The sequence below is a fragment of the Callospermophilus lateralis genome, chromosome 8 (assembly GCF_048772815.1).
Source record: "Callospermophilus lateralis isolate mCalLat2 chromosome 8, mCalLat2.hap1, whole genome shotgun sequence".
In the NCBI taxonomy this organism is placed as follows: Eukaryota; Metazoa; Chordata; class Mammalia; order Rodentia; family Sciuridae; genus Callospermophilus; species Callospermophilus lateralis.
Window position 1 is genome coordinate 131,783,760 of NC_135312.1, and position 72,089 is coordinate 131,855,848.

Genomic DNA, 72,089 nt, shown 5'->3' on the forward strand with positions numbered 1-72,089 from the left:
CCATACTAGTGTCAGTTGTATTCTGCTGCCTTAAGTGACTATTTTAATGTGACCGTTTGGTAACTACACTGTGAGATCTTTGTGAGTAGATAGCATGGCTTTTTCATGTCCATTACCATAACCTGGTTCACTGTCCTTCAGAGAAAGGGGCTTCATAAATATTAAGGATAAGCATTGATCAGAATTTTGAAAAGAAAAATAAGTTTCAAAACCATGCAGTTATTTCCACTGAGAACTGTTGCTGTTAAAGTGATCGCTGTCAGCCTGTGGGAATGTCTTCACTGACACAGCACATGGTGCTGCCTTCCTTCTGTCCTCATCAAAATTAGAAAAAGAGGAGGAATATTCAATGTCCCAGATGGTTGAATTAATGTGAAAAGTATTATCAAATAGAATAACTGACTCAAAACAAAACAAAACAGTATAATATGGTAAATACGAATACTTGCATTTGAAAACATTTTAAAAATACATCTAAAAAAGAGGGTTAGCTTCAAAAAATAATGAGAAAAACTTATGGCAAGTTCAGATGATCACAAACCAGATGAGCCTCTTGTGTGATCTAATTTTGGAGAGGCCACATAATATGAGAACAAATATAAAGTTCTTGAAACAAGGAGATGAATATCTGTTATATTAATTACTGATTTCTAGTCTACACAAACATCTTCTATCTTTGAATTGATTTGCAAATTAAAGCTTAGAAGAATCTGTAACATCTCCCAACAGAGACAATACATTTTTTTCTCTAAGTAGGACCTTTATATTTTTATAAGTTATTAGCAGTATCATTGATATAAACATTTTAGTAGTATTACTTCTATATCATTCAAATCGAAGTTTCGAAGTATCAGTTTTATTACTTTACTTTAATATATGCCCCAAATTGATGATTGCTAGTTTCTCTATTCCACAGTTTAATAGATTTTTTTAAAATGAAAGTACCTGCAATGTCAGTGCTGCTTACTTTCCTAGAATAATGTAGGACTGGGTAAGTTCCAACTTATTAATGTGTGTTGTTTTCATAGACTATAATTCTACAGAAAAATTAAGTGTCAAAGTCTTGAAATGGCTACTGAACCAAAATTAAGCTATTAAGCTGTTATTTTCTTAGGAGGTATTTGCAGATATAATCAGGGATGAAATCTAATTACATATTCTAAATGAACTGTGCTGATAATATTCCATTATTAAATCAGTATTCTGTGTTTATAGACGTTTTTCATTCAACCATCTGTTGTGAAAATGAAAACAAAAAAAGAGAACAATGCTTCATCCGTGGCTGTAACCCTGCTCAATCTCCTGGTGTCTCGTGCATGAAGTACAGCCCCTCCTCACCCTGACTCTTTCCCTCCACAGCTCTCTACTGCCCGCCAATGACCCCTGGGCCAGACTGAGTGAGCTTCACTTTGGAGGTCAAGTGCAAAGACAAGCACATAAACACAGGTGGCATTTGTTTACGATTTGGTGGCATTTGTTTATGAATCTTGATAGGACAGTAGGGACGGATATCTTCTATGAGACCTTCCAGTTTTACTCTCTGCCTCTCCCTACCCTGCTTATGGACCTGATACCCTCTGGCTTTAGGGTCAGTCTTTGGAGATCTCTGGATACAGGTGTGAGGAGAAAGAGGAGTTTGACTAATTTATTCTCCTGGTTCCCTCCTGGCTGTGTCCCTTGACAACTTTCTCTCCTTGGTTCAGCACTTTTTGGACTAGAAATTAATGGTCTAGGTTTAATGGCACTTGCCATTTACATCAGCCACATCATCAAGCTCATATTCACTTTGACATGTAGATGTTAGAAAAATTGAAAGTGAACTAAGAAGAATTCATTATAGTCCTGGTTTCAGTGATACACCATAAAGATGTCTTGCTAGACCTTTTTTTTTATGCGAAGATAACAGCAGGAGCACCCTGGGATAATATTTGATTGACACTGAAGTTGTCAATGTGAGATTCTTTACATAGGGATTTTGCTGTATTTATGTATCCCCTAAGAATTGAGGTGAGCGTTGGCAGGAGAGACCTGATCTGAGATTTTGGATCTTGTCCATCTTCCTTTCTCAGTAACACAACTAACATCTGGTAAAATCTGGCAGAGATGAAGTGAGTAGTATATGCACAGAGGACAATTGATATTGGTTGTGTGGGAGGAACAAGCTCTCAGAGAAACCTCAAACAGCAAGAACAGATGTGTTTCCCACTGGCCAGATCCCCGATGGAGAAAGCAAACTCTCTGCTGATACACAGTCTTGTTTGGTTCCTCTAGTTAGTAAGACAAGGAGTGATAAAGAAATGAATCAAAGACTTACTAAAAATGCAAAATGGTTCAGTGGATCATATCAGATATTGGTCACCGTCAAGGTCATGTGTATTCCACTATTATCCTGCTTTTTAATTGGGATTGAGTAATTTACAGATTGTTCTCGGTCTGAGGTCATTAAACTTTCTGTAAACTGTCCGATAGTAAATATCTTAGGCTTTGTGGACTAAGAAAATTAACTATACTATAAAGGTACTTGTACAACAAAAGAAAAAATGTCCACAAATCATCCACTGATAGAATTAAAAATAAAATAAGCATGATTTTTATAGTACAGGTTTGCTAGAGAGAAGATGAGATTGTGGTGGGAGACAAACATTTTGATTAATTGGTTTCAGAGTCAGTTCCCTCCCATTGGACTGGAACCATGGCCTCCCAGTCTTCCTAGAAACAAGATGTCGATGATCTTCATCCAGGCGTAAACCAGAAGGTGTTTCCTGTACCTCCTGTTCATACTTAGAGACCGCCTTCACCAAGTTCAGGAAACTTTCATGTAGGAAAGTAGGTACAAAGCATGGCTTCCGTGGCAGGGCTTTGAGTTCCGATTCCAGCAGAACTGCTCACTGGCCATACGATCTTTGACTAATCTGGAAATCTCAATTTCCTCATCTAAAATTGAGTTACAGTTCCTACTTTAACAAGATGGTTTTAAAGTTTGAATGAGCTCACAGATGCAAAGATTTTTAGAAGAGTGTATGACATAAGCAGTTAATACAAATGTTGTTCTTCTTTTGATACTTTTTCAATCATATACATGTCCTTTTTTTAACCTTTATTTCACTTATTAATTTTTATGTGAGCTGAGGATTGAACCCAGGGTCTGTCACGTGTGAGGCGAACGCTCTGCCGCTGAGCCATCACCCCAGTCCAATTATGTACATGTCCTTAGCTTGTAGTTCTTACAAACACAATCACATGGCATAATTTATTCTATGGACATAGTTTGTGGACTCCCATTCTGGTAATTGACACCACCCTGTCCTCATCCCCTGTCTTCAGACAGAGACCTATTGAACACTCATCCTTTCAATGCAATCGAGATTCAATAACAGGAGTTGAGTGCCACCACCCCAATTGCCTGGAGAGGTGTATCTGCTTTGGTCCAGAGTAACTGTCAGTTCTACTTTGGAGTGCTGAAATGGGAAATACTCTTTCTTCTACTAGCATTCTCTTCATTCACCAAGCATCTCTGTCTTCTAACATTATTTGTTTCCTTCATTCTTGCATTAGTCCATACATCTAGCTTCCAGGATAATTTTCCCATAATCTGTAAATTCTACATAGTCAAAAGCATATCTTCATTCTGTCAGCTGCCAAACATACTGTTCTTTCAGGTGTTTGCATCACAGTGTTCTTCAAAAACTATTCCTTCTTTAATGTCCTCAGAGGTGGTCTATAGCACTCTTCATTGAACTCTTACTCACCCTAAGAATAAGAATTATAAAATTATTTTAAATGAGTATAAATTTACATTTCAGCATGGATATTTTTTATTTAATTGCATATCAATAACTGACAGGACATCAAGTTATGTTGTGAGCTTCCCCTTTTCTGGAAATTTATCATAAGCTCTATGTGAAATTTTACTTATAAGCGCTCAAGCACAATGACTTAAACCTGTGTATTCCATAAGGCCTTTCTTATGGGTTGACTTGAGAGAATATACTTTCTATCGAGACAGACTAGGGTGTAACTTAACATATGGTGCCTGAGAACAGGAAGTGGCACACAAGGAAAATGTCACATAGGAACATGACAGGGAGAGATTTCAAAAGAAAACCACAGTTGGGTGCAGGTAATATCTCATATGCTGCTACTGTGAATGGATTTCACAGTCTAGACTCTAATTACATTGTTCACTTCACTAATGGCTCTGTCCCCAGAGGGCCTCCTGGGAATCAACTGGCAGACTTTATGGGGCCCTGAGTGAATTTAAACATGGTGAAAAGGTAGTGAATTCACAGCGTTACCTATTCATAGATAAGATCAAGAGTGAAAATACATCTTTTCTCTGTAAAGGGCGCTAAGTACACGCCTGAGAAGTCACTTTTACAAGTAATTCAATCTCTCATCCTGACACCAATCCCCACTAATCTGTGCCTTCAGTAGAGCTGGTTTAAAGAAATGCTGGATTCCCCAAAGTTTTTATGGGTCCTGTCCTCTGAGATGTTATGAAAAATGCAGTACAGAAATTCGTGTTTTTGAGTCTTCCTTTCACAAGGGAACACTGTTTGAACCATCATGATCTTTATATAAAGAGAAACTATTCAAACAGTGTTTATAGGAAGAGCAACCTCGTTTATTTAAATAGCTTACCAATGAATATTAAGGATAATCCTTATAGCTCATATTATTAAAATAGAATTAAAAATGTGCATATTCTATGAGACAACTTCAATATTCATGATCCCTATATTCAACCACATTTAAAAGGTAAATCATCTTTCATTAACCAAAAAGTGATTAAATGCTTTGTTGAATCTCAAATACTGCATCCTATATCCTTATATATTTTAGTGACATAGGTCATTCAGTTTCCAAAACCTTTATTCTGTTTCAGGGAAATTCAGGCTACAAATTCTTTTTCCTCCAATATTTTGATAGAGCATAAGTAAAAATATATGTCTCATGAATTACATTTTGTCTCAATCCTATAGTGAAAATTATCTAAAAATGAAATAAAAAAGATTATATCCCTTTTAGCCCATTTCAAAGAAAGAAAAGAACAAGTTCAATCAACTGGCCAAGTACAGTACTGCCTATCCACGAGTCACTGGAAGTCCTGCAGGTTAGAAGAGGTCTTCAGAAGATCAAAATATTAGAATGAGATCTTCCTAAATCTAATTCGTTAGCATCCTCTATCAAAATATTACTGTGTTCTATCAAGATCGTCGACTCCGAAACTGTCTACGAAGCAGTGTACAGAGGAAATTGGCATACGCATTTCAGAGGAGGAAGATCTGAAACAGAATCGGATATCCTATACTTCTGTCATAGAAGATGTGAATTATTATCTCTATTAATTGACATAATTATGCATGTATTTTCTCTCATAATAACAGGATGGGAAGACTTAGGCTAATTGCAGGGTAAGCAAATTTCATTTTCTCTTCAAATACATGTTAGCATGGGAATCACATGAACCCTAACAGGAGAAGTTTCCCATGTGCATTATCTTGAGAATGGAATCAGCCCATCCAACAACCACAGAATGCTAACTCCATGGTGCAAGGCCCATTTCTAAGTCATCAGCAACCTTCCCTCACCCTGAACAAAGACACAGCCCCAAATAATAACCACGCAGAGAGAATAAAAGAAGAAAAAGGGAGAAAAAAAACTGTGAAAATAAATCTGAAAATCAAAGGCTCCTGGTGCTGTAGTTTCACTGATTAGGTGGGATTTGGGAAGGGTGGTTTAGGGTTGTTTTTTCTTCCTGCCTTCACAGTTCTGCAGTCACAATGGCCCTCTAGTGGGATGCTAAATTAAGAGGCATTTTGTTTGTATTGTTAGCAGCTAGATCGAAACAGTCACAGAGAAATGTTTTATTATGGTGAGGAAAGGACTCTTTTAATAAGGCTCTTAGGAGACTGAGTTTTAATGACGCTTAACACAATGTTTTAAACCACACACCACATCTACATGTTATTTCTTGTTAAATGCTGGTTATTAAACAGCAGGCTGGCTCCAGATTGCCTGCAGAGGGTAGTTAGGGTTGGCTGATACATCTCTGACAATTTGAATCGTTGATGGACTGACAAGTGCTTTGCACTTAAAGGATTTCACATTTTAACATCTGCACAGTGTAACAGTATGTATTATTACCCAATGTGCTTCCACACAATATGGGGAAGGGTTAAAGCCAATTAGGCACAATTGTAAGTTTCAATTTCTTCTAGAATTCTGTGCCTTCATCCAAACTTAACATGCTTAAGCTGAAATGATTTCCCTCACTCCTTAACCCAGGGATCTCTGCAGCGAATTGCTGTTCAGAACTGCAGACCAAAGAACAAGTAAGGGAAATGAAGAACAGAATGTGCCCCTAGGAAAGATGTGAGCTATAAAGCAATACGTGATTATAACCAGACTTAGTATTTTCTCTTAACCATTTAAACACTTAGCCTTTTTTTAAGTGAAAAGCAAAGGTGGCATTGTGTTGCGATGCCTTTATTTTTCTCACTCCAAACTCTAACCCAAAGGAGAACAGTTTATCATTTGGGTCAAGGAGGCCACTGGTGTCAAAGAGCTAAAGTGTCCAGGTTTTGGATGTCAGCTTTTGGCATCAAACGCACTTTCTCTCACTTTCTTCCGTGTAGCCTACTTTCTCTTTTTATCCTTTATTTTTAGATGATGATTCAAAATTGTTTAATTCTCTTTTGAGTTGCCTGGATTTCTGAAGCATGCAAGAAGAGTAGGGCTTCCAGCAATTTGGGAGTGACCCTAGGGCTGCTCATACATTGAATCAGTGGGTTAAATCTTATCTCTAAGATTTGGAGGAGAAAATACTTTACTTATCTCTTAATTCCCTGACTCTTCTAGTTGACATTGTGAGATGCCAAGAGTTGGGAGTGTTTTGAGCCCAGATGCAGAAGGCCTGTGGGTGCAAGAGGCCAGTGACTTCCCATAGGAGGCTTAGAGGTGGCTCCCTCCATAATCTTGAGGCTGGAGAGGGAGGGGTCCTATGTACTCAAAAGGCCTGAGAGTGTCTTTGTGTCACAGCTGCCATCTTCCAAGTAATTTGCCAACACTCACAAAAATAAAGGGGAAGAGGAGAGGCACCCCACACGTGTCTTCCTGGCATCTTAGAGAACAAGGAGCTGTCCCTTTGGCTACACACATGTGCATCTACGGGAGACGTATCACAGGCATCCAAGGACTGCCCTACAGATGTTACCACAGCAAACCCAAAAGAGTCTGTAGTGTCCTCCCACGTGAGGTTGGCTTTGTTGTGGATCACAGGTAAGAGCGAGATTCTTGCTAAGAGAATTAAAGTGTGTATTGAGCAGATGGAGCGTGCAAGAGCCCAGATAGCCTCCTAAAAATACATGATCAGGGAAAAAAAAAGAAAAGAAAGGAAGGAAGGAAAAAGAGAAAGGAGCTGGGTTCAACCAAAGCACAGGCCTGCTTCCCCCACAGAAGCACAAACTGTGAGAACCAACGGGCAAAGGAAGGCGCCCAAGCTGCTATTATGAGTTCATGGCATAGTAGATACTAAAATAATGGCCTCTGGCCTGAAACGAAGAAAGGAAAGGAAATAAAGAGTAAGGCTTCCGTGTCTGTCTAAAAAGGAATGAGACTTAAAATTTTGAACAACTTTATTCCAGGCCACAATGAGAGAACTTTAAGGTCTGAGTCTGGCCATGGAGACCTCCACCAGTGACATGTTGACATCCAGCAATGACAGGTTGGCAGAGCTGAAAAGACGTTATGTGAGGCAAGGTTCGTGTCCAAATCGGGGCAAGATAAATTCAATGCTTTCCCAGAGTTCAGGACTCCTCAGGAAAGCTAGGAGTTTCATGGAGACTGGGATCCAGCCTGTGCTTCCCAAACACTTGGCCACTGCCTCCCACTCAGGACTCTCAGAGGTGCTAGGGTGCTCACAGAGGATCAAGTCTTAGTGACCCTGGCTTCTCCATGCACATACAAAACAACCACAGGTTTAACCAGTATCATCAGATGTGTCCTGAAACTATGTGGAATTGTTTGGTAAAATAATCCATGCCACGTGCACATACAGGATTCATATTTCAATTCAGGATTAGACCTCCCAATCCCAATATATCTAAAGCCCATGGAATATAGCATAGTATGAGCTAAAGGCATCCTAATTACAAAATAATGGAACCACCACCTGGTTCTTCTCTTCCTTCATATGAGTCCTCCCTTCAAAGTAGATCCTAAGTCTCACAACCCTCCTATCAAAACCTGCCTCATTAGCACCAATATGCACCCCAGCTCCCTTCTGAGCATACTATCATCTTTTCCCATTAGCACTACCAGAATACTCACTTCCATCTCAAGTAATCCATTGGTTATTTTTCCCCAGTGTAAAATCCAAACTATTTTGCTCCAGCACATGAATCAGACAAATGTATAACTGAGTACATTTATCATAAGTATCTAAGAATACAAACACAAAACATTCTTTAACATAGATATTTATACAATATTTATAAAAAATATTATTTGAAATATTTAGGACAAAGTTTCAGTTATAAGATTGTTTTAGACAGTATTTTTGTTGCTGTCACTAAAAGACCTGATAAGAAGATCACAGAGGAAGAAAAGTGTATTTCGGCTCAAGTTTCAGACTTTCAGTTCATGATGGGCTGACTCCATAGCCCTGGGTCCAAGGTGAAGAAGAACATCATGGCAGAGGGCATGGCAGAGGAAATCAGCTCAAGATATGACCATCAGGAAGCAGAGAGAGCTCTGCTCTCTAGGTACAAAGTTTGAACCCCCAAAGCATGTCCCCAGTGATCTATTTCTTCCAGCTACATCCTACCTGCCTACATCTACTCCAGTTAATCCATCAAGAGGATTAATCCACTGATTAGTTACAACTCTTGTAAACTAATCATTTCACCTCTGAAAATGGCTGTATTGTCTCATGTGTGAGCTTTTGGATTACACTACATATTCAAACCATAACAAAGATGAGTATGTTCTTGGTGTCTGATGTACATCATGGTGATTCCAGTTAATACTTGTAGTTAATACTGTGTTGTTACTTGGAATTTGATAATAAAGTGGATCTTAAGGGTCCTTACCTATTCTGCCATACACATACACACAAATAGTGACCATGGGAAGTGACGGATATGTTAATTAAATTGACTGTGGTGATCATTTCACAATTTACCAAATCATCTCATTATGTTCATATTATTTTTATAATTTTTTTCTGACTAGATTTGAAAACTTTATATAGCTAAACCTAGATATTGTTCACATTTTTGTTATTTTTTTAAAATATTCCAATGCTCAGAAAGTCCTCAAATTTAAAACAATTTTTCTAAGTCCTTTAATATTTTGTGTTATCTGTTAGTTGATTGGCTTTTGTCATTACAAATTTTTGATTTTTATGAAAAGAACATCTCAAAGATCCTGCATTCTCTCCTTCGAACATGCTTAAGCAAGTCGCCTATTTCCATGGTCTAATATCAATATGAGCAGTCATGAAATCCTTGAGTTACACACTCCATATTCGTGGAAATCCCATATAAGTCTAGGAATAACTGACTTTTAGGAGTTACTTCTTTATTTTGACATCACTGTGATGGACTCTGTACTGAAGAAGACTCTAAGAGCTCTCACTGGGAGGTAATGGTTATCATCTTCCTGTACCTTGCATTGACACAATTACGTCTTCACAATGAGAGAAGCCTTCTTCAGTCAGAGATAGTCAAACAGGATTGCTAGGAGCCAGCTCAGGTAGAGGGGCATAATATTCAGCTATGTCAAACATCTGTCTGGCTAATTCTCTCAATTTTGGTTATGATCACATTAACTCCAGATTGAGACATAAGAGTTTAGGTTTTTCCAGATGTTAAAATTTCCAAACACTTTAAATCATGTTGGCATGAACTATCTCTCGGTATTTAACAAACTCATAAGTTGTTTTTCTTCTTTCAAGCATCGAGCTTAACTTTCTTTAACCTCAAATATTTTAATAAATACTACAAAAAATAACCTACACAGACCTATGCCATGATCTGAATATCTACATAAAATAAGTAACAGTTTAACTATTTTGGAAAATTTTAAGCTCAAAAACAGGGGCCTCCGAATTCTCCATACTCTTCATTCCTGGTTCATCAAGGGGCATATTTTAGGAGTTCTCCCTATTTCATACAATATGGACTTTCTAGCTTTCTCTAACATTAAATTTCTGAGTCTTATGATACTATAAATTATCAGAAATTTTTGGAAGAAATTTATAAGTTGACTGTACTTATAGAAGCGTCTTTCACTGATGACAAGATAGACTTTGGGGAAAACATTCAGAAGGCCAACTCAACTCTTTGCATATATATTCAATATTTATTAAAATGCTGCTCATGGGGTTGAGGCTGTAGATCAGTGGTAGAGCACTTGCCTAGCATGTGTGAGGCACGGGGTTTAATGCTTAGCACCACATAAATAAAATAAAAGCAGGCTGTCCATCTACAACTACAAAACAAAACAAAACAAACAAACAAAAAATGCTGTTATATCCTGAATAAGTTTAAAACAGACCGAAAAAACTTAACCAGGATATTACAAATGAATAACAATATGCAAAATAATGAAGTCAATCTTTGTCTTTATAAATTATTATGCTGTATAAAGACTCAGAATTGGCCGAAATTCTGAATACTGTTATAGGTCCCTACATTATTTAGGAACTCCTCCTTCTACTAGTAATGGAAGATCTAATCACAGTAATTAAATTTCTTCCCCATGGCAGAGGTCTAAAATCATGGTTACTCTATTTCAGCAGTATAACATGGTCTGTCCACTGGATATTCATTGTTTGTTTTTTATTTAAAGTAATGAGGTGATTGAAACTTCAGCCCCTGTATCTATTTTTTCAGCAAGATAGAAAAGAGAAAAGAGCAAAAACTCTCATTGGAAAACTGTTTATGTCTCCTATGGCCTCAAGTGTGTAAAAAGTGACTAGAAATCTTTGTGATGGTAGCTCCGGTAGTCACCCAGCTCCTACAGGTTCACAAGAGCTGACTGACAAACTTTCTGGACTTTTATGAACCAATGGACAAAAGCAGACATTATCAAAAGCAAATTATCAAAAGCAAACTTACAGTTAAATTATAAGAAAAAACAGAGGCAACAAATGCTGAAAATTACTCTTAATCATTTAAAGTTTCCTATTATCTATAAAAACTATTTTAATTTTATCTGCATGGTAAAAATGAGATATAAATGATGTTCTTCTGCGTATGTCTTCATGACTTTCTGTTCAGTGATGTCACATTGGTATCTTGTTATTCATCTGACAAGACGGAACTAGATACACCACAGAAATCAGAAAATGGTACAAACTAACTGGGTCTTTACGTATGTGCCTTGGTAGTCTACAGTTAAGAAAGTGGAGGAAACAGTGTTCCTAAAGCATATTAAGATCAAATGTTTTCCTGGTATCTAGTTTTTGTATTGCAATTAATCTTCAAAAGGTGTATATATTTTTAGCTCTTCCATTCTAAATAACAAAAAAAACCCTTCTAGTATTCAGAAACTATTATCCAATTCAGCAACATAATCACCTTGTCATTGACAAATGAATAGAATTTCCACGTCCGTCTCTGTTATCTCTCTTTCATGGCTCTCATTAAAGTAAACTAATATCAACAAGTATGCTATGTTGGCTTCATACTTAGAGATGTGATTGCTAAATATTTACCAGTTGGCCCTGGGACATTCAACCATTTTTACCACAAATTCCACACTCACAGTATAGATGACAAATTATCAAAATATAAGGTAAACAGAAAAGAATTTATAAGCTACTAAAGGTACATCATAGTAAAGGAAGTTCAATCCACTGTCAATATCACCATGAACATCATAATGTTTATCGTGTAATTTATGCTGCAAGGCTTCTCTAGGTAATCTCCTTCCTGGATAGAATTAAACACACTTAAATATCTCACTTCAATCTGTGGAGGAATTCTCTAGCAGTCAGATCATCCCAAAATGAAAATCTACATTGCATGGTTGCATTGGGAGTTCATACACTTCCTGCTCTGGGAGGTGCTCAGATAGGAACTGATGAGAGAGTCAATAGCACAAATAATCCCTGACCTATTGAAACTGAAAAACACAAACAATATACATATTAACACTTGTGTATGATCATTTAAAATAGTGATTAGCATTCGGGAAAAAAAATACTGTAAGCAGCTAGAAAGCAGTGGTGTGTAGGGGAGAGATGACTAAAATTGCAAGGAAAGGGCTTCAGCATTTCACCATTTCTGTGGTTAAAAACAAAATAATGTTCAAGGGTGAGACCATTCCAAGGAAGGAAAAAGAGCAATTGTGAAAACTACAAAGAATAAATTACCTTTGTATATTTAAAATAAAGCCATAGTGGCAAGAGAGAGAATAGAATGTGGCAAAGATACAGAGGTAGCTAAGTGGTAGATACTGCTTGACCTTGTAGGCCATGCTAAGGTTCTCAGGCTTTATTCAAGTTTCTTTGAAATCCATGGAGACTTTTAAGTAGGGGTTGACGAAATTTAAATTTTATTTTTAAAAATGAAATTAAATTCTCTATGCTCTAAAACAATTCAAAAACAAAATTGAGAATCAAATATAGGTACAAATTTTCAAGTAACGCTGGCTTTGATAATTTTTATTTGAAGCCTAATTAGAAGGATTCTCCTTCTCTTTTAAATTTCTAAATCAAGAGATACTCATGACTAACACTGAATGTTAATGGTCTCAACACCCCAACTAAAAGACAGAGATTAGCAGAATGGATCAAAAAAAAAGATCCAACTGTGTGCTGTTACAAGAAACTCATAGGCAAATATACCCACCACAGGCTAAAGGGAAAAGTAAGAGAAAAATATGTATTCTATGCACACAGACTGCAAAAACAAGCAGGAGAAAATATTCTCATACCTGAAAAAGCAAATATAAAGTAAAAATTAATCAGCAGAGACAAAGAAGGTCACTACATCCTGGTAAAGAGAATAATCCAACTAGAGATTTAATAATAGTAAATATCTATGCCCCAAATATTAGTGCACCCAATTACATAAAAAAAAAAAAAAATACTCGATGACATCAAATTCTAGATAGACCCAAACACAATACTGGGTGACTTCAACAAACACTTGTCACCAATAGACAGGTCATCAAAACATAAAATCAATAAAGGTATTTCTAACCTAAATAATACTGTAAATCAAAAGAACCTAACAGACATCTACAGGATGTTTTACCCCAAAAGAGCTGAATTTACCTCCTTCTTAGTGGTTTATTTCTTCAAAATAGACCATATTCTAGGGCACAAAGGAAAACATATCCTCACCACCCCCTACACACACAAAAACATAAAATCAATATAATCCCATGTAGCCTATTAGGCTATAATGGAATGAAACTAGAAATCAACAGCCAGAAAAATAATAGAAACCACGTATACTCATGGAGATAAAAAAGTACTCTCTAAAATGAAGAATGGATTAAAGAAAAAATGAGAAATTCTTAGAAAAAATGAGAAGAGAGATAGAACATATAAAAATTGCAGGGACAATATGAAAGCAGTTCTAAGAAAAAAAAAATATAGCACTGAATGCCTATGTTTGAAAAAACATAGATCCCAAATAAATAAGCTTATGTTATACCTCAAGTTCTTAGAAAAAGAAGAAAATATGAATTCTAAAATCAGGAGAAGACAGGAAATAATTTGAGAGATTAGAGACAAAATTAATAAAAATGAGAATTTAAAAAATAATTCATAGTATCATTGCAATGAATATCTGGTTCCTCAAAAGAATAAATAAGAGTGCTACTTCTTGTGCTGGAGACATAGCTCAGTTAGTAGAGTGTTTGCCTTGCATGCACAAGGCCCTGAGTTCAATCCCCAGCACCACAAAAAAATTAAAAAAAATAACACCTTGATATACTTCTTTAGTCAAACTAACCAAAAGAAAGAGAAGACACAAATCAATAAAATTAGAGATAAAAAAGAAGATATCATCACAGACCCTTTTAAGATCCAAAGAATCATCAGAACCTATTTTGAAAATGTATCCTCCAATAAACTGGAAAATCTTCAAGATATTGACAAATTTATTGACACATATGTCCTGTCCAAATTGAACCAGGAAGAAACAACAAAACTTAGACTAATATCAAACAATGAAATTGAAATAGTAGTTAAAAGTCTTCCAAAAAAGAAAATTTCAGGACAGATGAATTCTCAGCTGAGTTCTATCAGACTTTTAAAAAAGAACTAACACCAGTCTTTTTCAAATTATTCAGTGAAATTGAAAGGGAGTGAATAATCCTGTTTCAGTCAATTTTTTTTTTTGCTATTGTAAACAAAAGATCTGATAAGAACAACATAAAGAAGGAGAAGTTTATTTGGTGTCTCACAGTTTCAGTGGTCTCAGTCCATAGATAGATGCCTCTATTCCTCTGTGCTGGAGGTGAGGTAGAACATCAAGATGGCAGAGTGTGGTATAGGAAAGCAATTAGGAACACGGCACCCAAGAAGCAGCAAGAAACTAGGCTTAGCTTACAAAATATAAGGCACACCATCAACCATGCCCCTCCTCCAGTCATACCTGCATATAGTGAGCGACCAGTTAGTTAATCCCTATCAGGGGATTAATGTGCTGATTAGGTTAAAACTTTTATAACCCAATCATTCCATCTCTAAACTTTCTTGCATTATCTCATGAGCTTTTGGGAGACATCTCATATCTAAACAACAACAATTCCCAAATATGTTCTATGAAGTCAGTTTAACCCTGATACCAAAGCCAGTTAAAGACATATCAAGGAAACTATAGACCAATGTCCCTGATGAACATAAATGCAAAATTCCTTGATAAATATTAGCAAACCATATTTAAAAATATATCAGGAATATAATATTCCATGATTAAGTGGTTAATTCAAGATATGCAAATTAATAAATGTAATTCACCACTTAAACAGAATTATGGACAAGAATCACATGATCATATGATTGATGCAGAAAAGACCTTTGATAAAATCTCACACCCATTCATGTTAAAAATGCTGGAGAAGCAAGGGGTAAATGGAACTTACCTCCACATCATAAAGACTTTGTATGACAAACCTAAAGCCAACATCATAAAGAATGGAGAAAAACTAAAAGCATTTCCTCTAAAATCAGGAATAAGACAAGGCTGTCCACTCTCACCCTTCCTATTTAATATATTTCTCATAAAATTAACCAGAATTTCTCTTGTCTTACTGAAGACAACAGAAAGAAATCAAAGGGATACAGATAGGAAAATAAAAAGGCAAACTCTCTCTGTTTGCCCATTACATGATCCTATACTTAGAAAACCCAAAAAAACTCCACTAGAAGACTTCTAGAACTTATAAATGACTTTAGCAAAGTAGCAGGATACAATATCAACATCCACAAATCAAATAGATTTCCTAAACTCCAGTGATAACCCAGAAAGACATCAGGTAAATCATCCCATTCTCAGAATGATTAAAGCAATCCTAAGCAAAAAAAAAAAAAAAAAAAAAAATGCTGTAAGTATCATAACCTGACTTCAAATTATACTATTGAGCTATATTAACAAAAACTTCATAAAAACAGACACACAGACCAATGGTATAGAATAGAAGACACAGAAAAACCCACACAGACACTTTCATCTGATCCTTGACAAAGGTACTAAAAACATAGACTGGAGAAATACAGCATTTTAAACAAATGGTCCTTAGAAAACCTATGGTTATTTACACGTAGAAGAATGATCATAGATACTATCCCTGTACAAAAATCAACTCAAAATGGATCATAGATCTGTTGAATTAGATCAGAAACTATGCAACTCATAGAGGAAAATAAGAGCACGTTACTCCAACATATAGGCATAGGCAACAACTTTCTCAGTAGGACCCCTAAAGCTCAGGAAATAATGCCGATAGTTAATAAATGTAGTAGTATTAAGAGAAAGCTTCTGGAACAGCAAAGGAAATAATTCAGAATGTGAAGAGAGAACCTACAGAATGGGGAAAAAAATCTTTGCTAGCTAGTCTTCTGGCCAAGGATTCATATCCAGAATATGTAAAAGACTAAACACACATGTGCTTGCATACGTGCGCGCGCGCACATACACACACACACACACACACAAACACCCCTAATTAATAAGTGGGCAAATACACTAAATTGACAGTTTTCAACAGAAGAAATATGAATATATGAAAAAAGTTTCTACATGATTAGCTCTTAGGGAAATGAAAATCAAAACTACATTGAGATTTCATCTCACTCCAGCTAGAATAGTAACAATCAAGAATACAAACAATAATAAATGCTAGAGAAAAAGAAACACTTTTACATTGTTGGTGGGATTGCATATCAGTATAACACTATGGAAATCAGTGTGGAGGTCCCTGAAAGTGTAGGACTGGAACCCTCAGATGACCCAGCTATACCACTCTTCAGTGTTTATCCCCCAAACAATCATACCATATGAGTGTACTATAGTGATACACGCATCCTGTGTTCACTTCAGCACAATTCACAATAGTCAAACTGTGGAACCAGACTGGTTATCTGTTTGTGGATGAACAAATAAAGACAATCTGGTGTATATATACAATGGAATTTTATTCAGTTATAAGGAATGAAGCAATGACATTTGCAGGAAAATAAACGAAACGTGAGAGCGTTATGTCAAAGAAATAAACCAAACTTCAAAAGTCAAGGGTCATGTTTTATCTCATATGTGGAAGCAAGAAGAAAAAGGAAAAGAAAGTTATAGGGGATGTCACAAAAATTTTCAAGGGGTCAGGGGGAGGGAAGAGGAACAAGAAAAGGAAAATACTGGGGAAGGATATTGGCCAAATCATATTGGGATAGTGTGCACATATATAAATATGTAATGACAAACCCCACCAGAGTGTAAAAGTATAATGCTCCAATAAAAGAAATGGAAAAATAGTGCAAAGAACACAGGGAAATGAACCATGAATCTATTGTCTTCTTTTTGAATAGTCCTTTGGAGGGTGAGAATCTGTGGGAGTTTCCAGGTGTTCCAGGGAGACAAGACCCACAGAGTGAAATTACAAGCTCCTTGATGTCACCATCCGTGAGATTTACACACTCCAAAGTGACAGTAATTGGTTGTCACTTTTTCTCTTGTGTCAAATAGATAGACACTTTCTAAATGAATTTAGACTCATAAATATATGTTCTTTTTCTTAAGAAGAATTCTCAAATTATGTAAGTTTCAGTTTCTGAAGAAAGTCCATCCACTGCAGCTCATCAGAAGAAAAACAAGAAAACAGAAAAAAGACAAAAGCTTCTGTTACATATAAGTTAAATTTTTTTCAAAAGTAGATACACTATTGATAGGTACAAGTGTTAATTGTTAACACAAAAACTTAGCAAAATTGATCATCACAGAAGTAGTCAAATTTATATAGTGGGGGCAAATTTATGAATACCACAATACTATCCAGTAGCTATAAATTACACGATTAATTTATTTCATCTACTAATTATAGTATATTTTGTTAAGACTGTCATCAAATATCTGTACACTAGATACCTATATTCTGTGGTTTACCCTTCTATGGTTTTCAGTATGTAACATAGCTGACTGTGTACGTAGAGTTAACTAAGGGTCATAAATACTAAGTGGAAAACTATAGAAATAAGCAATTCATAAGTTTTAAAAATCATGCACTCTCCCAGAACATCTGTCACCCATTTGTCCAGCTTACCCACCCTGTGTATGCTACCTCCCTATTAGTCACTTAGTAGATTTCCTAGTTATCACATTAACTATAGAAGTACCACAGTCCATGTATTCAAGTAATATTTATTTTATATAATAAGGGTTTCAATGCACATCTGTAGCAACGTTGGCAATTCAGATATGCCACAGAAAAGACATATAGTGTTTCTTTTAAGTGAAAAGGTCAAAGTTTTTGACTTTAATGAAGTAATCACATACTATAGTCACTAATATCTATGGTAAGAAGAAATCGATCCATAAAATTGTGAAGTAGAAAAAAAAATTTATTCTAGTTTTGCTGTTGCACTTTAAACTGAAAAGTTACAGTTATTGTGAATGATAAATGCTTAGTTAAGGAACAAACAGCATTGGACTTCTGAATGTATCTGCAAGACAAAACGATGCATAGAGGGTTTGGTGGAGATTTCAGGCCTTTACTGGGGGACTTGGAATGTATCTTCTATGGATAAGGTAGAATCCTGTATGCTGACTCAGGAAATCTGTTGCAAAAATGCTCATACTCCAGATCTCATTTTTAAAAAAACTCTACAAATGAGAAACCCACTATAATGATGGAAAACTGATGAGCTACTCTTTGGGATGTCATTTATTTGCTCAACTAAAAAATGTACATTTTCGAGAGCTGTATCTTGGAGTGAGAATAAAGGTAAAATTTTCTCTAAAAAAAAAAAAAAATGCGAGACAAAGGGAAAACTGCAGTCATCGGTCCCAACGTTTCCCCTCATATAAAAATGGCCTGATGACTTTAAAAGAATAAAACTGTGGTGATAAGACACTTATAGGATAAGACATCTCAGCTCACATCAGGGGGGTGCTTTGAGTTGTCTCCATATACTGTCTTTGGCACTATTCTCGCCTTTACCTTCATCCATAAAGAGTTATATTTCTAATAAACTAGTAAACTTCCCCAAGGAAAAGGCGATTGCAATTTCTCTTTGTATGTAAGAACAATATTCCAAATATTTAACAAACAGTATGGTAAAGTGAATGTGTGTACAAATCAAAATATTTAAAATCATATACTGTTTCACTCTCTGAATTCTAAAATACTATGAAAATGATGTGATAGTGGCTTTTTGTGGCTGTTCATTTTTTCAAACAATTTCTAATTTTTGATTTTTAGAAATTGTTGATAATAGATTTGTTTGAAATGATTGTCAGAGTTATTATTCCACACAAGAACAATGTAAACATTTTCAATACTTCTTCATTAGTGAGTCATACTCACATGAGGTGAGTCATAACCTCTATTTTTATTAATATCAACAATACTATTCAAAATTCCAAAGCTTCTTTGTTTATATGCATGGAACATGACAATTATGCTATGTTAAAATATTTATAGCTCCTTTTTTAAAATGTTTTTTTTGTGTGTGTGTGTGAGTGTGGCGCTGGAGGTCAAGCCCAGGAACCCACACATGGTCAGCAAATGCTACATCCACCTCCCTAAAGTATTTATAGCTCTTACAGCAGTATCTGATATTTTTATATATCTCTTATTGCAGGTATTTTTCAGGTGTTGTTGCAACAATGCTGTATATAGTGGGAGTGATTCCATGCCAGTTGTTATGGGTAAAAACTGAGCTAGTGGACCGTGAAGAGAGCCACAGTAAATGAAGTCCAGTGCAGAGGGAGAGACAGAGCGTTGCCAGGGCAGCTGGGACTGATCAAGCCACTCACATGACCAGAGTCACTGTCTCTCAGAGGAGAAAGAAGCCAGGTGACATGTTGACACACCAATGGCATTTTCTAAAGGAGCAGTCCATGAGTAGAGAATGCCACTCATTAGCAGAAGGTCGCTGGTTGAGGGTTATTTTTAGTAAATAAAACCCGGCTCTCTGATCTGTGAGGCTTCCCGGAGAATGGCACACAAGGACACAGCTGTCTGGGGTGAAAGAAGGAAGTGTCCCACATTCCAACGCCGCCTCCTGCTAGGTGAGGAGATAACCCCCAGAGCCTCACTTCTGAGGTTGCTCTTGTTCTTGGACACAGAGGCACATCCCATCTAAGACCAATGTCCCCGAGCCTGCTTTATCAGAGCCTCTTTATTATCCATGACCTTGAAATCATTAGTAAAATTCTAAACTGGATAAGAGTCTGCCTTCTTAATCCTATCCTAGAACCAGGTAGGATCTGGAAACTGTCCTTTTATTTACTTATTTATCTTTTTATTTTCCCTTTACTTGCAGAGACATAAGGGAGAGGAAAATGATAAAGATGGAAACTAACCTCTTGCCAGTTCCCCTGGGTCTGCTGGACATGAATTTTGAAATACTGCTTCAGAATTATCAAATTCCATTAATAAATCTTTGGATACAAAAAAGTGCACTTAAAATCAGTAAAAAGTAGGAAGGAGAAAATTTTCTTTACAAGACAAGTGACAATTGAGTTTGCTATAATGGAGGTTCCTGGAAGGGGAATGTACTGGGAGTATATGGCCTAATTATTGCAAAATGGTTATCAAATCAAACCTTCTGTTATAGCTTGGATGTTGAAAGTTACCCAAAGTCCATGTTGCAAAGGGTTGTTCCCGGGGTGGCACTGTTGGGGAGCACTTTTAAGAAGGGGGGACTTGGGGGAGATTTGCAGGCCATTAGGAGTGTGCCCTTATAGAGCACAGTGAAAGTGTGGCCTCTTCTTCCTCTCTTTGGCTTCCTAGCCATGAGTTGTTCAGTTTTGCTACATCATTCCCTCCCAACATGATATGTTTACACACTGCTTGCTGAAAAACAAGGGGGCCAATCAAACATGAGCTGACACTTCCAAAACTTTGAGCCCAAGTTCATCATTGCTCTTTGTAAATTGATTATCTCTTGCATTTTGTTACAGTAACAGAAAGCTGACTAACACACCTTTATTAGAATACCAATTAAATAAAGGAGTTTTCATAATAATTTCAATTGCAAATAACAACAAGAATAATAAGAACTCTTATTTTATGACTATGTGAAATAGTGTCCAGGAAAATGACAAAATGATCCACCAGGGGAACTACTTCCATGGAATTAGGAGTTCAGAGAGTAAAAGGGGTACAGACAGAAAAGAAGGAGTTTAATGACAAAACGAGCAGAGGGAAAAGTCCATTTTACTTCCCTACGAATTCCACAGAAATTTTCAAGGATTCAGAAATTGAACAATCTGAATAATGGATTTTCAATTCACAAAAATAGAGCATGTGGGCTGATTGCTCTGACACACGTATAACAGTCAACTCACAGATGTTATATGGAACATCTTCAAATGCAGAGGTTTGGGACAACTATTTAGATCAAGAAACTAAAGGAAACTCATCTGACTCACTCATCACAATGATGAGGAAGCAGAGACACTACAGTAGCCTCTCTTTGTGGCCTCAGCTGTATAATAGCATCAGGTGGGAGCCTACTTTAGAATGTGCCACTCTGACGTAATACTTTGGATTTTCCATTTTTCGTAGATCATTTTCACTTTTCAAATGTTTTCTTCTTAAGTTGAATATGTCCTGATTCTTAAAAAAAATTTTCTAAAAATAATGAAATTAGTCATATACTCTAGCCTACTTATCCCCACTTTAACAAAACACCTCCCAAATTTAGTGGCTTAGCATAACCAGCTTTTAATATACCTTATGGTTTTGGAGGATAGAAATCGGTTCAGAACCATCCTGAGTAGCTGTTGGCTCCTAGTGATGGAACTTGGGTCACATTGTAGGATTCCGATGGGAGCTGGGCTGGTCTCTAGGACCAAGGCAGCTTTACGGAGCCCTGGTGTCTCGGCAGGCCTGGGTTCTACAGAACTCTCTCTCCCTCATGTGTGAGCTCAGGGTGTCTCCACCACACAGTCTTTCCAGGAGGACAGATGGGCTTTTACTGTGGCTTAGGTCAAGGGACTGTAAGGTCATGACCAGGAACTGGCACGGAATCCCTTCTACTCTATGTCACTGACATGTCACTGACAGGGCACACTGAACAGTCCCGCAGAGGGGACTGGAACATCCTGCTCGTCAACAGGATGAATATTAAAAGCTTGTGGCCATCAAATTCACTACATAACTCACCCTAAAGGGTGGTAATACTCCAGCCCATTTAGTTCCTAAGTGTTGGTTTTGCATTTATGGTGTTTTAATAAGTGTTATTTTTCTATTTTACAATAACTTAAAAATGAGGCGTATCTATAAAAACAAACTGGTGGGGTTGCTTTTTTGTAATCTGCTTAATTAATCTACCTACCTCGGGTAATACATGCATGGTCTTCTTAAAATTGTTCTGTTTCTTTGAAAAAAAAAATAAAAAAGAACCTAAACATTCAAGTTAGATGAAAGTTGACACCTCTGTACTCTTTGTTTGGATTTTGGGTTGCATCGGGAAAAAGAAGGCACATTTTCTTTTGTCAGGTAAAAAGCTGCAGAATATGAATTATGTTGATTCATAATAGACATGTCATTCCTAACCTTCCCGTCTTTGCAGTCTGAAAAACAAATTCCACTAGTCATAAACATCCTCTTCACTGTACATATGCTCCACCTTAACCTTGTATTCCCTCCAGATAATTCTCCATGCCGATTTGTTCTGGTCTGACATCTCCTTTGTGTGCTGGGATTTAAGTTAACCTTTTATACTTTTATAACAGATGCCGCATACACTGTAGTCAGGAATTTGGTTAATTGCTTCTCTGATGGAGAGACCATCGTCAGTTGCAAGGGATTTAAAAGATTCAGGAAATCAACAACAGGTAAATTAGGAGAGGATCAGAGACTTCCCTGCTGGAAAAAAAAAAATGTAAATGTTAAAAGCTTGATCTGATCCTCACGCTCATGCATATTTCTAAAATAGGATTTGTCACTGCAGATGCAAAGCAGCTCCAATCTGATATTAGTGACTTTGTCTGTTTTATATGCTGAAAGCCCAAAGCAGCAGAACTGACTGCCAAGTATTCATGTAGGAGTATTGACAAAACAGAGCTAACTTCACGGAGGGCATCCTCTTGCAGGCTTGGCACAGAGACTGTAATTACAACTTCAGTCTCTGTGTATCACATCTCTGGTCCCTTGGCCTGTTGATTTCCCCTTCCATCACCCTCCAGCAATTTGAAAAAAAAAAAAAAAAGACAAAGGGGAGGAACTAATTAACTACTCTACGTAAGAATAAATTACCTGAAAATCCCTGTCAGTTGAAGATGTAGAGAATATCTATCAAAAATGAGCACTTGGGGTCTTGTAAAGATCCAAGAGCAACAGATACCTTTGCATCATATCTTTTAATACATCTCTCTTCAGTAGTGCATAAAGCTCCACTTTCTAGAATAATAGACTGCAGGTGGAATCTTCTCTCAATAGATCAATTTAAGCATGTCCTTTAGCGAATTGTGAGTGATTTCACAAAGGAAGATTTGCTGATCACCATTGCGGATTCATGGTTATTGTGACCTGATGAAGAGACTTAAAGAATATGGAGACGTTGTAGTTATATAATCCACATTCAGGCTTGAGCATTGGTAACACTGAACAGATCCAACTAGACAACTACTGAGGACACAATAAGGAAACGGTAGCCCTTCTAATTATCTTTAATTCATACATTGAAAGTTTCATATAAGTTTCACTATATATGAATTTTATAGTTATACATTTTATAAAAGAATGGATTATGAATACACATAAAATTAAAGTGTATGCTCAAAACTTTGGGGAAATTAATTGCAAAGAGTAGACTCATTCATAGGGTAAGCATGATTTTCTCATTTTAACAAGAATATCAAGAGCAGTGGAACAGTGTGATCTTTGAAAATCACCAGTCTACAGTAAGACTTCCATTACCATCTTCTTAAAAATAAATGATGTTAAATAAATCATAACTCCTTTAAAAATTGAGATGATAACAATAAACCTCACAGAGATATTGTCAGGATAAAATGGAACCAGAAACCAAATGAACATTATAACTTGCTACAATGCTTAATGCACACAAGTGGTCCAAAAGTGTCAGTTCCACTCCCCGCCTTTCCTGGTTATCTTGACAATTTCCTTCGGTCACTGGTGTGTTCTTCTATATTTAAGGCTACATTCTGTTGTGACTCTGGAATTTCCCTCACTACTACATCTAAATATCTTTTAGGTTTATTTTGTTAGCTGTTTCATGTGTAGTTCATCCTCTGTTCAAAACGCAACAGATTATTTAGTTACAACAAGGGATCATACTTGAAAGCACTAATACTGGATGAAGTAGGAAAATCGGGATCTTGTTTTGACCGTCACCTCTCTGTGAACTCTCCTATTTCCATGCAGCACCTTCTCTGGGCCTCCTGAGCCTAGTTCAGGTCCACCAGAAAGTGAACTGCAGTTTCGGGCCTTGCTTCTCTCCCTTCTTAAGTCCCCCACCTCCAGTTGCCTTGCTTGGGTTCTCACCTCAAAATAGAATTCAGATTGGCTTAAGTTCCAGACTCTCTGTCACTGGGGCAAGAGTTTGTCTCAGTCACCCTACCTCAAGTCTTACCTTGAAAACTGAAGTTTATTAAAAATAGCAAACAAAAACCTCTTGTTGTAGCATTTTGTTTTCTTCTTGTTTACTTTTCTTTATTCCTATCCTTTGAGCCTTCCAGTTACCTCCTCCCCAATATGCACACAAACAGCAGCAGAAATAAATATTAAGGCTCAAGTTTAAACTATAGCCTACAGATGGACACCTGAGTGACAAAATAGAACTCTTTCCTGCACACTGCTGAGTTATCACCTCAATATAGAAAATCTCCATGTGAGCTCTAGAGCAAGACATAGAACAAACGTCAACCCTTAAGGGAAACTGAGGCACAGGCTGAGTAAGATACAAAAGAGAGGTCTGAGTTGCCACTTGACAAACACAGACTGAGCCAGGCTCCCGGCTCTTATAGATCTCAAAAAAAAAAAAAAAAAAAAAAAAATTTCAAACAAGTTTAAAGGCAAAAATTACCAGGGGGAAAGGAGGTTACTTCCAGCGTTTATCAAGAATTGTCTGCTTGCAGGCAGGATAGCAAGATGTCTTCTAAGAAACGAATCAGGTAAGTGCAAGAACATACACAAAGCTGTTCTCAGAAAGAGAGGGACATAAACGGATGAGAACAATGAGATTCTTGGGAAGGGTCGGGAGTTATGGGCAAGATGACCCTGGTGGCTGTCAATGGGATTGGAATGTCCACAGAGTAAAGGAAACGTGACCCAAGACAGATTCTGACATGTACTTTGTCAAATTACAATAGAAAGTCCAAGTGGAGAAATAAGAAGATATAGACATACTACAACAGAACCAGAAAGGAGAGCAATTCAAGGAAAGAACACCCTTGATTCTTTCCAGGAAGGAACTTTTGTCACCTGCAAAAACAGGAAACAAAATAAATTGATTCCCAAATGGCAGACGTAATAACATCATACAGACCAAGCCATAATTAGCTAACTTGTTATTCTAAAAACACATTCCTTTCCTTGGAGATAGCCAAGTAATTGACTCAAGTTAATAGTTTCTACTTTGAATGCCTTTTTTTATGTGTCTTTACATAAAGGCATATTAAATAGTGGAGTTGAAATAATTATCCAAATAATTCAGGGATAAAATCGTTACTGATGTGCACTAAATTAGGAGGGGCTGAATTATCCAATTTTAACTATAAACATTGGTCAGATTCATCCGAAGATGCTAATATGTTATCTCCTGTATGTGCTTAAAGACAAGACTGGCTGTCCTCCTCCAGTGTCTAAATTATAACAGGTCCAGAGCTGGAGGTGGCAGAGTGCAATGAGTTGTGAACACTTCAAGTGAGGCAGGGAGGTAAGGTCCACCCCTGTGTAGAGTGGTCCTCCTGCCACTCAGATCCCCACATGGCTTCATCCCCACATTGAGCCCTACCAGGCACACCGATTAACAGCAGTCCATCACAGTATGTTCAATTCTGATGACATCGATGTGGAGCTGTCCAACTGGTGTAAATCTTCTTTTACCAAGAAGCTTGATGGCCAAGAATGCAGGCTCTGAGGACAGACATGGGCCTTGCCAGTTCAGGACAAAAGCAGGCTATTTGACTTCTCCAGGGTATTCTCGTGGAGGTTAAGTAGATTGATAATGAAACACTCAGAACAGTGTTATCAGTGTTCAGGAAAATGTCATTCCTTGTATATCATCGTATAATAAAGAGGATATTCTTCACTGGCCACTCCTATCTAGAAACCCAGAGAAACTACCACATCACTGGATTGGTGCCGTGTGCTGGGGGCAGATAATTCAAAATAAATATAATGGTGTCAGAACAGAAAGATGAGTCAGTTATGAACAGAGTAGTGAGAATTCCTAGAATGTCCCCAAGACCCCTTAAAGGGACTAGAACAATAACATCACACAATCAGGGTACCAGGCTTACAAAGGATTGCTCAATGAAAAAGGGTTTTAATGTTGTAAAAAGACTGATGTTTCTATGTCTGTCTCCACAGTAAGACACCTCAGGAACATCCCCAGGATAAATAGACTATGGATACATAAAGGTAAGTTATCAAGTAATGAATTATAATGCCCTCCTGATAGAAAGACGTATAACGTACGCACTGTAGAAGAAGGAAAACTAATGGTGATCAGTTTTGTAGGTGCTCCAGTTAGAAAGGCTCCCAGGGCGGTAGTGAGCATCCCAGACATAGAGCATAATGTCTGTGTTTATGGTTAAGATCCTTCGACTGTCTTCACTCGTCTAATCACAAACATACACTAAGAAAACCAATCAGGAGATTGCCAAATAATCTTTCAGAGATGTCAATCTCATCTTGGCATCCACCCTCCCACTTGTTTCCTGTATCCCCAAATCAATGCTTTCAGAAATGAGGACCATACATTCCCCAGAGACAGACTAGGAGGAAATAGATGCAATGGGGTGAATGAAAACAGGAGGCGAGAAGTCAGGCTGAGCCAAAAGCTTCACGACGTTCGGAGTTGGGAAAAACAAGGTCAGCAGGTGGGGCCAGGAGATGAGGAAGGAGGAGCCAGGAAGGTAGAGGAAGAGGAAGGTTCTGTCTTTTGAGCCTAAAGAAGCAGGAGTGGGGCAATGTGCCCACTCTGCTGAGAGAGTGGACAAGAGGAGGAGTGGGGTGGAGAGATTCAGAATAGCTAAGAACTGAGAGAGGAGCCACAGAAAGCATTGTAGAAATATCAGTAAGTGTGGTAGAGAAACGGAAAAGTAACTGAAGGGGTGCATGGGTCTGCGGGTACTTTGAAATCAATTCTAAGCTCTATGCTGGCCAGCGACTTCATGTCTGTGACTGAATGAATGTCCAGGGCCTTTTAAGTGGTCTGGCACACAGTAGGCGCTGGAGGAAAGAATATCTAAATGCACAGTAGAAACTAGAACTAGTTGCTAACGATGGATGGGACCAGCAGAGAGGCGGTCTCTGGTCTGAGGAGAGGTCCTGGCATTTGGAACCTCCACCTCCTGCAGGACCAGGACAGCCCACAGGTCCAGGGACCAAGGTGCCCAGGATGGCGAAGTCTTTTCTGCAGGCAGCTAACTTCTGGGGACCTCCACTGCACCTCGTTCCCGGATCCCTGCTCAGGGCTGGGACCTTCTCCCACTCCACAGCTTATTTTCCCTTGGCCGTCTTTCCAACTGGGCAGTCGGCTCCATGATGGCAGAGACTATGCCCTGTGTGGTTTTGCATCCTGTCTGGAGAAATGTTGGGATATCAGATATTAATACACGTTGGATGACTAAGTAATAAATGGCATCGCTGCAGGGATTACAGAGCGCTTTTCAGTAGTTCTGCGCATCCTCATCTTCCTGGAGTTGCTCTTTTATTTCTAACTACACAGTAGTTCACAGCTTGATATTCGTATTCTGGTTTATTAGCTTCTGTAGGTTGGCGAGCAAGATCCAGCCTTTTAGGAGAACAGATTTCCATTTTAGATGATGCCAGTTTAGGAGGAAAACCACAAATCCCAGGTGGCAGAAGGCACCACCTTCACTGTGCACCAACTTAACTAAGGTGAACAGTGAACTCAATAGTTCACCATGTCATCTCACAAGTGTCGAATGAATATGCGTCCTTATTTTCTCATGAGTGACCTCAGCACTTAGAATTTAAATTTTGTATTACATTTTTGTTACATTTCACCTGGTCATACAATCTTGCTTTTAACAATCATAAAACCACACAAAGAAATAATAGACAAATAGACGCTGTCACAACACAGGACAATTTTTATTTGGCCATCTTTTTACTTATTGTCTGTGTGAGGGTGTCCAATTTATAGTCCAAACTAAATTTTTCTAAATTGAATAAAAATAAAAGACTTTAAAGGGCGAGTCCTCATCTCTATTTTTTATTGTTATGGACATTTCCACTAAATGAATTAACTATAATTCTTTTATATAATAGATCCCATGGCTTCAAGAAGCTATCCTGCTTTGAAATATTATTTTTTTGGTAACTGTATTCCTCTAGTCTTTCATTCCTATTAATATTCAGAATGAAGTATGATGCCTTTAAATACCAATAACCATCCCAGTCATCCATAATTCATAAATTCCTATTTAACATGTAATTCATAAGTATTGGTATTGCCCACTGACTCTGGAATTAAAAAGATAGAACAGTGGTGAGCAGCACAGGCAAATAACTTGGTTTTTGCAATCTTATAAAAATCAGCTGCTTAGACGAAGTCCCTGTGAGATCCATGTCAAGAAGGAAAAGCTATTAGAGGAACCCTGTGGATTCAAATTCTATTTTATTTATTTTATTTACATTTTAACAATGTTTGACCAGTTAATGCTCTTAAGAAATACTGTATCATTTGCAAGAGGGGTTGCTAAATGGAGAGAAGGAAGTCGCTCTAACCATGATAAATGCCATCTTCAAAATGCTTTTTAAAGTATTTACAGCTGCCAGTCAAAAATTATAGCTTTTTTCAAGAAATGTGACAATATTCCAACGTAAATCAACAAGCCAAGAGTGAAATATAAAGCCTCTCTTAAATTAATCAAAGAATAGTTAGAAAGACACCAGCCAAGAATCTTTTTAAGGGATAAGACGTTTTTATAAAGCTTTATTTAATTCTAATAATGAATGAACTTTATTACAATGTATATAAAAACACTCCATTTCTAGAGATGTCGCAGGTAGTCTGATCTGCTGCGTCCTGTGTTGCACAGTGCAGTATTAAACGATGGCAAACTGTGTTTCAAAACAGGTGCAAGAGGAAGTAATGCTTCTTTAGTCACAACCACATCACTAGCGGTCCCCAAGGCATTTTGATTAATTGAATGACACTGATAACGGGACTACACCTGATGTCTGCATTTTATCTGAATATTTTCTCACATTTCTTAAGATGCCTAGTATATTCTAAAGAAGTCCTTCTAAACACCTGGTGGAAATCCCAGTTTCTCATCCGTGGGTGCAGAGTGAGAAACAAGAACACCTGGCACTCTCCGTCTCCCACCTCTTACACCTGTGCCTGCCAGGGTCTGAACGAGGGAAGCAGAACTTCTATGACCATGGGCAAGCAGGGAGTCTGCGTGACTTGAGAGATGGACATCATGGGAGATGTGCATGGCCACCCTCACACGAGCGAGGTCCATCCCTCTCCCCTCGCGGCTCTGCCTGGACGTCCTACTCCTCAGCCCTCTCATGGTTGTTCATGGATTTGTCCATGTCACACCTGCAGTGTCATCTCCTCAGCAAGCTGCCTGGCACCTCATCTAGCGGGGTGCCTTCCGAACTTGCCACTTTTGTACCACACTTCGCTGCCCATCACAGGTATTCTCCCTTCCTGACATTTCAGTGTAGATGTAATTAGAAATTTGTGGATGAATCACCTTTTCCCCCTGCAAAGACATAAGGTTGAAGGAGACTGAGGTTTTGCCTTGTGCTTGACTGTTTCCCTGTGGCTACAACAGTGCTCAGATCCTAAATGGCACTGAAAATGTGGGTCGAATGAGAACTGGAAGGAATGGCCAAGATGGTAGTACCAATAACAGGAAAAGTAAAGTGAAAAAGGAAAGTGTAGCAAAAACATGTTAAAATAGAGTTGATCCAATCAGTAGAAGATAGAAGACAGAGAAGGAAGCATTAATGGTGACACAGGAAATTTCTAGGTAACGTGACAACAGGAGTTTTGTTTCCCCTGGAACACAAGACAACCTTGAGGTCTGGTTCATGGCCACTACCTCTCAGTACCTCTCCTGTGAATCTGCCCCCAGGCCTGTGCTCCTGTCAGGACCCAGCAATAATAGTTCTTGGAGTGCTGTTCCTCATGCTGATTCCTACACTGAAGGATTATTATTCATAATATTATTATTATTATGAAATAGTTATTGTGACATGATAAAAAAAAAAATGTCTAGTCTCTTCCCCCAGTTTCTGGAACAGGCCCTAAAATCCCTGTAATTTCCTGAGCCAAAGGGCTGCTAGGTGTATCTTTTGGTCTAACTTGGTCTATGACCCTGATTCCTGGTTAATTTCTGGTAATAGAAGCATTTTTTTCTTCTCATAATGTGATTCATGGAATCCAAGATAGATTCGGTATGGATGTTGATCCAGAGAGAGCAGACTAAGCGATGATTGGAAGCTTGGGATTCTAAGCCTCACCCCCATCCTCTAGGTAGACAAAGGGACAAGGCCTCTGGGTTTAAATAGTCATGTCTATAGGATGAAGCCTCCATAAAAATCTCTAAAAGACTAAATTGGAGAGCATTCATGTTGCTGAAGACATCCAGGTGCTAAGAGCTCCAGGTATTTGGGATTGTCCAGATCTTCTCCCACGTACCTCTTCATCTGACTATTCATACTGTTCTTTGCCATCCCCTTTATGGTAAACTGACACACACGGTAGCCTCTCCCTGGGTTTTGTGAGCACTCCAGCAGATAATCCAATCTGAGCAGGAGGTTGCATGATGCCCCAATGTAGAGCCAGTTATGCATCAAAACAGGGGACAACCTGGACTTCTGATTGGTTCTCAGGTGGAGTCTTGCTCCCTTGATCTGGCAGGACTCTGAACTCCAGTTAGTTCGTGTCAGAACTGAGCTGAATCAAGGGCCACCCAGCAGGGTCTTTTGGGGAGTTGGTTTGGGGAATTGGGGGAAACCCACAGAAACGATGTCAGAACTGAAGTAGGGGGGAAGCCCTGAGTAAGCTATAGGAGTGGACCTTTCATTTTCCCCAGATGATCACTGACTACCGAGGTTCCAAATGTGCTTACCCTTTCCCAATGACTGCCACCTTGCTCCACAGGCAAACATGGCGGCCAACTTCCCAAACCTGAGCTCCAGCATCACCTCTGGGTTGAAGGCTGTGCTTTGGTGGTGCTTGCACTCCCCTCCAGAGAGCTAAGCAGCCCTTCCTTGCTTTATGCATGGTACTCTGCTCAAACTCCATTGCAGAGTCTTTCCTGCTCCCTCCTGAACTTAGCGATGTGTCTGTCTTGGTCAGTACGGAGGGACTGTCTTAATCACCCATTGAACAAGGGGAACTTGGGGGGGGGATATCAATTGATCAAAGGATGGATATAGATTAATCAGACTGATTTTGTATATAGAACGGAGTCTGTAGAAGTAACTAATTGTCTACTCAGCTCAGTAGACATGTGTTCGTTTGTGTTCTAGATCCTATGCTAGTGTGAGGGATACAATGAATGACAAGTCAAAGCTCCTGTCCTCAATAAGTACCAAATCTATAAAGAGTGCTATATCAGAAAACTAAAATTCTCACATAAAGTACGTGATATAAAATTATATCATGTGACAAACAAAATTCATGTCATATCAGAAATGTATTCCAGGCCTATGCAAACTAAACTTTCAATTTCTGTTAGGACTTCAAGAATTCATTCTTTCATTAGATTCTGTCACCCACATAACAATAACACCTAATTCACCAAGAACAGTTTAAAATGTAAATAACTAAACTTGGTGTGACCTGAGAAACTAACCAAAAGTGGGAAAAAAAATCACTATCCCAACAACTCAAGTCATGGTCTACAATGTATGCTCTATAAACAAAAATGCACAAAAGCTTTGCATATTTTAAGAATGTGCTTCTCTTCCCTACTCTGAGCCTGTGCAATAACGTATAATCAGGTTAAATCAGAACATCAATACAGAAGTCCTTGAATATAATTGACAGGGGAGCCCTGAAGTAATGATCTGACTGTACAAAATTTCTAGTCCAGTAGAAGTTACTGAAAGAATAATCATCCAACCTGTTTCCTGTGTCATGGGAAGGGAGAGACCAGTATGAGGCCATTAAGGGTCGAAAGGGGAAAATGAACCCTGAAACTTTCCCTTAAGAATGTGACACAAAGGTGAGAGAATTCTGGTCACAATCTGAGGTACTGTCACAATTTCACACGCCCATGCTTACATACACCACTGACGTTGTATGACATGTGACAATAGCATGTGATTTGTGCACATGTTTTTAAAAAGCAGATGAACAAGTTAATGTAGACCAAAAGGAGCCAGGTGACCAAGAGCCCCCACAGAAGGACAGCGGAACTTGGCAACTTCATCACGTATGCTCTGCGTTTGCTGAAACTGGAGCTGCCCAGTGCCTCCCAAGCTGAGATCTCTTCCTGGGGGTGCATTCTTCCGAGACAGAGGGCCACCAGACATGAGCTGCAGTCCCCTGCCAGAGTGACAGATGTGGCCCGAGGTAACTCCTCAGGAAAGTGCATCTTGGCAAGAAAGAAAGCAAAATAAAGAGAGATAGACCTAGAATTCAGATGATAATCCAGATGTTCAGTTGCATCAACCTCTGAGAACTGGTACCTCCGACTCTATGACAAGATTCGCAAACGGACGGAAGGACTCGTTTGCTTAAGATACTTTCCTTATCTATCTCCTTCAGAATGTACTTTTGCACTTGTCCTTCTCTAATCAATTCACTCAGTCAAAACTTATCTCCCAAATGAGAATCATTATGCTTCTGTTCTCATCCAACCTGTTTCCAATTTGGGGGAGGAAAGGGACCAGGGTGGGACACACTATCATGCACGTACCTCACACATCTTGTGTGAAGATCCGTACTTTCCAATTGAGTTCCTTTCAGACTCACAATGATAGTTCCCAGAAGCAGAGGGAAGTTTTCGAATCTCTTCTACAGCCTTTTCAGAACTCCATGTTTCTACTGCTAATGCAAAAGATATTCTTGGAACGTCTTTATACGACATTGATCTGATTATTCCCTCTATTCTGAATATGTATTAAACTCACAAGGAGAAAAAGAAATATTGATGTAAACCACAGATGTTAGTAACCTTCCCCCTTGCTAATCCTTTAGATAAAGATCATGGATAAAATCACTAATGACATGTTAGACCAGCAAAATTATACTTTCTGTAATAATCTGGATAAAGCAGGTTTGGGGTTTATTTTTTCTTCCACAAAATTCATTTTGTGGTCCCTTGATTATTGAAATAAAATCAGCATGCTGTTAGCTTCTTCGTTTCCCAATCTCTGCAGTAAAATTTTAAGAATCAAAAAAGTTAGGCATTTTTACATGCTTAATGGTGAGAAAGAATAAAAGCATAAAATTTTACAGTAAAAATGCTAAATGTACATTTCTTTATGATAATAACACTCTCTCACTTCTATGTTTTCACCGTTTACTTTCAAATTGAGTATTTCATTTTATCTTCATTATAAAAATAGTTTAGAATCCCCATTTGTAGACAGGTAGGCGTGTAATCACAGAGATTAAGGAATTTACCTGAAATGATTCAGCTGGTAGGCAGCAGATCCAAAGTAGGGGTAACACTTGAACCCATCTATCACAGTTTTCAGCATGACAATGATACTGTTATTTGCCTCTCTGTGTCAGAAAGAGAAGTTGAAACAAAATGTTGTCTAAATATTCAGTTATCAGAGAAAAGGTGATTTTATATTCTTCTCCTTTGCTCTGTTTTAAATAGATATTGTCAAAACTCCTTCTAATGTTATCTTCTCCTGATCATGACATTACCAGCAGCAAGCCATCACTAGAACAGCAGTGAAGTAAAACACACTCCAGTCCAGCACGACACGCACATTACATTAAGGTCACTGGTAACCAGCACCATAAAAATCTCAAATAGGTGAAAAATGAGAACCGTGTCCACAACACAATCCATGTTCTGGCCTCGGTTCTGTGTTTTTAAAACTGGCCGAGAGTCACAATGAGACTTGCTGCTCATGAGCAAAACGTATTATCTGTCCTTTCAGACCTGGGCCTGGAGTATTGAAAGTAAATAATGGCCTCATGCTTTTCACGAGTTTTCTGACCCTCTCCCCCAAAGCAACTGGTAATGACTTCTTGTCAGGGAATAAAGGAAATGCTTTTTCGATTCCTCGGGAAGTAGCTCTACGTTGATTTCAGAGATGAAGTCCTGCACCTGGCCAAGCTGGCAAGTGGACACACATAGCTCTCCAGCTCAGAGGCAAATCAGAGGTTTAAATGACATCAGGCGCCAGGGTGCCCCTGGATCCTTCAGATTCCCTAATGTCACAACTCCAACAATAGACCTGGCTTCATTGTCACAAATCGGGTGTGTTATATTCCAGTGATACACACACACACACACACACACACACACACACACACACACACAAATAGTGTCACATGTCCTATCATGGAAGTGCCTATTAATACGTGCACACTCAGTGTCTGAATTCACATTTTCTGTTGCCAGTTTGTCTTCTTGCAAGAAGTCATTCTTTTTCTACAGAAAATTCTCATTCTGACTATGATGCCAAGTGAAATCAATTTTGATTTACTGAATTTTTCATTCAATTAGTTTAAAAAAGGATTTGTACAAACCTATATCCAGATTCTGGGCAGTCCATTTATTTGCTAGGTAAATTTAAGAGGATTACTTCAGATTTCTAAGTCCCAACATCCTCATCTACAAAATGGAAATAGTGCTAACAACCATTCAGTAGATTCATTAAAGGATAAAATCCATATAAACCAGTTTAGTGTCCGAACTATAGTATGTACCCAGTAAATATTTCTTTTTATGGAAGTCATTTTGATTAAATATCTCAATACCTCAAGTATATTTCAGCAATTATGGCTTGTAAGAGAATCATATCTCCCCTGAAGTTTTTATTTTTCATTTTGCTGTTGATGTGTTCTGTGTTATTAATATACGTATTTTAATTTCCACTTGAATTGCTTTGAAGAAAGAAATTATTAAACTAATAAATTAAGATGACTTTATCAAATAAGCTTTCTCTTTAGGGTTAAAAATGTCGGAAAATCAAAGCTCTCAGTATCTTTGTAGTAAGATAAATAATTCATAATTTTTGAAACAAAAACAAACATTTTGAAGCACCATCAAGAGACACCTATACTATCAACAGTAAATTTATTTCCTCTTACCATAATTTTCCTGTTAAACATTTGATTTTCAGGCAAGACCATGATTATTGATCATTTGAGTAGCTAAAATATTCTCCTCCTATAAGCTACTGTCACTTCTGAGTGAGTCTTTAGAATGACTAGTGGCTCCCTGGAGTCTTCCAAGATGGCTTGTTACCTCCTAAGATAACTGACAATGGGGTCTGGCCGTACTGCTTTGATGGGTCTCAGTCTCAGTGTCCTCTTGGGAAGCCGGTCTAAAAGACTTGTAGGACAGCTGTGCATTGGTGTCCTGGGTCCTATAGTGACAGAGAGAAAGATGCTTCTCGTGGCCTCGTCATGTGTGTCCAAAGTGCTAACCACTAGCTATACCTTGGTGAAGTTGTTTTCATTAATTTAAATTAAATTTAACTTCAAGTGTGTTTCCTCAAATGCATTTGCCGCATTTGCTACAGTGGCTCTCGGCCACCATATTGGATAGTAGAGAGAGAACCTTTACATTGTTGCTGAAGGTTCTGCTGGTCTGCACTGACCTGGTCCTTGGGAGAACAGAGACAATCTGAGCCTTAAGACAGGTGTTACATGCCACCTCCAGGATGCTGATTTACAATCAGTGCTGATTTACACTCTTCCACTTGTGGAAGAATGGCAGATGTGTTTTGTATGTGCATTTCTGGGAATTGGTGTGTGTGGGGGGTGTAATATTTGGTTATTTTATTTATATGCTTCATCATGTTGATGGTGAAAATCTTTGCGACCTCTACTATGTATTTTTATATGTGGTGGCTCCTCAAAACTTCACTGAAATTTATTCCATTGAAAGTCAGTTAAAATGGGGTTGCTATATTAAACTGCCTATTTAAAATTTCAGAGTTTTCCCTGAAATGACCCTCTCATGGGTTCCAAAGATTCTATTCACAGTGCTTAATATTAATACCTTGCCCTTGTCACGTCTCTTATTATTACAGTTATCCAGAGAATCTATGAACTGTAAGACTCTAGAGAATAGTGCATTTGCAACATGCCCAGCAACTGTCCCTCCCTACATTCTGATGATGAAAGGCATTCTAGAGCAAAGGCTAGATTAAATGTTCAGATGATGTTCCGCTCGCCAAAGAGAGCCAGCTGTTTATACTTGGCGGCATACTGACACAGAATTATCTCATTTGCAAATCTTGGGATCTGGAGATGCAGATAAATGTTAGCACTATAAACCGGCAAATGTGGAATGAGCTGTATTCTTAGTATTTGGAGGCAGACTTTGTATTTCATATTTGTGCATATGGAGCTTAGAAAACTTATTCATAAACATGTCATCTGAACAATATGGCACATGAGGAATTTTTAATATGGCCAAGGCTGTATTAAGATATTTTCTTGCATGATGTTATACAAACAAACATTTTAACATCCCACTGTATAAAATGTGAATAAGTGTTTGGATGTTTTTGGAAGCAAAAACAAAATTATATCTATTAGCTTTGGTAAGGAAATACATATTTTATACCAATCAAACATCATAGATAAACATCATATTATACTTTATTTGAACCAAAATAGCCACAGTTACATTAGGATTTCTTTGGTGAATTCACGTAGTTAACATGTATTCACCTTGGCCTTCACGAAAAGTCCATCAATCAAGAGGAAAAGGTATATTCATAGGAAATTTGTTTATGGGTCTGAAAATATGTCAGGAGCTCAACAATAAATTGTTGTTATTGATACTACATCTATACACTTTTAAAACAGATTCTCTTTTAACCCAAGCACATTTTTTTTAAGTTGGTAAAATAAAGTCCTTCACTCATAGCTTTAATTATTACTTTCCCTTGAATGGAAAGAAATTCAGCCATCACTTCTAATGGGTAAGAAAGAAAAAATCTGTTCTTTTCCCTTTAGTTAAAGAGAACTCCTTCTGGTTCTGCTAGTCAGTTTATTCTTTTACTACAGTTAGAATGATCTTTTAAAAACTCAAATATGACCACATTGAATTTTTAATCAAAACACTACAGTGGTCACATTGTTTCCAGCAAAAACATCCAAACCTTTCACCTTTACCTTGACTGACAAACTGCTGCAGGACTGGTCTTTCCTGCCTCTGAACCTTCATGACACTGCCACAGAGTTTTTGAGTCCTAATAAACACAGGCACTAAGTGAATACCGAACGAATAGATAAACCAACATTCCAAACTTTTTTTCCAACAGAAGTATCTCGAAAGAAATGAGGGAGGGAGCGTGCACGTTTCTGTGGCCACTCTACATAAAGTCACGCTTTCCCTGCTCCTTCTCCATCTCATCAAAAGTACCTGATACATATTCATTTATAGTCATAAACCCACGTGGTTTATGTAAGATGCCTGGTTTGACCACTGCTAATAAGCAGAAATTTGAGCTAGAACAGGGAGGTGATGTGTTTCTGTTGAATTAATGAACAAATGAATAACTCTGCTCCCCAAATTCTCACATGCTTAAACGGCCAGAAAGTATTCTGCAAGGCCACTTACTTCACCTTCAGTCACTCTCTCCCTTTCTGTCTACCAGTCTACTCTCCAATTTGCCATCTGAGGGACACATTTATTTATTGCAAAGCTGGTCAACTCTTCCCTCACTTAAAAAGGTTTATTGGCACCCCTTACCTTCAGGATAAGGTTTAAGATGCTTAGCATGGGTCCCTGGGTTCATGATGTGACCCTTGCTGGCACCCCCAACACTAACCCACCTTGATGCCTGCTATCAGTGTCACATGCAGGATGACCATCTCCCCACCCCCGCCCATGGGAGCCTCCATCTCTTCTTCCCTTCTTGTGTGAACATGTAGACAGGTTCTGCTGGACAGGATGCTCATTCTCCTTGGCTGGATAAACTCTAAATTGTCCTTCAGGTGTAAACATATAGTCGATTCCTCTGGGAGGACTTCCCGACCTCAGATGCCAGGCAGGATACACCTGCTTTGTGTTTCCCTGGATCTTTGTACTTTCCATGTCGTCTAGTTCTTAGCCTCCCATATTTTATTGCCTGTTGTCCTGTATTTCCCCTAGACAATAAGATCCTTGGTGACATGGGTCATCATTCACACATAATAACTGTGCACATGGTGTTTGTTGAAAGAGGAAATGGAGACAAAAAGCTCATAATTATAAGTCTGCTGTGAATCTCAGGGGTTACTTTATGGTTAGGTCTGGATATTTCTGCTTACTGGGAACATGATAAAGACTTGGAGGTTACCATCGAGAGAGAGGGCAGCTGTTTGCTGACCTGTGTGAACAACATTTTAAGGGCTTCAGCTAAGTTACCAGACAAACTGATATGGACTGTCCAGAGAGGAATTGTGCTCATCTCCAACAAATTCTTAACAAGACCATTTTTTTTTTATCATCCCTAAACCACACACTCAACTTTCTACAAAACACTCTGTCTGAGCTCTAGGTAACATTTCTTTCACCTTCAAAAGGTGGAAAAAGAAATTGCTATAGCAAACAATCAAAGTAGAGACGATTCAGAAAAACATAGCATAAGACAGTGGTGTTAATTTATTGATTGATTCTTAAATTTCCAGAATACTATTATCTTTGGGATAAGCTCTTAGATCTCACCATAAATCCCACTGTCCTGACACATGACATTGATTTCAAGATTGTAATATTATGTCACTACGAACATCAGAATGGATAATACTGGAATCTTAGGGTATCAAAACCTGTTTTCAACACCAAACCTGGCTAATTTCTACCTCTCCTTTAAGATGATTGGGACCACCTGATACAGCACCAAGAAGAGCAGCATGCATTTTCTCTGCCACAGCAGCAAGAGGAACACAAGTCTCCTCCTCGAGTCAGACAAACTATTTGTTGTAAATGGAGGAGCGTGTCCTTACTGTGTGTTCCTCCAGGATTGCTTCAGCACAGCCACAGAAATTGCATGCAGGGAGGCATATAACATGAGAGGGTTTACTGTGCTCACAGGTCCTAGGAGGGAGGTGTAGCATGACCACAGCCTGAAGTTTGGTGGTGACAGACAGGGAGAGAGCAGAGCGAAGACTGAGCCAGGTCAGTGGCTTCATGGAGGGTCACAGGTAGACAGCTTATAATGCAGGAAGCATCTCCCAGGGTAACTGGACTGTGACTAGGTCACCTTGGGAAGGCAGAAGAGCTCAATGGTAAAGTCATTATGAGGCTTATCATGTGGATATAAAAACAAATTGTGGATAGGTCCCCAGACAGAACAACAGCCAGATAACATTCAAAACAAGCAGGGCGGGGATGGGGGGGGGGGTTGGGGAAACACTGCAGTAACAATAATAGTTCTAAATTGCATTACCATAAATCCGGAGCTGCCTTAAGAAGCAACTGGAACAAAACTCCAATATGCCTTCTTAGGTAACTATACATTAGTTCTCACAGAGACACCATCTGATATAATTCCACCGCTTTTGTTTATGTTTTGGGGTTTTTTGTTCTATTTTGTTTTGTTTTTTAAGTTTTCCCTTAGTTTCCTCAAGAGAATAAGCATAGTAGCTTCAGGCTTTATTCAATTGGACAGGAAATGCAGAAGCACTTAGCACATTATTAGCTCATGGTAGCTTGCCCAGAGCTGGTTGATATGTTGTCTCTTGGTCTCCAAATCAGGTATGCTAATGTAACTTTGAAATGACCGGTGAATCCCCTCCCCCAGATTCTAGCTGTGTTGGAAAGGAAGAGGGGGAAAATGAAAAAAAAAAAAAAAGAGAAAAGTATGGCATGAGGGTGGAAGAATTCTGGGAGCCCAGAGTGACCTTTGCTTTCAAGATTTTTCACTGACCAAATGGACTGAAAAAAAAAATGCCAGTCTTTATGCAACTAGCTATGGAAACGGCGGCCTTTACAGGACGCATTTGCCAGGATGATACAGAAAGCCCACAGTTCTTGAAATGTGTCGATCTCTGTGAGTTTTCAAAATAATCAGCTGCATTTAGTAACTCAATATCTTCTCCATTTTTAAATAAATACTTTTTTTTTTTTTTTTTTTTTTTAAATTTTGGTACTTGGGATTCAGTTGCTTAGGGCCGTGCTAAATTGCTGAGACTGGCTTAGAACTCACAATCCTCCTGCTTCAGTCTCCTGAGCCTCTGGGATTACAGGCATGTGCCACTGTACCCAGAAAATATAGTATCTTTAATTAGGTAATAGAGAAGATCATTCCAAAGATGGTGCTTCAGTGAGCCGTGCTTTCTGGCCATCTCCACCATATGCCATCCTTTTCCTTGGAGTAGTCTGATTATGACTCACTCTCAACCAAGGGCATGCAGGGAGGAGATACTACAGTCACAACAACCAGCACCTGGGTCAGGCAAAGCTGCTCAGCTGTAGGCTGAACCCCTTGGACCATTCACTCTTCGAATGCTCCATCTCAGAAAACAAATTCTGTGCTAGGAAGCCCAAGCCACAGAGAGGGGCCAAGGCAGACGCTGGCCTTGAAAGCCTCCAGCTGAATTTTAAGCCAATAGCCAGTGTTAACTGCCAGCTCATGATAGAGCAATCTTGGAAGTCCAACTCAATTGAGCCTAATTTGACTGTAGCTCCAGCCAGCATTTAACTGTTAACTGCACCAGAGTCCCCAAGTCAGAGCATCCAGAAAAGTCCAATCAATTCCCAGAACAAAGAAAAATAGTAATTTCCCTATTGAAAGGTCCTGAGTTTGGGAGTAGTGTTTCCTTCCCTCCCTCCCTCCCTCCCTCCCTCCCTCCCTTCCTTCCTTCCTTCCTTCCTTCCTTCCTTCCTTCCTTCCTTCCTTCCTTTTAATTCAGAAAAGATAATAGGAGCAGATACCTAGCAATTTTTTTTCTCTAGTTTTAATTTTTTATTGGTTCTTTTTAGTTATACATGACAGTCAAATTCATTTTGATATAATTATACAAGCATAGCATATGTCTTATTCTAATTACTACCCCCTTCTTATGGATGTACATGATGGAGGGATTCACTATGGTGTATTCATATAAGTACATAGGAAAGTTATTTTGGAATCATTCCATGTCTTTCCTTTTTCTATTCTCCCTCACTTCCCTTCATTCCCCTTTGTCTAATCTACTGAATACCTACACTTCTCCTCTAAGTTATGGAACCACCTATTAAAACTCCTCGAAGAGTACAGGGTATAAAAATATGAATTGGGTTTGCTGAATCATTTTAAGAATTCAGTTTTTTAACTGCTATTCAGCTGATGTCAAAACTTGGCAGAGATAAGGGATAAAATATTTCAATAATTTCAAGAATATTTGTAAACTTTTTAAAATTAAGATTCACCTTATAATCAACCAGATAGTATAATTATATTACTTTTTTTCTAGAAGTGCTTAGAGATCCATCTCACAGTTGATGACATATTAGGCCATGAAATACAATACATCATGTAGATGAATCATCTGAAAACCTTCCCTTTTGGCCAGCTGCCTCAGAATTTCCTGGAGAATCAGTTTAGATAGATTTCTGGTCCTCACTAAATCAAAACATCTTCGAGGAGAACCTGTGCATTTGTAGCTAAACAAGCTTTCCAAGTGATACTTGTATTTAATGTTGTCTGAGAAACACTGATCTAGATAACAAAATCCTGGTACCTGAGATTGGGGGTGACAGACCATGCCACTTCCGCTCCCCAGTGACATATTTCATTAAGTTGTAATTGACATTCTGCTTTCAGTATCGGTAGAGTATTGAATTGAATGATCCAGTAGGAGACCAAAAAATACTCAAAACATTTTTTCAAAGCTTTATAAACTGTATTCTCTATTATATTGGTCCATGGCAAACTTCTTTTGGAGATTGCAATGATTAATCTCCTTTTCCTTGCTACCTATCTTTTGGCCTGTTATTATTTCAGCAATCCTACTGTTTATATGTCTTCTATTCTAAGCCATCTCAAGTTTTTTTATGTATATTGCATAAAATTCCATAATTGCCTTCAAGGTGAAAAAATTTAGATACTATAATGATGAAAGTTATACTTTAATTATATCTCCTTGAAGGAAACATGAAAATAATTCTCAATTTTAAATTTACAACATTCTAAAAATAGGTATAAGTATGCACAGACATGCTTTTTAAACATCCATTTTTTTCAAAAATTGTTTAAATTGTTAAAAATTAAGTTTGAATTGTTCAGAGAGGCATTCTTGTTTGGTAAACATGAAACAGTTACCTCAGACATGCAAAAAGTGCCTACTGCTTAGCTCTTAAAGTCTCCCAAGAAATTTAGAAATTGTTGAGTCATTGGAGAAACTAAGTTCCACATTTCACACCCTGATAGAGAGGTTGCTAGTTAGTTACAGTTTCTTTCTCTGCAACAGATGAAGCTTGGAGGCAGACACAGCACAGAAGTGCCGCCGCCTTCAGCAACCTTGGTAGTTAAACTTTTCATTTGCTGAATCACTTAAGCCATTGCAATAGCACCGCAATCATGTCCTTCCAGCACCTTAAGAAAGGTTCCAGGACTTTGTTTTTGGAATATTATGTTTAAATTCTCATTTTGAGAATATAGGGATCAAAATATATATTAATGAAATTATAGAAAGTAAATTCTGTTATAGATGATGGAAGGATGGAGAACAGATTTGTAACAATTATTTTTATCTGATGGAATTGTGCAAATTCCATATTTAGTATAGTAATTCGTATTTAAAAGTTATTCAACAAATGATTGCCGAATGAATTCTATAACAGGGAAAAATTCTATGTAAGCATGAACATGCTACAATAGAGAATCAACTTGGAACAATAAAATTTTGGGAATTGAAAAACATGAAATTTTACTTTGAATTAGAACCAATGTCAATAAGAAACAAAGTGGGGGAGTTTACCTTAGATAACAGATGTATTTGGAATTAAAGTTCATCTGGGATTACATGTTAAAATATACATTTTACACATATTCCATTTATTTCAAATATCTACTGTTCTGACTGAAAATTTTGACTGCTACTTCTTTCTCAAAAGTAACCATTTTAAGAAATACATAGCCATTGCAATTCTTCCATTCAACTGGATTTAGACAAAATGAGTTTTTTTCATATTCATGTTCATATTACAAGAAAGATACAATTCCAAAGCAAAGGAATATTTGGGGTGATGACTGACATTAGATAATATTTGAATTTTCTATCCATAAAAGTCAAAACACAATAAATGAAACATCAACTTATAGGGCAACTAAAAGATTCCCATATTGGTCTGAATGATTAGCAATGTCTGATAGACATTTTATGATTCATCTGTGAATCATAAAACTTCAACATGACATAAGGAATCTCTGAATGCCTCCTTCCACAATAAAACCTGCCAAATGTTCATTAATTATTTTTTTTACATTTCTACAGTCACCCTTTCTCTTTCCTGGAATCAAAGTAGTAGTAGATAGAGTATTGGTAGTAACACTGATATTAGTTATATAAATAGTTATAATAATAATAGTAGGTAAAAGCTATCTTTTTGCTGAGCAATTACTATATGCCTTACTTCACCTAAGATATTAAGAAAATTGCTTAATATTCTATCACTATTAAAGAGAGACCAGGGTTAGGATTAAAAACTAATGAGCAGAAACCATTAAACTAGAAAGGCAGTGTGAAACTGTGATGCAGTCACATAAATTGGGCATAAAGGAGTCCAAATCAGGGTTTCAAGAAAGAGTTAGTGAAAGAAATAGTTGCCAACATGAACATTCAAACTTTTAGGCCTTCAGATTCTTCTCAGACATTTAATTAGGTAAGCACAACTTTGCTTAATTAAAGTGTGTGGCCCACAAACACTCTTACCTACCAAAACTCTGGCACCTGATCAAGAACCAGACAGGCCAAACAGAGAGGGTCAGCAGAGAATCCAGAGTATGGCTTCCTACAAAATGCTTCACTGATTTGCAAGATAATGTATGCTTCAGTTCAAAAAATGTGATTCAGTGAAATGTATCTAAACAAGCTAAATTATTAAAGAGAACTGCAAAGTTTGCACATGACAATATGCACATGAACCTTGAAAATGCTTTTGTTGCATTATTTAGAGTAGTTATAAATGTCAGGTTACTGCTAGTGGTACTTCTCTTAAGAGTGGCATTTGCAAAATTTCACCAAAGTTCATGTGACTATTTCTATGAAACCATAGGCAAACTTTCTTTCACAAAAAGTTATGTGTCTGCTGAACAGATACTCCAACTGATAAGAGTGCAACTATTATTTTTGTCTTTCTTACACAACAGACTTGAATTAATACAGCCCTAGGATATCTTAAATACATATTTCAGACTTTCATGAGTGATATGATTGCCCCGAAAGGAAATTGCTTTAATTAAAATTGTTTGACCAACTACCAAAAGTCAACGTATATCTTCATAGAGTATCCTATTAAACATCCACAAAGGTCACATATTCGAAGGATTTTAATTTTGTTTTCATATTTAGAAACACTCAAGGTGTAGTTAATGCATTATATTTCCTTATTTTACTATTATGGACAAAATAATTTTTAATGACACATGGATTATCCCCACTGTTTTAATTGTGTAGTTTGTATTAGAATTAAGAAATTTTGGAAGATATTCTGGAAAAGCATATAATTAACTATATTTTATGCTTAAAAATAGTGTTAAGGAATAAAAATCTCATGTAATAAAATCTATTTATATTGTCAGAAGGGATTTAAATTGTGAAATAATATTCAATGAAAAAATGGGTAAGGTCAAATAGAAAATAGTGGTACTACAATGTTCATTACTGAGAGTTTGCTAAAGTGGACACAAAAACTACAATAGGAAAAAGCTAGTATTTTTAGCACTTATAAAAATCGAGTGCATTTAGAAGTGATATTATACAGGTTGCCAATGTTATAAATTTAGTTTTTACAAATCAATCTTTTGATTTTGAGAAAATTATAAATCCTACGCTGTTGAAAGAAATAATATAGAAATTCCACCGACCCTTTACCCATTCTTCCTATCTTGCAAAATTATGGTTCAGTATCATAATGAAGATATTGACATCAATCCAGCCAAGCCCCTGTGCTTATCCACAAGTCTCTCCTTTTGCCCCTCTGTAATTATACACCCTTCCTCTGGCCAAGAACACTCATTCTCCCACCTCCCTACCTCCCAGCAACCACTTATCTATTCTTCATGTCCATGATTTTATCATTTCAAAATATTGCCTACCTATAATAGTTTTGTTACTCATCCAAATTCTCTGAAGATTTATTAAAGCTCTATGCATCAATTGTTCATTGCTGAGAGATTTCCAGGTATGGCTGTATCACTATCTGATTATTTACACATTGGAGGACATCTGTGTTGTTTTCTAGTTTTAGCCATTAAGAATGAACTACTATCAATATTTGTGCAGAGGTTTTTATGGGGCAATAAGTTTTAATTTATCTTAGATAACTGTCCAAGAGTGAAATTACTGGGGTATATTGAAGTTTCCTGGTTTGTTTTTAATTTTTTTTTTTTTTTTTGCATGCCGGGAATTGACCCCAGGGGTGCTATACCCCTGAGCTGCACCCCCAGCCACCCTCTTTAATAAGACAAGGTCTCACTATGTTGCTGAGGCTGGCCTCCCTTAGGTTCCCAAGTTGCTGGCATCACAGGCATATGCTACCGCACCTGCTGGGTTATTTTTAAACAAACTGCCTGGCTATTTTCTAGAGTTTCTCTTCCATTTTACACTCCCTCCTGCACTGATGAGTGACCCAGTTTCCCCCATCCTCCCCGGCATTCAGTGCTCTCACTATCTTTTCTTTTAGCTCTTTGGATAAATAATGATATCTCATCATCATTTTAAATTGTGTTTTCCTAATGCTAATGATGTTGAAGATATTTTCTTGTGTTAATCTGTAATCCATGTGTCCTCTTCAGTGAAATGTTTGCACCTTTGCCCACACTCTAACTGGGCTGTTCAACTTTTAATTGTTAAGTTTTGAGAAATTGTTTTTAATTTTTTTAAAAAAAATTCTAACTGATACATAAATTTATATATATGGGGTACTATGTGAATGGGTCAATACAAGTACAACATACCTATTCCTCAAACAATTATCATTTCTTTATGGTGAAAACAAATTCCTGTCTTCTGACATAAAACATACACACACTCACACACACACACATGTGTATATATAATATATATTATATATACACACACATATATATTATGATCTAACCATATATATGGTTAGATCATATAATGTAAATATATATATATATATTTACACACACATATTATGATCTAATCACTTCTCAATTTTTGATACTAAGTATCTTGTGGGTGAGGATTTCAACATATGATCTTGGAGGGAGGACACAACTTTCAGAACTTAGGTTTTCATTTAGTTCCATGTGTTTGTAGATTCCATTTGAGGCATTATCTTCTAACCCTGAATTATTTATATATGTGTCCCTTCGTTTCCAAGTGTATGGCAGTGTTTTTGTTACCTGCCTGGTATTGATTTCTAGTTTGATTCCATTGTGGTCAGGTATCACTCTCTGATTTCAATTCTATTAAATCTGTTGAAGTTTGTTTTATGGCCAGTGTTGTGTTTGATTTTGACATATGTCCCATGGAAGTTTATAAAGAACGTGGTTGTGTGGAGTCGTCTACAGATGTCGGCTAGAGCCTGCTGGTTGCTGGTCTTGTCCGATTTCTCTGTACACGTGCTGATTCGCCCTCTAGTTTTTCCATTAATTGTCCAGAGGGTCCAGAAGGAGACCAGGATGAGACAGAAGACTCATCCAAAGATGACTGTAGCGTTAACATGATGGTTGTAAGTCACAGGTGTATTTTGTCCATTAGTGTATAAATGCACGAGATTAAAGATTCATCTGAATAATCCACTACGTTTAGTGTATCTGTAGATTCACACTAAGATTCATCATGAAGGACTGGAGATTGAGAAGGTGGTTGGGCAGGCTGGGACGCTCAGGTGGCACCATCCGGGAGGGAAGCCCAGAGCTGTCCAGCACGGGGAGAAGCACCAGGCAGCAGATGAGAGTCTTCCTTCTTCAGGATGCCTGGGCTCTGCCTTGAGGCCTTTCAGTTGGCTGAACTGGGTCAACTCACATTGTCTAGCACTCTCTCCCCGTCTGGGAGTTGGGTTCTGAACTTTACTCACCTCTACAATCCATGCTCACAGTAACGCTCCAAGAAGTGTGTGACTGAGTGGGGATGCTCGTGTCCCCTCCTAACACGTGGAACTGACAGTCAGGCCTGGCTTCGCTGACCACACTGGGGGGCCTCACCTGCTCCAGGAGGCTGCCTCCACAGCTTGGCCGAGAATCGCAGCGTCTCCCACCCAGCCCTGGGGATTCTCTCCGCTGCACTGACTCCTCCGCAGGACTCTCCTCGCAACCTGTCCTTCTCGCAGGAAGGCAGGCAGCCTGAGGGCAGGGCTTCCCGCAGGCGGCCCGTGTTCCCTCCTCTACACCTAGAACCGGGTTGAGCGCGTGGAGACAATCAACCAGACAGCGGCCTGCGCTCCCTCCACGTGAGTCGCTGTGTCACTGTAAACAGAAAGTGGAAGGAAGGAGCTACCAGGGCCTTTCTCACACGTTCAGTAATAATTGAGAAGCAAAGCATGATTTACCAATCCAATAGGCCCCTGGAAAAAAAGAGGGATGCTTTCAGTATTTGAATTGAACATAGAGGTATTCATTTAACATTAAATTTTAGAACTATTTCTGTGAAACCCCAGGATAGGAGTGTCTTGCATGAAAAAAAAAAAATTAAGACTATTCAATAGTCTAAAAAGATCATTGTTTTTACTTCAAAATGAAAAATATTGAACATGCACACCTATCACAATAGCAGTTATAAAGGCAAAAAGAATAACCCAAATAATTATCAAGAAAGGACAGGCTCAATAAAATATTGTAGAACTTTTTAATAAAATATCATGGAATAGATAAAAAGAAAAAGTCAAAATTGTGAGTAAATATTTCTGAACTACATTACATGAAAAATAAGAACACATGAGCCCAATGTATTAACAAGGATAAAGATGTATATTTAAATATACTTTAATATCAATACAGAATTGTGAGAAAGATTTTTGAAGTACCTTAAAGTGTTCATCTCTGCAGTGTGACACTGGGCAAGTGCATACTTCTACTTTATTTTTTACTCCTATGTACTCATTGTTTCCACACTACATTTATTACTTTATGATTAAAAACTAGGTTACAATAAATAAATAAAATATGCATATGCTATGACAGCAATTTTGTTTCTAGTAATTTATCCTAAAGAAATGATTAAGGATGCGCATAAAGATTTATGTATATAATGTTCAATGCAGCATTGTTTATTACAATAAAAATGGAAAATAGCCAATACTGCAATATGAGAGGGCAGTTAAATAAATTATAGTACATCTATTTTATGAATTCCATGTATTCATTAAATGATGTTGTGGAAGTTTTCTCCAAAGTAATGTATCATCTTTTACTAACAAGTATTAAAAAGGAAGAGAAGGGTGGTAAAATAGTTTACATTATAGGTTCACATTTTGATTAAATATGTGGTCATTCTTACAGATGTCTGTATGCCAGATTCTTAACTGGTTTTCTATTTAGTTGGTCTGTGAGTGATTTTTTTGCTCTTTGTGTATGGATGTACTTTCTAAAATTTCCTCAATAATTTAGAGACATAAATGTGTTGCAAAAATGTTAACATCATATCTACAAACACCAACATTGTTTCTTGCATGAGGAAATAAAAGTCTTAGTGTGAAGTTTACAGATATCATGCTCCTGTCCCAGATGTTTATTAGAAACATCAAAAGAGTAATTTGAGCCTTGAAACAGGAAGAATAAACTCCATTGAGTGCCTGACAAGATAAAGTTAGATAAAGTCAGGATCACTGAGGAGCCCAGGCTGAAAAGGAGATATGGACTTTCAAAGGTACAACAATGACTTAGTAAAAAAATAAAATAAAATAATAAAACAATGCCCTATATTATTATGTCACTATACAACTATATGATTTTTATGTAATTCTTATATTACTCTAAGATTCAAAAGCTAAAAAAATTGCTTAAATATATGCAATTAATAAGAAGTTCAGCAGGAAGATAACTACATTTTCTGAACCTGGTCTTAGTATGTTTTCTCTTATCTTGCCATCCTGCCAAGCTATGTCACTGCCTGTGTAAAAGGAACTTAATGTTCACAGATGCTCCAAACATTAGAACAGGTGAAGGAATGAATGGTGACAATGAACAGGTGTTATGGGAAAGTGGGACACTTGCAGAAGGCAGTGGATTGAGAGGAAAGATCTCAACAGTGGTAAAAGCTCTAGTATTTAAGAGTGACTGAAGAACAGCTTTGATCCTCCTTAGGGTCATCTGTTTTATCCTCATTCTTCTAGGTTGAAAATCTTGCAAAATTGTTTTGAGTAAATTAAGTATTGACCAATCTCAGCCCTTTCTCCCTTTCCTGAGAGCCATGGTGAAGAGAATAGAGAAGGGGTGTTGCAGAAGCACCCACCTTTGGGCTCACAGGAATTTGGTAGACACCTGGAAATCTCACTGCCCAGTGGGTCCTTGACAAAGGCCACAGAGATGGAACTAGCACTGTGCTGCTCTGTGGTAGTAAGGAAGCGTCCAGACTGGTGAAGACAGCAGGAGCATCCCTACAAGAGATGCAGGCACAGGGATGGCTGGAGACATCTAGGACAGGAGGCTGGAGCAATACAACTTGTCACCAGAAGCAGAGAAAAATGAGGATTGGAGCTGCCTAGAGGAGGAGGGTCACTCACTAAGCCGCCGTGTATCCTCTCTCCTAGAAAAGGAGCAGAGTCCATCAGAAGTGTGAGAACTGTCCAGAGGCCATACCAGGTATGCAAAACTTGAGAACATAAACTAATATATTTTTTTCCTTAAGAACATAAAATATTGTAGATTTTTATTAGTTTGTAACATAAATAAATTAAAGCTATGAAAATTTTATCATAATCAGATGATCTCTCTACCCTGCTGGAGTTCAGCAAATCTGTTTAAAAGAATTTGTTTAATGTTTGGAATTTCACAACTTTGTATCACTTTGTATCCCTTAGAATCTTCTGTGGATATTTTCTCTCCAGTAACTGCGACTATTTGAAATTGTTGGCTAAATATAATTATCAAACATTTCTACTCTTTACTAGTGTAACAATTCAGTTCTTAAGCTTAACCCAGAGGCTCTTAATTTTCTTTCTCTTTTACTCCCTGTTTTTTTCTCATTACTGTCTCTTCCCTTCCCTGAATCTGATTTCCTGGGAAAGATCTAAGAAGGATCATCAGTATCCTAGCATTGAGGTGATGGAGACCCACATAGCATTAGCAATGATGACTACACTGTATGTAAAGAAAGAGAATAAAACCAATCATGTTCTGTCTAGCTACTGTGAACTCCTAGCCAGCACTAACAGATGGGACTTCAAACACTGGAGCAAGGTGAAATAGGCAATGGACAAGAACATATAGGGTAGAAAAGTTCATGGCTGGAACTTGGGAAACCCAACAAAGACTGACAATGACAACCAGTAAGATAGGAGAACTAAGAGACAGGGGGTTACTTGCTTCAGGGAGGAGAGAGCAAGTAAATCAAATGATATAGGGTCCAACAGGATGAATAGCAAGAATTGACCACTGGATTTAACAAACCAGAGGTTACTGGTTAGCTAGATTAGGAATTTTCAGAAGAATCCTGTAGGGGAAAAAACAGATTTTAGGGTTTGAGAGAGAATAGAATAGATAAGAGCGAAAAGTGTTGATGAAGAATTTGCTGTTAACTGTAGGAGATAATTAAGACAGTAGTTGGAGATAAAGTGCTATCAAGCATGGACTTTTTCAAATGGGACACATAACACCATGTCTGTTTGTGAATGGCCGTGATCCAATAGAGATGGAACCCGAGTCTGAGATAGGGAGGGGGAGCGGCACTTGGTAGACCAGAAGCCCACACCTGGTGCACAAGCATTGCTCTTCATCTTAGCGCAAGCACAAAGAGGTCATCTGTAATATAAAATGAGATGGGGGACGCTATCCTGGTGGAAATTTTCTTCTGACAGCTTCTGTTAGTGAATTACAAGGTAAGATCTGTGAGAATGATAGAGAAAGTTTTGGAAGAACTGAGGAGAAAGAGGCTGTGAAATAGTAACTTAGAAAGATAAGAATGGGGAGTGACTTGGGAAGTAAGGTGTGATTACTGAAGCTGGAGTGTCCCTGGAGGTAAATAATGTGAACTTACAGTTGAGACATAAGTGTGTACTCATTCTGCAGGGGCCAGCCTACATAAGTAGAGGCATACTTCACCAGGCTAGGATTTAGCCAGAGAGTAGAACAAGGAGGAGAGCCACAAGGTTGCCAAGGCTATGTGCAGAGGAGTCATGGGCATGATTGACCTTGGCGTCAAAGTTGGGTCAGGAGAAAGAGGTACAAAGGTCAGAGAGAGTGAAGTTCCGTGGGTAAGTGGACCAAAAATGTTCCTGGGCTGTGGGATGGCATACTGAAGAGTAAGCTGAAAGACCAAACAGGAGTGGTCTGAGTGAGACCAACATCTGTGAATTTATTGAAAATCAGAGACAAAAAAAAAAAAAACAGTGCTTATATTTCTCTCAGTGGATGGACCTAGCCACAAAAATAGTTCTGCTTTCCATAACACTTGTATCAGTGACATTTTGGAATTAATATCTCTCTTGTTAGAGCTCTGAATATTTTGACAGAAGTTTCATAAAATGACCTGAAAGGATTTAAAAGCCTAAGTTAGAGCATCATATGCTTGGAACTATATAAACAAGCATAAAGACTAAAACACTGAAGTATTTTTCCTTATCTGTCACAGTGTATTCAAAGTAAGGCTTTTCTCTCCAGGTGAATTTGCATTGTTAATCTGACATCTAAATGGAATTTAAAATTTCTTTTCCTATTAAATTGAGATTTAATCTAGCTAATCCAATTATTTTAAAGATATATTTCTTGACTGCACATTATGACTTTGAAATTAATTAGTACATAGATTCCCTCCAGGGCATTTTCTCTGTAAATCCGGTGTATGGAGGATTAGTGTACAGGCACTGAAGACTACTTGTGGAAAATATGGGAACTTCCAAGCTCATTAGACTTGAGGATGCCAAACCTTTTAATTTAACAAGTTCTTAGTCAAAGACCATTTCAATTCTAATGCTGGCCTATGTTGGTCAGATAAGGGGAACATATATATATATATATATATATATATATATATATATATATATACACACACACACACACACATACATATACATATACATACACATACACACACACACATTGAGTCTCTAAATTATTATGGTTATACTTAAAGTTGTAAGATGTGTGCATGAAAAAGAAAAATAATATTATAAGCACCTTAATGGTCATGATTTGACAACCTGTGAATTAAAGAACAATGAAGTGGGAGGGCATATAGAATGAGAGACAGTCTTTACCAGTTACTCCTCTGACAGAGTATTAATACACAGAATATATACAGAACTCAAAAATACCAACAGCAGCTGGGTGCAGTGGCTCATGCCTGTAATCCCAGCAGCTTGGGAGGCTGAGACAGGAGGATCCTGAGTTCAAAGCCAGCCTCAGCAACAGTGAGGTACTAAGCAACTCAGTGAGACCTTGTCTCTAAATAAATACAAAATAGGGTTAGGGATGTGGCTCAGTGGTCAAGTACCCTGAGTTCAGTCCCTGGTACAAAAAAAAAATCACCAGGAGCCACAAATAACGCAAATTAATAAATTGGAAAATTATCTAAACAGACATTTCTCATAAGAAGAAATACAAATGACCAACAAGTGTATGAAAAAATGTCCCCCACCCTTAACAATAAGGAAAATACAAATCAAAATTGAACTGAGATTTCATCTCACCCCCCATTAGAATGTCAGTTATAGTGAAGACAAAATAACAATAATTGCTAGAGAGAATGTGGAGAAAATGAATGGAATGGAAGAACACCACACTAAATGAAATAAGTCAGACTCAGAAAGTAAAGAATCAAATGTTTTCTCTCAAATATGGAGGCGGGTATCCGGGAGACATTGGATCTCTCAAAAATAGAAGGGAGAGCAATAAAGTAGAGGAATAGGATGAAAAGGGAAGGAGGAGAAAAGCAGAAGAACTGGGGAATGAAATCTACCAAATTATACTACGCCCATATACAAATGTACCACAAGGAACCATATATCCTTATGGGAAATACACACACACACACACACACACACACACACACACATATGGGAGATCAATAGTATAGAGCAAGCAGATGAGGGTCAGGGAGGTGGGAAAGGAAATGGAAGGTACTGAGAAGGAGATTGATCAAATTATGTGCATGTGTGAATATGCCATTATGAATCCCACTATTAGATATATTATAATGCACCAATAAAAAGAAGTTCAGTAGATAAAACAAAGGGAAATGAAAGGAAGGGAAGGGGAGAAAAATAGGAAAGACAGTAGAATGATTCTGACCTAACTTTCCTATATACATATAAGAATATACCACAATGAATCTCTACATCATGTACAACCACAAGACTGGGATCCTGATTAGAAAAAGATGTAGTTCATGTTTGTACAAATGCATCAAAATATACTCTAAAGTCATGTATAGTTGAAAGGAACAAATAAAAAATAAAGAAAAAGTAGAGACACATCAAGAATACTTGTTGCTTTCAGAAGAAATGGTATAAAATAGCAAAATAAATAATAAATATGGATTCATACACACAAGAAGGAACAATGGAGTGGTCTTTCTTTCAATTTTAGCTACATGAGTTATTAAAAAAGAATAAAAACCTTGAAATCTATGTTTCCCAGAGCCACTGGTCTGTGCTGTCTAGTAACAATTACTGGACAAAGTTCACGAGAGCCTTCTTGCATAAGAAGGAACATGGTGTGTGAATTATATCCTTTCTGTTCCTTTTTTTTCTTCTTTTTGATTTCCTTTGATTTCTATTTTTTATTGCTTCTTTGTAGATATGCATGACAGTATAATGTATGTGGCATATTATTTTCATTGGCAAGTTTGATTGCAAAGCCTCAACATTAGTCTTAGGTAACTGGTGAGAGGTGGTAAGTTACTAATTGCAGATGATAAATATTGCCTTTCTTTGCATTCAGTAAGCTGCCTCTCTGGTTCTCATTTACCCTCTGGCAAATAAAACTGTCTGTCTGGTCTAAGTAGCATATATCACTAATCAGAAAGGCTTAAAAACAAACAAAACAAATTACCAGATATGAAATTCAGCTATATTATTTTTCAGGACTGAACAATATAGTTTTTTTATATAAAAACATTGTTGTTAATATAAAGTATGTTTTATTTTTAAGTGCATTAAAACTAATTTTAAAATATTTAACAAGGTGAATATGATATCTTCAATGGATTTAAAGAGTATAAAAATGTCCTGATACCAAATGCTTGAGAAATGCTAATGTAAACTAAATAGTTCAGGCTTCCTCCCTTAGGAAAGGCTTGGAGGAGGGAAAGCGGCCAGTGGAATTTACTGTAAATGAAGGAACATGGTCAAAGTTCACACCTGGGCCATATTTATCTGCTACATTTCGCTCCAAAAAAAAAAAAAAAAAAAAAAAAAAAAAATCTGCTTGGAGCACTTACAAATTTGGTCATTCAGCTTTTACAAACTGAAAAGAAGCACACAGCATTTAGGCATTTCTTTTATCCCACTTTGCAATCACTTCACCATCTTCCTTCCTTCCTGCAGGTGTCCAGGTCAGCCTGGCACAGCCTTCCCTGCTCTGCCCAGCTGCCCCAGCCTCAACCAGGCCTGTGCTGCCCCCGTGACTCCGCCAGGCTCCTCTGAGCTGCAGGCATGGCACCATGGCAGATGCACCTTAAATTCACACAATACAGCAAAATGTTCCCAAATGCATGGCATTCACAGGTCATACTTGACTTCCAGAAGGTCCCAGGCAGGCTTTCCACTAGGTGTGTGTGAGAGTGGCGGACTCATGACCATCTTGTCTGACAGGTCCTCTTTCCTGTTTCACCTGGTCTCTCCCCTTCACTTCTGCTCCTTGGGATGGCATTTGCAAACCAAGTGCCCACGAATAATGCTTTACCTCAATCTCTGTGGTGTGGACAATCCAAGCCACGACCATATTCCACCAAACGTTTTTGCCTAAAAACCCAGATGGTTTCCTCTCACATTCATTCATCTTTTCCTGTTAGTGAAAACCAAGTCAGTGCCATGAACTGACTTTGTAGAGTAAGAGATGCAAATGTGAAATGTGTCTTGGACAAAAGAAGGGTTCTCCTATACCTGTTTGTTTTAAATGAGAGTCAAATAATATGTTAATAATAGAGTAGTTCAGCTGTCAATTGAGTCTACTGACTAACATAAGTCTCTACTAGATACTGCTGCTAATGAGTAAAAATATACTCCACAAACCAGAAAATAAAACATTTCAAACTTTTAAGATATTTCTCCAAATAAGCCAGGCATAGAAAGAGAAGTACCTCATGATCTCACTCATGAGGAATCTGAAAATGTTGATCTCAAAGAAAAAGGGAAGGGAATGGTGGTACCAGAGGCCAGGGAGAGTTTTCTTTGTACTCAGTGTCAAAAATAATGGTTAATAAACTGGGCTGACATTTTCTTAGCGCCCAAGGATTTTGCATAATTTTCTTCTCTTACCAGAAGCATTTCTTCTGGCATGTCGTTTCTTTTTATCAATGTTAGTACCATGCAGTGGTATGTCATAGAAAAGCATCAACTTCCAGAATCTCCTCTGGCAGGAAGCCCTCTTCTCATAATTTCCTCCCAGGGTTTTAGCCCCACGTGTGTGCCAAGCAGACAGAGAAATAAACCTATCCCAGCTCTTATTAATAAGCTAGAGACCATGATCCTTTCATTACCACTTCCTGCTTAGTAAGTATGAAATAACCGTGGAGGGAAGTTTGATGCTTTTTTAGTAACTTATGGCATTTATATTTTTGGCCTTGTGGTCAAGACTGACATAATTTTAAACACAATCAGTTTCTTTAGAAATTGTTATTCCATCTGCCGTTATTCCTTACATATAAATCTGACTACCTATTGCTTGAAATATGCAGTTATGTGAAACATAATAGGAAATTAGCCTCAAATTTTTCATTTCTAATTATCTGCAAGTGTCAATGTTCCTTGAAATACGTTTCCTCTTCAAGTATAGATTTTGTAGAAACTGGTAAATATTAAACCATAAGAAATAGTTCAAATAACATCTCCTTCTTGCAATCTTCCTTTACCACATCTAGAAAACAACACAGGTAGATTTAAACACTTCTGGGCTCCTCTTGAGCACGTTAAATTGCACCATATTTTATTATACATGCCGACTTACACACTTGTCAGTCAATTTAAGTAATCTGAGGGTAGAGACCAGGCCAGGAGCAACTTCTTGTCCAATGTATATAGCCCGGGATCCAACAAATAACAGAAAAATATTAAATAAATAAATGGAGGTAAGAATGTATCAGTCGATAAATGAATGATTCCATGAATAGAAGAACAAATGCACATATATTTGTAACAAGTTAAGGTCAGGAGTGTGCCAGGGTCAGAAATCCAGAAACAAAATGGAAAAATTCAGAGCAATTAAAGGAAGTTTTTCTTCTTTCTTTTCTTCTGGTTTCCATTTCAGTCTTTAAATTGTTTCTGATTTAGTGGAAATGAAAAGAGATTTTTCACTCAGTTAATATTTCTATTTTAATGTACTTTCTGATTTTAATTAAATATCCCCCATAAGCCTGTCTTTGCCTCCTCATCTCTCTCTCCCAGAAGGGAAGCAGAGAGAGCTCAGCTCAGACTTCACAAAGATTTCACAGCTCTATTTTTAATGCTTACAGTAGAGTTGGAGGCACACTTTAAGAATTTTTTTAAAGTCTTATTATTATTAATTCCAACAAACTGTTACAGAGAAAGAATTGTTCTGATCAGAATTACGTTAATTAATTTTACATAATCAGTGATTTGCCAACACCACAGCCTTGCATGCTCTTACGACTTGACATGTTCTGCTGTATGCCAAATCTGTATCTTTGTGCTTTTGCACATTCAAGAGTAGTGTGCCTACTCTAGACGTCAAGAATTCAGAGTTTTAGAAGGAGGCATGTGTAAGAAAACAAGAGAATTATAGTTGCTTGATTCGAATTCCTGCTTAGGAGTGGAGCAAGGTTTTGACCTGTCCTTCATGCTGTCTTCTAGAAGGTCTGTCACTTTGTGTATTGTTTGCAGAACATGAGGTGGGCAGCTGCTGTCCACACAGCTTTGACTAAGTTTATATTTTTGTATTGCTTTTGGCCAATTTTTTTTCTGGAACTATTTTACTTTCCCAGAGCTTTTGAAATCATTAATTATGTGTGTGTGGTGTGTGTGTGTGTGTGTGTGTGTGTGTGTGTAAATACATACACACATATATATGTCTCAATCACTTGGAGAGCTAACTTGACAGTTTTGATGGGCCATTATTGTAGCTTAAATTTCACTTTTGGAAGATTTTATTTGACATCTCAGACCTACTATCCTACCTTGAATGATGAAGTTCCATAAGGCTCTGTCTTTGATCTCAGGTCATCATTAGTTAATGTGTAAGACACAGCCTTCCATATGTGAACATTCACTCCCCAAATTTGGCAAGTATCATTAATTGCAGCTCTTTCTTCATTAGTAAATACATTAAACTGTCTGAGAACAGTCTGTACATATAGAAACTCTTTCAATATAATTGCATGAATTATTAAGATGAATAGTGATTAAAATTTTCAGTTGTACGTGATGAAGTATAAACAAAAAAGTTATGATTAAATTGATGCTTCCTTTTTATAAAAATTAGAAAGAGGAAAAGAAATGTCAGCTAAGAGTTCCTGGTTATTCTGGCATTGCATTATACCATGGCAGAGTATGGCTGTCATTAATATATTATTTTTAGAAACAATCATTTGTAGGCTTACTTTGCTTTCAGGAGAGCCTCTGTAAAGAATGTATTTTTAAAAAGAAAAGAAAAATGAGGCAAATGGTCATTTTTATTAATGCATACACAAATAACATTTTTATAAAAAATTCTGCTTTAATGTTTTGAAAAGATCAAGTAGTTCACAAAAAATATTTACACACCTAGCAGTGGTAGAATGCATTAAATATGTGATATGTAAAATATGTGCTATATCCTAATAATGTAAGTCGTTATTATTAAGAAATCATTTTTCACACTTGTTTATTTTTAAGTAAGAAAAGACTCTGAATTGCATTGTTTAATATTCTGGCATACAGAATAATTGTTCTCCATGTTACTTTTTTATTTGTGAAATTGAGTACTCAGAACAATTCTATTTAAATAAATAGAAACAACCTGGGTTTTTTTGGCTGCCAGAGTGATACTTTTGGGGGCATTCTTCTATCCTTGCAAGGGAGTCCAGAGTTGCTGCCCTTTAAATGACTATTAATACTCCTTTAAGATGTTCTTTTGCTGCATAAAGCCCTCGGGAGAAGCCTACAAGGAACTAGCTAAAATCTCTGAATCACTCTGATATGCTCTCCGAGGAGGCCCAGAGTGAACTTTGCTGCTGTGATACTCAATTCTCCATGCTGAGGTTAATAGAGGCAGGAGCAGGAGCTCCAACTGGGTGTGCTCGCGATGTGGCTTCCTCCCACTGTGACCAGGAGCCTCCCTGTATAAACAGGTGTCAGTCTCCCTCTTCCTTCACTGGTCTAGCTCTTGACTGTGCCCACTGGCTTTGCACTCCCCAAGCGGGTCAGGGGTGTGTTAGCTGCCTCATCTCCACAGCTTTGCAGCTTTCTCATGATGCTCTCTTTCAGGTACTAGAGATACCTTTTGTATTCCCTCCAGATATTTTGAAATCACAACATGCCTCTGACATTTCTTCCATCTACTGTCCAAACAATTGCCAGTCTACTCACCCATCTGTAATACCTATGATGCTCCTTATGATGCCAGCTGATTTCCATCAATCACAAATTGGCAACTGCATCTTGTGTTCAGTTGGACTATATCATTTCTCTCTTAGGTTTCCGTCAAAACTTTCTTTTGCATCTTTTGATGGGTCAGCACTATGAATGTTACTTTTTATTTCTTTATGTATTCTCATTTTGGGTCAGCAATGCTTTGCAGAGAACAAAATTAAAGGCAGAGAGCAACAGTGAAAACTGACACACCTGAGCATCTTCTGTGCTGTGTCCAGGAGAGGGTATTTGGCTAAAGGCATTTGTAGCACAACACACTAATGGTCCCTAGCCAAAAGGATATGGGTGACCTGCTGCACCAGTTCTCAGGAGCTGAGAACGTGTGAGAACATTCAACACATGCATGGGAAATATGTGTGTCTACACTCACTCAGGTGTACACACGTAAGCAATGCACCATAAGACATATGTATAGATGTTTTATTAATATATTGAATAGAAACATAGGAAACCAGAGAGGTATAAATTGAAGTTAATCCAGTCGTGTGTATAACACCCAACAAGTTTGCAGAACTCAAAGGAATTGAAATGGTAAGAAAATGGCACGTCTCTTTCTCTCCTTCTGTTCTCAAATATGATTTTTATGTGCTAATTAACTACTGGGGGACTAGATTTCTCTCCTATTTCCTTTTGATCAAGTGAACTGAGAAGGAGATTTACAGAAATATATTGATATTAACGGAATCCCATCACAGCCAAACAATATGTGCAACCACTTGAGGTTGGGTTAAAAGGATTTTATTTCCACTGCTGTCAGTCATCTTTGTATTCAGCTTTAAGTGTAAAAGAAGCTTGAGAAAATGTTATCAATAGTGTGCATTGTAAACACTATTAGTTATCAAAACAATGATGCACATTTCTGTTTCCATTCACTTCAAGGGAAATAAATAAGGTTTGATTATATGTAAAATCTAATGGAATGAAAGCCTCCTAACTAAACATACAAAATGAAATTCTGCTGTAACAATTGAGTGTTCTTTTTGTTTTCTCTTATTAAACTCTAATGAACACATGCCCCTCCATACTAGCCCCAAATTCCAATTTAAAATATTTGCCTTCGTATGCATATCTTTTATCTTCTAAGTAAGATAAAATGGCTGGCTTCTTGTTCAACTTCCATGTCATCTTCCTTCTGCTGACTGAAATGTTCTCCCTGTGGGAAATCCTTCCTTCCCCAAGGTGGGCAGGCCAGTGAGCCCGTCTTTGCTCCCACAGACCCTACCTCCCTGGCCACACTGAGGTTGGGTGGAGACACAGTAGGGTAACACAGCATCCCTGCAGTTTTGCTTGAATGTTTGGGGGAATACTTTTTCTCTTTTCCTGGGAGAGTATTTCATTTTCCTAGGACAATGAAAGCCTGAAGCTAGTGCTGACCACTGGCCTGACTTCTTTGGCAGACATAGGAGAAGATCATCTCAGAAGAAAGCCAGCTCTGAGAAAATGTAGTGAGAGGAGTGTGTCCACAAGACATCTGAACCCCTTGATCCTGTGATGCTTATGTAAGTTTACCCCATGGCTGAGCCTCCTCCCTCAGCCAATTGTATGAAATGATGAATTCCCTTTCAGTCTCTGTAGTTTGGATTTTTATCTCTTGCAACTGAAAAAAAAATTGTGACTCACCCACACGCACACGCATGCACAACATTTGGCACTGGACATATTGAACAACAGGATGATGCGTCTTAGCTTGGAAGTGTGGTAAGTGAACTTTTAAAAAGAGGGAATGTTCTTGACCTTTATTCTGAGATAAAGCAGGGATGTCTTAGGAGAAGGTAAAACACGATGAACTGTTAAGCAAGCATAGTGTTTCTTGGAAGAAACATGTGCTATGACTTTTCTGTTATATCTCAGCTCCTGTTGGGGATGCTAAACAGTGTTCCAAAGCAGATTTCAATCCCAGATTTTCGTGGTTGACATAAGTCTGACTTCACCACACTTCTTTATCCTTATCTTACACTCAGCTTAATTAAAAAAAGGAGGGAAAAAAGAGTGCTTCTTGAATGCTCTGTATTTCACTAAATTGTGTGTATATGTGAATTACTTTTTAATTCCTTCTAAGATTCACCAAGATTCCTCAACATAAGCAATCAGGACTTTCTACCACTCCAGCAAATTTGCTTTCTTCCTGTTCTGCAACTGATACAAAACTACCTCAGCTTAGTTGTCTGGTGTTCCTAGAGTCATGAGTGACATTCTTGAAAGTCATTTTGCCATCAGAACCACCTCAGGCAACTCCCCGTTTTGACACACACTGGGGCTCAGATGCTGGGTACAGGCATCTGTAGAAAAGTTCAGAAGGCAGGCAGGGCACCTCTTGACCTTACCTTTGAGTAAGCATGATAGTGGTAAAATGTCTTCTGGAAAAATGCACCCGTTTCTTTAAGTAGGAGATGTTTAGTTTTTCTTTCTTTTTTTTTTTTTTTTCCAAAAAAGCAAAGGAATATGAATCCATCATCACTGAATGGAGAGAAAAGAAGAGCTCAGAGTTTAACAAAAATGTGTCATGCATTTGGTATAGGGCAGAATCTAGAAAGACAAAAAGGACTGGTTAAAAAAAAAAAAAGCAAGAAACTAAAATCCATCCTTAATAGTATTCTCAGAACTCAACTCATATCCACCTACCCTGAACATGTAATGCCTCCTTAAAACACTGGGCAGCCACATCTACAGTGTTTTGCTGAGGGCATCCTCTGGCTAGTGGAGCCTGTTCTGTCTGTGTTCAGGGCAGGCAGCCAGAAGTTGTGCAGAATTAATGTCCCCAACCCTAGTACCCTTGAGCAGTGGCTGACAGAGGTGGTGCCTAAATACTCTAAATTCCTTACAGTTCAGGTGGAACAAAAAGTAAAGCTGTGTATTCTTTATGCTGACTCTCCCAGTTCCTCAGAGAGCTTAACTCCCAGGTGCCCACGGTGGTACTGGTAGCTTCCCCTTTTGCTGCCTACATTTGGCACTTCCATTGGTTCCCAGAATCGGCTTCCTGTCAAAGGATAAACCCCACATCCTGGTCCCAGAGCCTCCATCTTTGGGATCCCAAAACAAAGTACCTACTAATAATGTTAATTATTACTGTAACCCCCATCCCATTTAGGGCAGATGAAAGATGAACATAAACATCTGACATCACTGACAGGCAGAGGTGGGATCAAAGATTCTTCAGCACGTGAGTCAAATGATTTATTACTGTTATTATTATTTATCCAGCAACATTCTTTATAGAAGCTTTGATTTTGTTTCTTTGTTCATAGATTTTATTTGTATTTTAGTCCTTCACTCTAGACACTCAATTTCTGCCTCCCATGGTATAATAACATTAAACATATATTTTGTTGAGAATTTGTTCACATTCGTAACACATGCTGTTTGTTTTCCTAAAATGTAATTTGTTTCATTACCATTTCCATAATAAATATTGATCAGGACATAAAATTTAGCTAATGATTTAATATAAATTTTTAAGTTGTTACTTTTGGTTTTCATTATTTTAATTCATTGTCATCTGCTTTCATTATTGGTGTTAGTAAATTTCCTAATTTTATTTTTTGTAAATAATATTTATGTGTAATTGCTTTTAAACAGCACAGTGTTGCTTGCGTGTTCTGCATTGAAGTGTGGCTGGATGTGGATTTCCTTTTATTCATTGTTCGGGATTCTCCAAGGTTCATGAGCATAAGAAATTAAGACTTTCTTCAACTGCAGAGAATTTTCAGGAATTAGGTTTTTCATATCATCTCTTTTCCAGGTTTTGTATTTACTCTTTCTCATCAACTAGCCACATGTACTTCTATCTTCCTTACTCCCCCAAGTCTTCCAAAACTGCTTTCATTTTCTCTGTCTGTGCCTCATCCCGAATAAGACATTCAGCTCTTATTTCCACATTGTGCTTTTTTGACAGATGTGTCTAACCCTCTACTTAACTCTTCTATTATTTAAATTTCTCTAAGTTCTTACAGGTTTATTTCAAAATTTGTTCTGCTCTGATTATTTTGATGACCTCATGTTTCTTCCCTGTGCTTCAAATCCCATATTTCATCTTTGAAGACACTTATACCTAATTATATTTTATAGCTTAGAATTTCATCATCTAATAATTCTGGTTAATTGTGTTGTTCTGTCTCTGCTGGTTCTTATTGAGTACAGTTTCTTTTTTCCACTTGGGGCTGTGAATGAATTTTCAGGGAAGTTTTTTGTTGTTGTTGTTGTTTTGTGGGAACCTGCCACAGTCTGGGAGTGCTCTGTTACGGAAAGCACTGAGTTTGCATCTTCCCCTGCTAGTGTGGCTAAGGAGAAATGAATCTGTTAGACGTAGATGTGCAGGATGTCTCTGACAGTAAAAATGGAAACCTCAACAGTTCACAAAGGCAAGGATTCAGTCAAGAACTCCTCGACTTTTTGTTGTTGTTGTTTTCCTGAGAGCACATGAGTAGGTAAAGGCATTCAAACCTCCTGGCTTTACGCCATCTCATCAGACTCCAGCCAGCCCAGCCTGGTGCCCGTGCCTGAGGGAATGTAGAAGCCCTGCATCCTCGTGCCCTGCATCAATGAGCACCCACAGAAGGTCCCAGGCACTGCCCCAGCTCCCACATATCATGTAACTTTCTCTTACATTATGGCTTCCTGGCTTTTCCTTACTCCCTTATTAATCGAGATATGTATTTGTAAGTATTGTTTGTATTTTATCCAATATTTCTAAATGTTTTAAAGCAACCATATTGTTTGCTCAGATTAGTCATTTTTTTTTCAGTTTTTGTCAGTCCAAAACAGTGAAACATCTGTGAGTTCATGAGATTCAAACTAATGGTTACCTAGAGTTACAGAAGTGAGCATCTCCCTCGTCTTTCATTTTGTTTGATAAATGGCATTTATGGGGAATGGTAGCTTGTTTTTAGTGATTCTGTCAATCAATTGCCTTACACTTGAGTAGAATTTATTGACTATTCCTAAACAAGGTCTATTGACACTGTCCTACCAGATTCTAAGTTAAAAAATATCAAAATCAAAACTTCCTGGTTAAATGACTCAATTTTTATTGCTACAAAACATAACTAAATCATTCCTTAGATAAATTTAGTTATTTCAACAGATTTTATAGACCTTAAATAGTATGTCTGATTTAACATATATTTATCAAAAAGTGTAACAGATTTATTTCATCATCAAGTGAAGACAGTAACTGTTCTAAAGGAACTGAGCCATTGGTAAGCTCATCAGCACCATAGTTTTCTTTCTAGTAAATTTAATAAACTGGCCATATTACCAAATGTGTTGTAGAGAGTGAGTGCAATCCCCATCAATATACCAGTGATATTCTTCATAGAACTAGAATAAATAGTTCTAAAATTTATCTGGAAGAATAAAAGATGCAGAATAGCTCAAGCAATACTGAGCAAGAAGAACAATGCTGAAGACATCACAATATCAGATCTCAGATTATACTACAGAGCTAATACAACAAAAACAGCATGGCATTGGAATAAAAACAGACATAAAAGCCAATGGAATAGAATACAGAACACAGAAACCAACTCATATAGATACGGTCAGTCATTTGATACTTGACAAAAGTACCAAAAACATGTTGGAGAAGATAGATAGCCTTTTTAATAAATGGTGTTGGAAAAACTCAAAATATATATGTAGAAGAAGGAAACTAAGTCCCTCTATTTTACTCCACACAGAAGTCAAATCAAAATAAATCAAAGACCTAGGAATTAGACCAGAAACTTTAAAACTGCTAGAAGAAAACCTAGGCTCAACAGTCCAACACATTGGCACCAAATTCCTTAAATTTCAATAAATAAAACCAAGAATCAAGGGGTAGGATGCCATCAAATGAAAAAGCTCTGCACAGCAAAGAAAACAAGAGAGTGTGAAGAGAGAATATATAGAATGGGAGAATATCTTTAACAGCTACTCTTTCAACAGAATTATTATAAAGTTAATTTCCATAATATATAAAGAACTCAAAATCTTAGCACAAAATGAACAAATGAAATCAATAAATGGTGAAAAAATTTAAAAAGACACTTCTCAAAAGTAGAAATACAAATGTCCAACAAATATATGAAAAAAAATGTTCAACATTCCTAGCAATCAGAAAAATGCATTATAAAAATTATATTTAAATTTCATCTCAATCCAGTTAAAATTGTGATAATCAAGAATACAAATAATAAATGCTGGCGAAGTTGTAGGGGGAAAAGTACGCACATACATGATTGGTGGGACTGCAGTTCAGCATGACCACTTTGAAAAGCAGTATGGAGATTTCTCAAAAGACTAGGAATCCAGCTATCCTACTCCTTTTTATACACCCCAAAGAACTGAAATCACCCTACTATAGTGATATAGGGACATCAATGCTTATAGTAATGCAATTCACATTATTGAAGAAATGGAAACAGTCCAGGTATCTGTCAACAGATGAATATATAAAGAAAATGTGGTATGTATACACAATGAAGCTTACTCAGCCACAAAGAAGAATGAAATTATGCCATGGGCTGGTAAATGGATAGAACTAAATGACATCATGCAAAGTGAAAATAGCCAGACTCAGAAAACAAAAGGTTGAATGTTCTCTCTCATAAGCATCATCTCATAAATGCTGCTGGAAGAACTACATATCCGCATGCCAAAAAATGAATCTGGACCCCTATCTCTTACCATATGTAAACATCAATTCAAAATTATTAAAGACTTAAACATAAAATCAAAATCATAGAATTGCTAAAAGGAAACTTAGGAAAAAAACACTTAAAGACATTAGTTTTAACAAGGATTTTATGAACAAGAATTCAAAAGCACAAGCAAAAAGCAAAAATTGACTAATAGGATTACATCAAACTAAAATGCTTCTTCACAGCCAAGAAAATAATCAACAGTGAAGAGAAAAACCTACAAAATGGGAGAGAATATTTACAAACTATGCATTTGACAAAGAATTGATAACAAGAATATTTAAGGGACTCAAACAATTCAATAGTAAAAAAGAAATGATCTGATTTGAAAATGGGGCAAAGACACTCTTTAAAAGAAGGCATACAAATGGCCAACCATATATGAAAAACTCTAAGTATGACTAATCATTAGGGAAATGCAACTCAAAACCACATTGAGAGACTACCTTATTCCAATTAGAGTGCCTATTCCCAAAAGGACAAAGGATGGCAAATTCTCTGAGGATATTACACTTTGGGTGAGGGTGTAGTTGAGAACACCTATTATGGCTCAAAATATGAAGATTCCTTAAAGAAGTCAATAGGGAACTTACACGATCCAGCAGTCCCTACACTGGCTATGTTTCAAAGAAAGTGAAATCAATATGTCAAAGAGGTATTCTGCACTTCCGTGGTTATTGTAGCACTATTCACAAGAGCCCCAAAATGGGGATGCCCACCAAGAAGATGAATAAAGAAAGCACGCATATTGTGTGCGCACACACACACACAAACACACACACACAGTGCATTAGTTTTCAGACATAAAAAGAATGTTTCTCATTTGCAGCAACATGAATTAACCTGTAAAAAATAATTTTAAGTGAAGTAAACTAGACACATAAAGACAAATACTGCATGGATATTTCTCCTGTATGGAATTTACAAAGTTGATATCATAAAACCAGAGAGCCAGACAGTGGTCGTCAAAATAAGAGAAAAGAATAAGAAAAAGAAATAGGCCAATGGGTACAAAATTAAAATTAGCATAAATAAGTTCTGGCATTCTCTTGTGCAGTAAGTTAACTGTAGTAAACAATAATGTATAATAAAATTCAAATTAGTAACAAGATAGTGTTTTGAATAACCTCACCATACTAAAATGATAAATGTTTGAGATGACAAATATGCTAAATACCTTGACTTTATCATTATATAATGTATACATCTATTAAAATATCATGCTATATCCTGTAAATATGTACAGTCATTATGAATCAATTAAAATATAAAAATAAATCTTTAATTTTTTAAATAGACATATGTTGGCCTAACAAGTGATAGATTTTGTTGAAATTATCTTTGTGATCAATTATTATACATGATACTTGAAATCCCAAGAATGGTATTCACAGGCATTTTTATTGTTTTCTGTATATATGTTTCCTAATCACATTTCAAAATCATTATAACCTTTTAAGTCTCACTACTGCAGGGCAAACCAAACAAATTCATGAGTTAATACTCGTTTTTGTTTGGTTGGTTTTTTTAGAAAGTGTGGTAAGAAGTTACAGACAACACGACCATAATTTGATCTTATTTCCAGTGTTCTCTGATTGGTCAATAGTAGATCAGGACTGACAAGCATATTTTTGAGAATCATCACTATCTCAAGAAGAAACTGTGCCTATGTTGGCACCATATTATAACCACTCCATTCAAGGCATAACACAGTCTCTAATTAAATGAGAAAACTCTGCTCTTGCACTGTAGTTTTTCAGCGATCACCAGAACAAACTGTGTGGAATCCTTCTCTCTTGTGCACACCACACACAGGGTTTTCCCCACAACCTGCAGTGTAGCTGATGGCTCAGGTACTGCTAGGGTACAGCTCCTCCAGTCACTGCCATGTGGGTGGAGAACTGCATTTTCCCTGGAGTGTCTTCGGTTTTCCTCAGGTAACACCATTAGTTGCCTTGTAAGGTTCTTAAACCCTGGTATGTACTTTATTACTGAAACTAAAATGTGCTAAAACTTTGACAGCCTGAGTTTTGCTTTCCTCTTTCTTATTTGGACAAAATTAATTAATTTCACATAATAAGATGGTGATTTTTTTTTATCCTGTTCAGGTAAAACTCAATTGGGTTATCAGAGAGGTCATTATTTAAATAATATTTAAAATCATTGCTTTAAATTGGCAAATAAATGATGAAAATTCTACACAATTATTTTCCAAATGTCTGAAACAGTGTAAATGGTTACCAGTTCAACAACTCTAATTTAAGATCCTCCTTTGAAATTTTTGTTTGTTATTTTCGTTTGTTGCTACCTTTATGAAATCATTACATGCTCAAAACCTTTCTTCTCATAACAAATTCACATTCTTTATCTTAACACAATTGATCATTGTTTGTATTTATGACTATCAGTCTTGTGGTATTTATGATCCTATTTTATTACTACCTTCATGCACCAGTGAGTGACTGCCAAGGCATTGACTCCTTTCTGTAAATTGAGGATACAATAAAGCAATGTCCTAGTTTCAATAAAAATGTAAATTCAAAAAATTTAACTAATAAAATGCAATTTGTATGAAAATACCTTTGTCAAGACAAATTAGTCCCTGCTAAAAGAATGTTAGCCTAGACCAATAGTCCAACAGAGTATTTGTAGTACATTATTAAAAAGTTGATAATTATTATGGATGTAATAGAATTTCTGTGAAAATAAGTTAATCTCATATTTCAAACATATGAAATATATGTGAACAAAAGGTCTCATCTTTTCATATTCATAGAAAAATTTCAAGTCCTTACAGGATAATTGATAGTGTACCAGGTAAGACATTTTAAGAAGATGAGTCAATGAGTCTAGATAATGGGGAAGCTTTCTGCAGAGGAGAGACATAACTTTCCCAGGCAAGAAGCAATCCAGAGACCATATCAAAGGTTCAGAAGGTAAATAATAGGGTCTGAATTAGGGCAGAAGACATGGGAATGCAGAAACAACCAATGCAGAAACTTGATGCAGAGCCACTGGGTATAAAAACCAATAGTTTCCACTTCATATTTATAGTCTTTCTCTACTCGTTCTAATGAGGCACCTAGGCTGCTAGTCTACCGAAGCAAGAAAGTGGCACATCTCCTTGCACCATGATCCGAGGTCTGTTCCCACCTGATTGAGTGGACCACTGACAGTAAGTAGGCTCATGTGAAACGCTATTCCTTTGGCTTCCACACCACCATATTTCCATTCTTCCTGTGTCTGAAGATTCCACTGAGACCCAAACCCACTCAACTGCCTACTTAGTATTAATATTTCCATTCCTCATAAATGTCTAGAAATTGAACTCTTGATGAGCAGTCATATCTTTGCTTGTCTATTCTTTCTCATCTTAGTAAAAGACGTCATTGGTGACCCCACCACAAAAGTCCTTCTCCTTCATCCTACTACCATTAAAACCTATCACTCAGCCAACTCTAAAATATATCCATAATTTACTCCACTGTTGCCATTCTAAGCCAAACTACCATCAGTAAGGCTACTCCAAAAGCCTCTTAGCTTCATATTAATTTGTGAGTTCATTCCCCACATTATACACTTGAGTCAACTTTTAAAAACATAAAGGAGATAATGCACCTGTTTGCCTGTAACTGTTCTCATTAAGACCTAAAAGACGTTTCATGACCTCAGCCCTGTCCCCATCTCCGACCTTACACCCCTCCGCCCTGGCTTGCTTGGCTTCAGCCTCCACTTGCTCCTGCAGTACAATCAATGGGGTCCCATCTTAGGGACTTTGCACTTTGGGCTCTTTCCCTTGAATTACTCTTCCCTCTGATTTTCACGTGACAGTGCATTTTGAATTCCTTGAATCTTAGCTATAAAGTCATCTACTTCATGAAATCTTCCCCAATTATCTAATTTAACACTCCAGTTACTATAACATGTTTACCTGTGTTAAGATCTTCAAAATAATTTGTATTGTCCCAAATTAGGTTTTATATAATCATTTATAATTTATGTTTATTTATTACCCACTACAGTGAAAGTTTCAACGTTCAGGAACATAGTAGTCATTATATCACCAGTAAGCAGAAGAGCACCCACCAAAAAGAAAATATTAAATATGTGTTGCCTAGATGGTAAATTAAGAAAGAGATGAGTCATTTATAATGACTCAAGTTGGGAGACTAAATGACTAAGTAAGTAGTGATGCCATTAAAGTGAATGAAACACGCAGGCAAAGGATGAGCATTAGAAGCGATGTCTTGAAGTGGCGAATAGGACGTACCAGAGTACCCATGGAGTGGCTCTCTGCAGCAGGAACACAGTGGGAAGATGGGGCAAGAAATACAGAGGTGGATTCTCTTGACTGCAGAGGACAGTTATAACTGAGGAGGTTGAACTCCCAAAGAGAAATAATACAGAAGAGGATGGCAGGCCCTAAAGAGATGGCAGGAAGAGGTGAAGAAAATGGGAACAACATAATAAGGAGGTTGAAGGAGGATTCAAATTCACATCCTCACCATGGATGGGGTGCAGAGAGTCCCCCACAGACACAAGGTAATCAGCATCACCAAGCCAGCTTGTACACGTTGAAGAGGAAGTGCACAGGCCCAAGGCAACATTCTTAGTAACACCTCCTTCCCCTCAAAGACTTTTAGGTTTTGGATAATAAGCATTATGATTCATAGTCATCTTATGTAAAATACATAATAACACAGCAAGATACAACATTTTAACAATAACTTGTACTGCAGCTAAAATACAAGATTACAATTCAGCAACACTCACCAATTTGTAACTAAGAAGAAAATAGACAGCAGAATTTACCCAGTGTACAGTTTACCAGGGTAGGTGTCATGGAATGAAACACTGTCTTTGTGGGCTGGGCAGTGACTTCCAGGCATTGCTGTCCCCTGTTACCCTGTGTTACCTCATTTAGTCCTCACAGTAAGCCTAGAAGAAAGGTCCTTGTAATTTACACTTGGTGCATAAACTAAGAGACTGAGAAATAAATTAACTGGACGAAGCCAATAGCAGCACATGGAGGAACTTACTATCAAAAGCAGACAGTCTGCAGAGTTTTAAGGTATTGGTGAATGCAAAAGTCATTTTAGACTGCAATGTGATTCCACAGAAAAATGAAGTCAGTGGGGGGGCTTTACACTCTAGGAGCAGGAAAGACAAGAGCTAAACCCAGGGGCAGAGCATTTGTTCAATAGAAGAAAGGGGTTGATTGAGTAGGCAGATCAGAGGCTCTGGTCAGAGAGGGGTTTCAAAGTCTGAGGCCATGTACATAAAATCATAAATACTGAAAGCCCCGGGGAGAGGGTGCTTGTGAGTGCCTGAAGTACCTTGGTAGGGCGAGAGAAAGTGCTGGACGTTTAAAAGGAAATGAGAAGTCAGAAGGCTAACTGGAAAGGTGTTTATATAATAAGCATCACCTTAAACATGGAAGATCAATCTTTTCTCCCTTTTAATCCCAATTCCCCTTTTGTTTTTGTGTTATTCATTCCTCTGCCGTTCTCACCTCTGGGAGTTTCGGTAGCTAAGCAGTAGGACTCTTTTATATTTTCTGGTCCTTCCATACAGTTCCTTTAATTCTAAGTAAGAAAGAGTTCATTGTTCCTCTGTGGTTTCTAGGTTGGATAACAACTTGAAATTTCACTGCAGAAATAAAGAGTTACCGAGGAATAAAACTATTCATTTTTGCAAAGAGCAATATCAAGACTTTCTCCTTCTGCTCCCAGGTCAAATCTCTAAAATTCACATTTCTTTGAGTGGTTGTCCTGAAAAATTTCAAAGGAAAAGGAGAGAGAGAGAGAGAGAGAGAGAGAGAGAGAGAGACAGAGGTGGGGGGTGGAGAGGGAAAGAGAGAGAGAGAGAGAAGAAAATTCTCTTATAAAAACCAAAATGTTTAAATGTAAGAAAAGATCCATACCGTAACTAACGTGTAATGAATACAAACAAAACTGTGTCCATTACAACATCACAAAATTAAAAATGATATTAATATGCTAGCCAATCTCAAATGTTGTGAGGTCAATAAGATAAAAATGACAAAAACCATAACAAAATATTCATACTCAAACATTAGGCAAATAAGCCAAATAGAAAATTGTAATGTGACATGTATCAAGATATACTCAAAAACAAAGAGAACAAGACAAAACAAAGTGGTTTGGTGAAATTATTGACAGATGTTTTCTTTTAATATTTCTTTTTGTATCAAATATTTAACTATAGAAATATAAATGTTTTAACATCTCTCAGAGACAGATGTCAAAAA